Source organism: Hirundo rustica, chromosome Z (assembly GCF_015227805.2).
Source record: "Hirundo rustica isolate bHirRus1 chromosome Z, bHirRus1.pri.v3, whole genome shotgun sequence".
NCBI classification, from domain to species: domain Eukaryota; kingdom Metazoa; phylum Chordata; class Aves; order Passeriformes; family Hirundinidae; genus Hirundo; species Hirundo rustica.
The window spans coordinates 80881526-80953614 of record NC_053488.1 but is presented as its reverse complement, the minus strand read 5'-3'; the positions used below and the strand labels follow the sequence as shown (position 1 = coordinate 80953614).

At 40.1% G+C, this 72089-nt stretch overlaps 1 protein-coding gene and 1 long non-coding RNA gene across 4 annotated transcripts; one reads left to right on the top strand and one right to left on the bottom strand.

Annotated features, from left to right (window-relative positions):
* Positions 1–11718: 11718 nt before the first annotated feature.
* HAPLN1 (hyaluronan and proteoglycan link protein 1) lies at positions 11719–40817 on the bottom strand. Of its 3 annotated transcripts, none has more exons than XM_040090448.1 (5): positions 40698–40797; positions 37480–37482; positions 29060–29431; positions 19503–19805; positions 11719–12008 (listed from the first exon to the last, which is right to left on the bottom strand). In XM_040090448.1, exons 1-5 carry the CDS (start codon positions 40795–40797, stop codon positions 11719–11721), a joined length of 1068 nt encoding a protein of 355 aa, XP_039946382.1. The 3 variants fall into 3 exon arrangements, with proteins under 3 accessions (XP_039946382.1, XP_039946383.1, XP_039946381.1); XM_040090449.1 differs by lacking the exon at positions 37480–37482 and adding an exon at positions 33856–33858; XM_040090447.1 differs by lacking the exon at positions 37480–37482 and having other exon boundaries at positions 40698–40817.
* LOC120765513 (uncharacterized) lies at positions 39822–69437 on the top strand. The gene is made up of 3 exons (XR_005704438.2): positions 39822–40192; positions 60335–60392; positions 68937–69437. It is a non-coding gene; the product is annotated as an uncharacterized LOC120765513 (long non-coding RNA).
* Positions 69438–72089: the final 2652 nt, after the last annotated feature.

Sequence of the window (72089 nt, the reverse complement as noted above, 5' to 3'; positions counted from 1 at the left end):
ATTACTTTTTGAGGGCTGAGACCTTGAATACCCCAATTTCTGGCTAAAAATCTCAGTGATCCATACAGTATTTGAAGAGGCCTCCAGTGGGAGTGGCTGGGGACAAAAGTGTAGCTCTGGGGCTGTTGTTGAGCAACTGCACTGTGAAATGTGACCTTTGTAGTGTCTCTTAGGTTCACCTGGTGGCTTTCTCCAGCCTGGGTGGCTACATCAGTGTGAGTAATTTGTGCAGGAATAGTCTGGTGGAGGAGAGATATTTCAGAGTCCTTGTCCTCGAATTTGTTTTCTTTCATTCAGTGAGTTAGGTCACAGCTTCAGAGAAAAAAAAAAAAAAAAATTAAATATACATGCTGGTTTGCATTTTTAGTGCTTATAAATAGGCATTTACCAAATGGAGGGGGAATCCTTAAATAGCAGACCAAATGTTACAACTTCAAGACAAATCATTGCAACAAGTATTTACTGAAGAGTCCTGATTAATGAACTCTTGTTTTGCATTTGGGAAATGTGATGGATTTATTAGTGTGGACTTTTAATATCTACCATGAGGGAAATATTCCACAGATACTTGATCTCAGAGTTCTCCTTCTTAAATCTAAGTCACATTTCTTTGATATCATTTTTAGCCTGTTAAATAAGGTTCGGGCAAAGACTTTGATAAAAGTGTTTATGTTTTAGGATATGTCTCTAGATGAACTTCTGTGTGAAAGCTGGACTGAAATGATTGCTTAATTTTTAATGGAAACTAAGTTTAAAAAGCTGTGCAAGAATAGATATGAATTGCTGATTGGTCACAGTCTTCCCACAGATACACATAAATTTTGTCACAAGGGAGATTCTCACATGCACACAAATCATGGTTTTGTGATGATTGTGGGGTGCAAGGCATCACAATTTCCCTGGAATAGCCCTCTGAGCAGAGGTCTTTTCAGCCCATGTGCAGACATGAGGCTGAGCTCTGTGTGGTTGCATTCAGGAGAAAGGGGTTGTCCCACCAGCAGCTGCAATGAGGAATGTCCTAGATGGCTCTTGCATGCTGTGGGTGAAGCTTGACAAGTCCAGTAGTGACCCCAACATCTTTATATTCTTCTTGAAATCAGTCAAGAGTTTGGCTTGAATGGGACCTTTTTCCAGTCCATTCCCCACCATGGGCGAGGACACCTTCCCCTGTTCCAGGGTGCTCCAAGCCCTGTCCAACTTGGCCCTGGACACTTTCAGGGATCCAGTGGCAGCCACAAAGCCCTAACTTAAGACCTTGGGAAAGTTACAACTTTGTAACTGCTTCTGAAAAAGGGAGAATATTGCTAAAAAATGGGTAAAATTCATCTTCTTGAAACCTTAAAGAGGGATGACTGGCTGTTGCTGAACCAGAAAGCTACTGGTATCATTCCTGAGCAGATGAGAGAATGACTAAACACCATGGCAGTGTTCTTAATTTTCTGAGAGTTTGTGTGAAAATCTTCACATTTCTGGTTTTCAGGTAGTTTCATTGAGTCTTAAACAAGGCCTTTTGGCCACATCCAATGTCTGGGCAGAGCGCCTTAGCGCTACCGATATGTGCATGCATGACTGTGTTCAGCCATCTCCATCCTCATCCGCTTACCACTGAATGACGGCCCTTGACTCTTTGCTGCCATTTTCCAGAGGATCTTTAGGAAAAAGGACAGAAAATCAGGTTCCGTCTTAGCACCAAATCAGGTGGTGGAGCTTTTAGCTGGACTGACTGCCTTGATGACTTTCTCTCATACAAGGTTTTTACAATTTAATCTCCAGTGGCTGCCAGACATTGAAGAAACTATAGGGTGGGAAAATACTTCATCCACACTGCTCATTGCAACTCCTCCTGCTAGAGTTGTATTTTAAGCAAAACCGTCCTCTATCTGCATCTAAGACACATAGGGTTATATCAGATATTTAATTTTGTTGTTGTTGGTTTTTTTCTGCCCCACCTAGGACCACAGAAGTGTCCTAGTTCCCATGTGACTACTCTCCATGACACACGGAGTCTTAATTTTAAGCTCTTGGACTTAAACTCTTAGTTTTTTTGAGCCTTAATTGTGTTTTAAAACTGAAGACAATCCAAATGTAAATTCACATTAGTAGTTACATTGATCCTCTTGTTGCTGAAATTTCTAAATGAAGTACAATATAAATAAAATAAAAAATCTTCTAATCTGTGAGAAATAAAAAATTCCCCCTTGAAATCCTGCCTAATTCCATGTACAGTTAACCTTGCTTGAATGATAACTGCATTGCTACTGCAGCTTAGACATACCCAAGAAAAGCCTTTTAAAGAATTTGTCACAGGATTGGCTGAAAATTATTAAATCCACTGTATTGTGGATCAGTGCGGAACTTTAGCCTGGAAAAATGCATTGGAAACATGAACATTCCTATTAATAATGTTAATTGTGATTAAGAATTATAATAAAAAAGTGCTATGAGTGTGCCTATTTTGCAGGGTTTTTTTGTTGTTGTTGTTTGGTTGGTTTTTTTAGTTATTGTGTACAATTTATTTTCCTTTCTGCAGAGAAGCCTGACACATATTCTATCTTTAGAAATTTATAAGCATAGGTATCAACTTTTCTGGAAGTATTGAGCCTTGAAGGTCATGATTTAAAAATGGGAAAGGCAGTTTTTCCTGGTGCCATCCTTGACGCAGCCTTTTTACAATAGCTATCTTTGAGATAACTTGAGAAGTGTTTGTAGAATCTGTGAGAATTGAAGACCTTTTTCATAGCTTTGTGTTTTGGGGATATTCCTGTGCATTTGGATGCCACCTCTCAGGGTAATAAAGGTGAAGGTGTTAGCGTAGAACTGAGATGCAGAAAAAAAAAAAAAAAAAAAAGGTTAAAAATACCCCAAATGTTAGTTTTATGCTGAGCACTCTATTTTCCAGAACTAAATATCCCAAGAAACTCCCTTGAGACAGGCTGATGCAGTAAAGCTGAGCTGCACTTGACTGCAGTCAGTAACAGCATAAAATCTTATTTTAACTGGCTTTGCACAAAGGCAACACTGGGTGCATGCTAATCACACTGTGCTGCACTGATCTCTAAACAAAGAAATATTTTGTTGGTTTCCCGTAAAGAACGGACAGAAACCAGATTACCTGGATATCTTGGAGCTGATTAGGATATGGAGGCTTGATGAAAGTGGTATGATTGCAGTTTAGTACTGCCAGCTTGCAACACAGCCAGACAAGCCCAAAAGCCACTCTGAAACCTTGGGTTTTTTATATAATTATTTTGGCAGGCTGAAAAAACCCTCACGTTTTAAGATGTAATTTTGTTTGGGAGTCTTGGTTCATGGCTCAAGTGCTTTGGGGTGCACTAAGTGTCTGAGGCTGGGCCCAACACCACTCCATGGGAGGGCTTGGAAAGGGAGAGCAGGCTCTGGAAAATGACTTTATGATTGCCCTCCAAACTGGAGCAACTGGATCTTCAGCACTTAACACAGCCAGCCACATCTGCATCTGCACAGTGTTGAGTTTTAGGGCTTTTTCCATCAGGTTGCATTTTAGTTCAGGCCATGAAACAAAAATCCACACTATGGAAGTGTTTTGAAGATATCCCAGGACTCAAGGATTGGTTCAGACCCTTGTATTCCCCTTATGGATGGCATGCTGTAATGGTTTTAATCTAATAAAACCGGGCAGAAACACCAATTAATGTCAGGGTTTTAGTATTTATTCTCTTTTTGTGGAAGGGAGAGATTAGGAGAAAAAAACCAAAGCAGGTTTAAGCTTAAAAAAGAACAAGAATAGTTTTATTAACATAAACTAAAAGAATGAAAGGAAAAAAAAAAAAAAAGAAAGTTGAGAAAAAGAAAACTTAAACTAAAACAGAATGACACTTTAAAACGTGCTTCTCTCCTCTTACAAACTATTAACTTTCTTATTGAACAATATAGAAAGACACAACTTGGGATTTTCAGTCAGTTTCACTATTTAGACATCATCACTCATTACTTTAGGAGAAGAGTCACTCTAAGACAAAATAGTCCAGTGCTCCCAATATCACACATCTGCTGCCACCTGGAGTTTTCACAGACTGTGATGTTCTATCAGCAAGGCCTCTCAGTGTAGCTGGGGTACTGCTTACGAATACTTCTTCTAGTCTGAAATCATCTTTGTCTCAAAGGCTGAGACCTCCTTTTAACCCAGGAGCGGGAGCTTTAAAGTTCCCAAATAAATCTCAAATTACTTCAGTTCTTAATTTTGATTAGAATTAGCATTCTACCCAACAACACTAAGATGCTACAAAGAACAGTCCATTTCTCCATAGTTTACCCCAGAGAAGTCTGGTTAAAAAATGTCCACTTCTTCAATCCTATTCCAATATTATTAGTCCTTTCACTTCTAATATAACTGGCTTCATTCGGTGTCTGTTCTACGTACCCTCAGTTTTCTTTTTTCTTTCTCTCAAGGAACATATGTGCTTTAAAAGTTCCATGTTGCTAGGAAAGGGTTAAATCTGCCCAGGTTTGCAAAGGCCACGTGCAGGAACCCTGGGCTGCAGGAGCTGAGGAAAATGCAAAGCTGTGCTGATGGAGGAAGCTGGTAAATGTCCTTTTTTTCCACCCCTCGGTCTCACCCAGGGTGGCTCAGCTCAGAGCTGTTATGGAGCTGCAGGTTTTCTCTCTCCGCTGCCAGCGGTGATTAAGCCGGGCCATGGCTTGGCCCCTTCTGCCGTGTCCCCGAGCCCGTGGCCGGCGCTGCCGAGCTGCAGCCGCCCTCTGCCCGGCCGGCGGCAGGGAAAGGGCTCAGCCGGCCCCGGCCCTCCCTGTGCGGGCAGCGGCCCTCGGAGGCCCGGCCGGCCACAATGTCACCTCATGCCTGATTCAAAAGCGAGAGAATGATCAGCAGCGGATTAGTTTTAAATGTCCCCTCCAAAGTCGCATCGACATTTCCCAGTGGTCAACTTAGCTGCCAATATCCTGGCCAGCTTTTTGGTAGGTCCCTGTCGTCCCCCTCCAAACAACTGCACGGTCAGGGCAGGGAAAAAAGCATTCCGCATTTCTCTATAACCAGAAAACAAAATTGTGCCAACGTATGATAGATGCATTTGATGTTCTACCTCATTCTGAGCTTCAAATTTAGCTTCCTCCAAAGAGAACCTAAATCACATGCACAAAATTTGTATAAAACGAGGCTGAGGGCAAAAATGTAGAGGTCATCAGAAGCTATGCTTCAAAACCACATAGCTGCCCTCATTTAATGGCGCTTATTTTTTTTAATATACATATGTAGATGACCTTAACCTATGTGCACAGCATTAAAATTGTCAGCTAACTAGAGAAATCACTTTTATTTTTTTTAGAAACAAAATTTTTAAAACACCTAGCTAGCAGATATTTAAGTCCAAGGAAGCTAGGCAGTGTCAAGTGATCAGTTTAAGTATTTCTTCCACTAGAGACCATTAATAGCATAAATGTGAATGTCAACATGACAGAAATGCAGTTGGTTTCTTCCTGTCATCCTTCCCTCTGGTTTTTGAGGTGTGGTTTTTGAGGCCTGTTTTTTTGAGGCCTGGTTTTCTTGTTTTTAGTGAAAATTAAAGATTCCAAACCAGCACTAACAAAGAGCTAAGACCTCATGAAAAACGTCCTTCAAAGAGACGGAAGTGTAGAGTCACTGATGGATCATGTTTGTTAACACAAAATGTAAATTCATTTCCTGCCATGTTTTTTTTCTAATTAATTAAAAAAACCCGGCCCAGTTCTGCTGCAGAGAAGGCTTCTCAATTTGTCTCTCTTGTGTTTGAGCTGGAACGCCAAAATTTTTAAATGTGACCTTTTTCTACATAAAAGAAAACAAGTAAATCGATTTTCTTCCAGTTATTAAAGAAATCAGGATGAAATTAAGTAGCAAGCAAGCAGCATCATGTATATAAGTACAGTGAACATCTGTGTAGGAAGCAAGGAGCTGAAATGCCTTACAATGTATCTTTTAAGCAAAGAACAAACCCCAAACTGTCCTTATTCAGTACCAATTTTGGGTTTGTTTGCTGGCATTTAAAAAAATTAATCCATTAAATACCCACTGGGTGCACTGGAAAATATACCAGTGAATAATTCATTAACTGAGGCCTCTCTTAGGGCTGTTGTCATTTGTCAAACAAGTGCTTGCCTCTGGCAAAATATTGAAGCAATAGATGGACTTTACAATTTGCTCTGTTGTGGGTTTATGGATTGAGACATTCTTACACCCACCCAAAAAAAAAAAAAAAAAAAAAAAAAAAAAAAAAAAAAATCCAAAAAAACCCCTCCAGATCAAGGCTTGGCAAAGAAAAAGAAGGAATCCCTTCCAAATTCTTGATTTACTATTGATTTAGGGTTTTTTTTGTTTGTTTTTTTTTTTTTTTTTTTTTTTAATTATATGGTTAAACATGTAGCCTAATAATTATTATAAAGCAAAATATAACATACTCTGTGTGAAAGATCAGGAACTAAATTATTGCTTTCTGTTGTCTTTCCTTTTTCTTCTTCAAGAGTCTTCCAGGAGCCTTCTTGTTTTAAAGGGACCATCATTGTTCATGGCATGGGAAGAGGAGAAATAATTTTTCAGTTGTTATAACTGAATAATTTTCAGCAGTTGTGAGTGTGGTTTTGTGTTTTTTTAAATGGTTTTTGATTTTAATTTTCTTTTTTTAATTTGAAAGCCAGAGAAAACTTGTCTCTTTATATCAAAATCTATCTGGCATTGAGATTTTTCTGCTCCACGATGTATTTGTTAATCTGCTTTAACTGTTTCTGAAAAAGGAAGAAAATGTCTAAAAAATGTGCAAAATTCATCTTCCTGAAATCTTCAAGAAGGACAACTAGCTGTTGTTGAACAGAAAGCTGCTGGTATCGTTCCTGAGTAAATGAGAGAAGGGCTAAACATCATGGCAGTCTTCTCCTTCATTTTCTGAGCGTTTGTGTGAAAATCTTCACATTTCTGGTTTTGAGGTAGTTTCATCAAGTCTTAAATCCAGCCACTTTCAAGCTTGAAGACAGTGACTCTGTTTTGAACATCAAGGTAGCAGGGAATCTGCTACCATTAATTAAAATCCTTATTACTGAATGAATGTTTCTACAAAAGGCAGTTTTAATAATGACATGAAGTGAAAATATTGCAAGTTTAAATTTTTTTAACTATATTTTTAGAAAGCAAAGGATATTTGTCTCAACCGATGATAGCATACTGGTTAATGATAGCACAGCTTTCCCTTGTTCAGAGAGACAAATTTTCAAAAGCTCTTTTTATCCTATTTCTAAGCATGGCCAATGTACTGAAACCTTATGGAATATTAGTATTTCCCAGCAAAGTGGTGCGGTGTAGGCAAATGCCAGTGTTAACTTTCTGGGAGAATGCAGAAACAGTGTGATTAGAGAAGCTGAAAAACTGGCCAATTGCTTTGAATAATTAATTCTTTCTTGATGCTGGAAATTTTTCTTGTTTCATTTTACAAAGTGAGATTTTTTGTTGCATTTCAATTTCTTAGGCTGGAGGATTATATAAATAATTTAATAAATTTTCTCATACATGAAACACTGTTCTAAATCCAATTTCTAGAGATGGATGTGCAGTGTCATATCAACCATAACTACAGAAATAATTTAAAAAGGACTTTCCTTATTTATGGTTTGTTTTATTTTAGAAGATGGCAGAAAACACAAAGAAGAAATTGGTACTTGGCACTTCTACTTTAAAAATCCTTCAAAGAAGTATAAACCAAAGGATTTGGAATACAGTTATCTTTATTTTCTTTGTGAATCATATTCACAGGGTAGTCTTTCCCCTCCCACCCCTTAATTTCGTAATCATGTTATTTACTATGGCAAAGTATTTTCATATTTTGATCTATCCCTTTCCCTATTTGTGTTTTCTGGGACAGAAGTAGAATGGTCAGTCAATAAGGAGAAGTCATCATATTGGAAAGAACAACATGATTTAATTGTTGTTAATTCAAGGGCATTAAAATTCTGATACATTGTGAAATAGAAGATAATGACAGAGAACACAATGCTAACAATACTCTCTCATTGACAGAAAATAGCACAGGCTTTAATCCAGTTATTAAGCTGCTTTTTGAAGTTTTTATTCAAGCACCTAGCTAGCTTAGTTGAAAATAAGAAAACATCCTGACATTTGACAATAAAAAAGGAAATGGAGTCATTAGCTGTAAAAATAAATATAATTCGTGTCTTTTTGTCTACTTGTGCCCACTTCTCAGGTAATCATCCACATTTCTTATAATTTTTATACCTGTTTACATTAGAAGTAATTATTTTTTACACACATTTTTTTTTTTCCCATACAGACATATTTTCACCAAACTATCCAATTAGCTGTTATAATAGCACATAATGTGGTGTATCAATACACTGACCTAAATCTAACTGGATACCAAATTAGACTACCCAACTCCCCGTGAGCAACACGGTGGGTGTGAGCCCACACCCTGTGACTCCGCATGTGTAATTATGACCCCTAGCAAGTGACATCTCCAACACGAACTTACAGGCAACAAAATCCAACAGTAAAATTTGGCCACCTGTGGTCACACGCCACCTCATTGTCCCGCTGGACACCCTGACTCCTCCTTGCCCTCCTTGTGCTGCCAAGCCAGGGGGAGTCCCCTGGGTGGGTGGTGCAGAGCCTGCTCAGTCACCATCCTGGGGTTGTGCTGGGATTTGGGGGATGCTGGAAGCAGGGGAGGGTTGCCCAGACCATGGCAGTGACCAGCCTGGGGAAGATGTGGACACAGAAGGCAAAAACAAGAGCAAGCCTGAGATTGCTGTGATTTAGGACCTGACCAGCCATCTCCAGAGCATTGCAGAATTGGTGAAAGGCTGAACTTGGCCTTTCCCGCAGTGCCTTTGGTCTAGCAGTGAGGACACTTCAGCCATCCCCACGGGTAGGTTGGATATGTTCTTTATTTTTTTTTTTTTATTTTTTTTTTTAATGCAGGCAAAATATAATCCCCATTCCTGCCAAAAAAAAAAGAAAAAAAAAATTAAAAAAAAAAATTTCTGGGTGAAACCCTGCAAAGGGTTTCTTTGGAGAGGTACCAAAAAAAAAAAAAAAAAAAAAATTCATGAGGGTCTCTTCACCTCTGTGCAATAAGAAAACAATGCAGCCTCCTCCAGATGTAGCAGATCTTTGGGGAGGGTAGAGCCAGCTGCATAAGGCTACGCTCTTTACAGCAACTCTGGATCTATCTGTGGTAATTACTTGGGTATTCTCTACAGCTTTTCCCATCCCACAACCTCCCTGTCCAAATTTCAGAAGAAAAACTGTAGAATAGTCTGCAGTTTTTTCAAATTTTCTGAAGGTTGGATGGAGGAACGACATATTCCTCTTGATCATGGTCCACTCTTGCATACCGCACTCCTTATCTTGGTTGGATATTTAACATTTCTATTTCCATTTTTTTCTCCAAGAGTTTCAGAGAAGGTTCTGAATGGCCCGAGAAATGTGTGAAATGGGCACAAATTTAAAAAATGGCTGTTCAAAAAAGGTTGCATGGTTTTAGAGACTTGACCTGTAGTAAGCCTCTATTTATAGCTAAGGGATACAATTTTGAGAAAATCCAATTCCTAGTGGATTAAACAAAGTGGGGGGGTTTGGCACTGAGATTGCTCCATCTGTAAAGTATGAACAGATATCCACAGAAGATGCAAATATCCCCAGAAGGATGGAAATTTGCTTCTGAGTTCATTGGGAAAGAACTCCAATAAAATGCATCTTATTCTATGTCCCCTTTCCATATCTTGTTCCTGGTTTGCTCACAGAGTCTTAAAACAGGACCACAACCACCTCGGGAAAGAGATTTATTTACTCATATCCATGTGAAAGTAACCACACCCAACCATTCATGAAAGCATACAGGTTGTGTCCTAATTGGATAAATACCACTATACCTCATTAAAATTATGGAAACAGTGGGCAACTATAAAACTTTGCATAAATACAAATGTTGGTCCTCTGAGTTCTTTGCAGTGAACAAGCGTTAGAGTAGGAAAAAGAGTTCTCCATTTTTAAGTGGTAGAACTAATACTGGATAGAGAACATCAAAAACCGCCGAAGAGATCACCCGAGACCAAGATATTTTTCACCAGTGGCCTCTCTGCATTTTCTTTTTGGATATCCAGCTTGAGACACCATAAGTGGAGTAAATTTTCAGAAAGCCTTGAGCACCTGCTCTCTGAAAAACTGGTTGAATTAAGGTATCTGAAGATGAGCACCAAGATTTGCTGCATCCAAAGTGAGTTTGCATTAGAAATCCCAAATTCCCTCAAACTGGTACTTAGGGAGTACCAAGTGCTTTAGGCAGCTCTGAAAATCCTAGGCACCATGCACAGTGCATGTTTTTCTATGACACTGGCAGATTTAGGTAAACATCTTCCACCTAGACCACTGCAGATTTAGTGAAAAGAAGTATCTCAATAGCTTTATTTTGTTAACTCTAAGGAGGACTAACTAAATAATTCAGGGCTAACAATACTATATTATTTGACTGATAGTTTAAAAAACAGATGTACTTTTTAGATACAAATAAGATGTAAGGAAATGAAGTTTTTTTTTTTTTTTCTTTTTCCTTTCTAAAACTTAATGGCTGGTTTCAGATATTGTCTAATAGTCTTTGTTTAAGACTTCACAATTTTAAATATTTTTTTCTCATTTTTATTTTTTATGATGTGTAAATAGCTAAGAAATATTAAATATTGTAATGTTCTTTAATTAAGACAATAACATTTCAAAGGCTAAAGTAAAATCAAGCTGCTAAAGTTTACAGTTTCTCTGTCCAGCAGTTCATTTATACAACTGCCCTGAGTAGATGCTATTATGCTGCTTAGCAAATGGCCTTTAAGAGTTTAAAAATAGCTCAGTAAAGCTACTCAAAGGTAATACAACACTTCTCAGGCATCTTTAATTGGAGATAAGAAAAAACCAAGAGTTTTCTCATTAGTTAACTATTCACTCGATTTATACACAACAAAAACACAATTGAAATGTTCAGGAGAACTAATTGTGCTTCTTCCTATGCATGAGACCATGAGCTTATTTTTCAGAAAGGCAAGGTCTGAAATTGTAAAACTAGTCCTATTTTTGTGGACTGTTTTAGCTGCTTTTATTAAACTCTGTTTTTCCCAGGTGAACCAGTGAAAACAGTTATTTGCTAACATGTATTTTTGTGAGATTTCTTTGCGAAACCTCACTGATCCCCTTTAACAAAAAGTTTTATTTTAAAATTCCTGTCATAATCAATTTGCAGTGTTTTTCAAACTGGTACAAATATGTAAAATCTGTGCTTTTAAAAGCTTCTGCTTTGAGTAGCCTTACACTCCATAAATGTGCCCTAGCAATTGTCAAGCTCTATTGCATGCCCCATTCATGAAAATTATAATTTTTGGGGGGATGACATAGCTTAAAGAATTTGAATCTAAAAGTTTCTTACCTAGAGCTCCCATTAAATTATATTAATTTAAAATATCTATGGAATGATATTTTCACAAAAAAAAACCCCCAAAACACTAAAACAAAACAAAACTAAACCCAAACCAATGGGTTTGGGGAAGGGAGTGCCTATGAAAATGACTCTTTACAGTAAGTAAAATAAGTTTATCACAGTTTTGGTAATTTTCATGAGTTCATACTGAAAAAAACCCCAAAAAACACACATTTTAAAGAAACCCCCCAAACAACTGTCACGCTCTAGGTGTACTCTCTCAGTTGTAGGCCCTGAAGCAGTAGACACCGTACAGCTTGTGTTTCTTGTCGGGGAAGCCGACGAAGCGCACGGCGGCCTCGCTGGGGCTGCAGCGCTTCCGTGGCCGGGAGATGGGGTAGCGCACGCTGCCGTCCGCCAGCCAGCCCGCGTCGCAGCGGTCGTAGCCCAGCAGCTTCCAGGCCGCGAAGATCTGCCCCACCTTTGCGATCTGGGACCCATCCTTCAGGCACGCCTGCACGGCCTCGTCGTAGGTCAGCTTGGTGGGGTGGATCAGGTAGTAGAAGCGACCTGGAAAGACAGGAGGAAGGTGGAGTCGTTAGCTGCATGAAGGCTGGACGTCACCTATCCTGGAGGTTCTTTTTCAGCCTTAAATTCTGTGATTACAGAATCACAGAATCACTGGGTTGGAGGAGACTTTTAAGATCATTGAGTCCAACCCAGCCCTAACACCCTCTCAACTAAACCATGGTACTACTGAGTGCTACATCTTTTCTTAAGCACATCTAGAGATGGTGACTCCAGCACCTCACTGGGCAAATGATTCCAGTACTTTTTCATGCTTTCAGTAAAAAAATTTTCCCAATATCCAACCTATGTTTCCCTAGGTGCAGCTTAAGACTGTTTGCTCTTGTTCTGTCAGTTGCTATCTGGAAAGAGACCAACCCCCACCTGACTACGACCACGTTTCAGATGATTGTATGACTTCAAAGGTGTTGCCGAAAGATTTTTACTTTTTATGTACTTTCCATACATCCACAACTCTGTATACCAGTTATATAGCTCCTGGTATTTTTCCTACCCTTTCTCTTAGATTTTAGAATAATAAGATGATCTTCTAACACATTCCTGAAGTGCTGTTTGGTGTTATGTTCAAGTAGAGGACGTGTAAGAAGACATAACAGGAACTGGGGCATAGAAGCCCTTGAACCAACCCTAGAGGAAACTGAATCTTCTATTGGATCTGTGTCTTAGATATCCTAATTAATTATAAAAACTGTGAAAATTTGATACCAGTGTGTCCATAGTCCATGATTATGGATACTCCTGGAAGCTTCCAATAAGGAACTGTTTTTTTATGTTACCATTTTTAATGCTGTGGCAAGGGTCGTGGTTTTTTTTTTTTTTTTTTTTTTAATATGGTGAGCTGATAGGTATCAGGAGGAAAAAAGAACTCACCCAAAAAACAATCCAGGGACAGAAAACCAGCTGTTTGAAACAAACAAACAAACAACACACACACACACACACACACGCACAAAACCAACCACAAAAAAAACCAAACAAAACCCCCAAACAAACAAACAAGAACAAAAAAAAAATCCCACAACACCCAAACAAGAAAAAAAACAAACCCAAAAAACCCCCAAACAAACAAAAACAAATGCAATGTTATATTTATTTCAGCTAATATCAAAGTATGTTATCTCTGCCTGAATTTATACTCAGTGATAGTATGTAGGGGAGGGCAGCTCCAGGTTCTTTTGCTGTCTGTCAAGATGGTGATCTCAGTTCTGATTAAGTACAAGCAATTATTTTCCCCTTTTTTTTTGGTGGGAAAGCCAAAATAGGAAATAGGAGGAGAGTTTGAGCCTGTGGTAGAGCAAAATTATGTCTGTTGTAAGTCTTCAGCAGCAGTTCTGCAGCTCTGTTTCTCTTTAGGCATCAAAGGATATATCCTCATCACAACATGAGACTGAACTGACAGAGCTGCTAAGAAAAATGTTCACTGTCTCAAAGTAATGAAAATATATGCCAGAAAATAAAGCCCAAAAAGCAAAGTCCCCTCTACTAATCCATACACAGCAATAATATTACTATTGATTCCATTTATCAAGGCAATAAACATTCATTGTGAGCATTTCATTCATTCTATTGGGGTTATTTATCATCACTGATTTGACAGCTGAGTGGACTGCAGAAGAATCGTGTTTCTTTGGAGGCATTCAATAATTTCCAAATAAGCTCACAACTTTTCAATCTGTCTGTTCCGGGAGAAGAGAGGTAGCTGAAAAAAGCAAGGACTTTATTCTTGTGGGGCCCTCCTTATTCCAGAGCGCACTCTTTACTGTTTAATTAAGGGTGTACTCCAGGACAATATCCATTTTCTTTCTCACATAAGTTAGGTAGATACACAGAACTCTGCTTAGTATGAGATTACTTTCCTGGTGAGGAAGTGGTGAGCAAATTAAGAGTTATGTCAGCTTCAGATTCCTGCAAAAATCAAGCAGTATTTTTTTCCTAAGTGAAGGAAAGTCAGGTCAGATGACATTATAAAGGTAATTGAAGGTCAGATGACAATATAAAGGTAATTGAGTTAACCCTGTCTAAAGGTTGGAAATTGTATATCAAGACAAGAACAGTTTAAAAAAAGGCATTTACATTGCAGCTATAGTGGAGAAGAAACTTTTCAAAAATTTCACTAGTGTCAGATACAGTGTCTACAGAATTTCCACTGAAGACTATTGAGAACAGGTAATCATCTCTTTTTAAAACTTTTTTTAACTACATTTCAGCAAGTCAAGAGCATTTACAATGTGCTGCTAAAGAGAATGTTTACTAAATGGAATCCTGTTGCTGATGCACTATTAAGTGGGTTTCCCCAAAGCAAACAGGATTTCTGATTTAGGGGAAGAGGGGTTTGGACGGAGAGTATGTAAACTTCACCTGGTTTATGAGCTCCTCTTCAAACCTTATGTCAATGAAATGTAATTTCCAAGGGATTTGCGGTAAGGTCAAGCTTTTGACACATGATATCCATAAAAGACCTCCTATACCCGGCTCCTTCCTCAAACAAGATAAATCTAATAGTAAAACCCCACAGGGGTGTAATGTGTATCCAGAATGTCTGATTACATAAAATTCCATTAATAAACTCCATACTGATTTGCATTTTTTCCCCCAATAATAGCTGGTAAAGGTTCCTAACTGTTCAATCTCAGAATTTATTAATTGATGTGGAAGGGGTGGGAGAATTTTACTGTCTCTCTCTCTTTAATATCTGGCAGTTGGGTTACTTCTACAGAGGATCCTGCCTGATTTGACTCCTCACATCCAAACCATGGGGCAGAGGGTTTGTGCAAACCTGCTCAAACCCCATCTACAATAGTTATTTTAAGATTTTGTGTGTAACAGAACAGCTTAAAGAGGAAAACTTCATCCACTGACCTAAATACCCCACACCCTTGTGACTGTGGAATTTTGAGGAATGAATCACACTTGGAGATTTCTGAAAGCTCAGTGCTAAATTGAGAGGTCTATTAGTAAGTTTATCTTACATATTAAAAAAAAAAAAAAAAAAATTAAAAGTTTTGGTAAAATTTTTGACATACAGTGATCCTCTCAAGTTGCGGATTTTGAATTAAATATATGAGAAAAATATTTTTTTAAACACACTAATACCAGTAATTACTCTAGTGACTCAGAAGCAACCACTCCTAATAAAGCATACATCATTTTATTTTGGGTTTAATTTCTCGTTTTGGAACAGTTCTACATGTTCCTTGTGATAAAATACTCTGAAATGGTCATATGAACAGTCAGCATTATTCAGACAGGACTTTCCACAGCTTTCTCCCTTTAAATGGCAGAGGTGGTTGTCTTACACTGCTGTACTAAAAAGGTGGCTCACAGCTGGGGCATGTGGTTAACATGCTCTCTAGAATTTATTCTTTGTGTTTTTACTTTGTTAAAACAAGATTTTTACTTGATTCTCCTTGAGCTGATGAAAGATCAGTTATGCACTATAGTTCTGTAGACAGAATATATTTAAAAATGCATGTTAATGAGGAGAAAGTATGATAGTGAGATGCAAGCTGTACTTGTACCTTGTTTTATTTTCTTTGAAAATACTTAATTATAGAGGACCTGATAAATTTATTAACATTAACTCTTTTAGCATTTTTCAGTGGGAAAGATTCTCATGGGCTTTCCTTAAAAAAAAAAAAAAAAAAAAAAAGAGTACAAAAAAGAGCACTGTTGTCTTTCAGAAGACCTTTGAAAATAAATAAAGGATAACCATACAGGTCCTCCATTATACATTCCTTGGTTTATGGCTATTAGGCTCAGTGGGGAGGTTGTTATAAAACAATTCATCTGCATTTATTTCCTCTAATTGATCATATGGAGAGACTGCATGAGAGAGGAGCATCCCCCTTCCTTGGGACAAGACAAGGTGAGAAATTGGGGTGATCTGCAACCCTGGAAAAGCTTTGGATTATGTCAGGTTGTGCCACCACACAGGGCAGGAACCCTCAGCTTTTCTAAAGATGACATGGACTAAAGATGACTTCCTCTGGGCAGGACAAGTGAAGGAGAAACTGGCTGTGAGAGAGCAAAGCTGAGCCCACTGACACCAGGAAATTCCAACCTGGAATTTCCCAGTTTAAGTTAGACACTTCCCATTTCATTTTCAATAGACTTTATCAGCACAAGGAATGTAAAAACAGATTGAGAAACATATTGCCACCCAGTGCTGGCAGAAAATATTTTGTTATTTTCACAATATTGTGATGGATTTCACAGATAGAATCAGGCTAGTGTTACTCTTTGCTTTGTTTTATGAAACACATCAATATATGCTCTGATAAACTGGTAGCTTGCTGATACTATTAGATATGAAGGTTATGAAATGATTTCATGTTCTTGGATATAAAACACAAACAAATCTTATATGAACCAACAGAAAGATTTGAGTATAAGTAATTTTGAGTATAAAGATTTATGTATAAAAGAGGCAGAACAAAATGTGTAAGTATTGTATTTGCCTTAGTCTATGAAAAGGCATCATAGAGGGTAATTTCATAAAGTAACAAGTTTATTTGATATTGCAGTTTTGCTCAAACTATTTTCCTGTGCAGGTGACAGAAAAGCATGTAAAACTTTTATTAATGGTATAATCCATTCATTTTTAACCATAATTTTTTGTGTATCCAGGTCATCATAGTTGGTATCCAATAATTCCACAGGGAAAACACTGAACCTGGGTTTGAATTCACTGCATCGATGATTATAGTTTCATTTTTTTACCCTGTTGGCTAAATACTATATCTTTTACCTTTCTTCTTCAGGTGAAAAACAAGCTTTGCATGTATTTCAGACCAAGATTTTTTGCTTTTACAGCTGAATTGTTTGAAGTTGAACCTTTTTTTAATGATGTCTGAGATCATGATATATTTGGGGATTTTTATTTTTTTCTTATAGAGAAACCATTTAGAAGGTATTTAAACCTCACTCAACCTCTTTTTTAATAGAAGCTCCCACAAATGACTTTTTTTTAAAACTCTCCTTATCCTTCCCTGCTCTTGTGGCCTTTGGCATTTTCCCATCTCCATTACATAAATTTGAAGGCTCCTCTGTTTCTTACTATCAGGAGACTGCAGCAGCCACTGGGAATGCACTGTGTCTTAACCACCTCCCATTTTCCTTGGCTGCTCCTGAGCTGAGAGATTCAATATTGGGTCTTGCAGAAATAGCTTTAAATAGCTTCTTTTTTTTTTTTTTTTTTTTGCCTGCAGCCACTATCTTTGGCAACTGGCAATCCCAGCCCGGTGGCAAAACAGGTCATTATGACTTCTTCCCTCTGCAGTGAGTGAGCTAACATATGCCATTGAACACCCTTATCCAAAACACTGTGCTGAAAACAGGGAGCTGGCAGAGTGGCTGGCTTAATTGTGGATATTAAGGTGAGCTTGGGACAAGAAATAGTGGGAAGCACAGCAGGGACATGTGAGGAAAAGGTGATCTAGTGAATTAAGGGAATGGAAGCTGAGAGAAGCAGAAATCTGGGGTTTTAGCTGATGTTATGAGAGACATTTGACACTGTCATGGGGAATATCTATCTATATCTATATATCTATCTGTATCTCTCTCTCTCTCTCTCTCTCTCTCTCTCTCTCTCTCTCTATCTCTATCTCTATCTCTATCTCTATCTCTATCTCTATCTCTATCATCTATATCAATATTTATATCTCTATCTCTATCATCTATATCTATCTATATCTATATCTATCTATATCTAACCTATCTATCTGTATCTATACTTCCTCTCTCTCTTTCTCTCTCTCTCTCTCTCCCCCCCCCCCACCCATTGCTGTGTAATGTTCTGTCTCCAGATCAGTTTCAAGACTCCTCAAGGCTGAGATTCATGTCACTGGCTTGTCTTTGATTGCTCTCCCTTATCCTCACCTAACCTTTCTCTTTCTCCCTCTTTCTTTCTCTATGTATCAGTGCACAGAAAATACCTTAGTCAGTACTTATTACTCTTTCTTTTTCCCAGAAATTTTGTTTCTTGTTCCTTAAGAGGTGCTGTTCAGCTTCTGGTGTGTAAAAAGGTGGTGACCAGTGAGCAGTAATCACAAGGTTTTACTCTGCCAGCATTAGAAAAAGTGAAGCTATCATATTTTAATTATTTTTGTTTGATTATTTAATACCTTGGTGATATTTCTATAATACAGGGTTAAATCTGTATAGAAGAGGATTCCACCTTGGATAAATGAAGCAAAAAATTGAGTCAGCAATTAATGGGATGATAAAAAATCAGCCAAACTTTTGTTCCAGATCCTAACGAACCTAATGTAATACTGTTGGCTTGAAGATCTGTTTGAGTTTTCTGTTGAGTTGGTTTTTGTTTTGTTTTGTGGGGGTTTTTTTGTTTGTTTGTGTTTATTGGTGGGATTTTTATTCTTTTTGTTTGTTTGTTTTGTGACAGGGTTGGGGTTTTTGGGGGTGGTGGTTGGTTGGGTTTTTGGGTGTTTGGTTTTGTTTGTTTGTTTGTTTGTTTGTTTGTTTGAAGGGGTCTTTTTCTGTGGAGGTGGTGTAAACTTAGCACTGGAGTACATCTTCTGAAACCAAGGCTTATGTTTATTTTTTGCTGTGCTGTAGGACAAAAGTGCTTCACTGTGGATAAGCAATCTGTGCATAAATATGAAAAGACCATGGTTCATGGTCTGAGTGGGCTGCAAGCCAAGCATGTGTAAAGTTGTGTAGGAATTATCCACAAGTAGGATGCTGTAGAGGATTGGATATTCACAACAATGCTTTCTGAATCTTTTTCTCTGAATCTTTTCCTGACACTAGGTAAACCCTGAAGTGATAGCAAGCTGAGATTGAGTTATTTACTTTCATTTCATACCTAAAAAAATCAACTAATAGCAAAAAAAAGATTGAAGTCACTAAAGTAAAGTTTACAGCAGTCCAACCTCAGAACAAAAGTGATCAGAGGCTTGGCAGTGTACTAAGATTAGAAATCTAAGTTATTAAGAAATAAAGTTAGAAATAGGTCTGCTCATAAGGAACTATTATTCATATTAGACCTGGTACATGACCAGGAGCTGCTTGACACTGCAGAATAGGTGAAGTGATGATCAGAATTTTGTTTTGGTGATATATGTAAACAACATGAACAGAATTATTATTGACTTAAACAGGAAACATCAATTAATGAACTGCAAGTTCCTTCATCGCTTTAACCAAATTAAACTGGTTACACACCAGCACTAAAAGGGTATGTATAAATTTTACTAGGGTGAAAGGGGAGATATTAGAAAATCTTCCAGTACAAGTCTTGAGCTGTAAAAACTACCTACATGACCACGTGGCAAAGACAACTTCACTCTGCACATGTACTCTTGCAAATTCCACAATGATTTTAATTTTGATTATTTAATTCCTAGCATTTTCCAGGTTTAACATGAGCTTTGACAAACCAAACACCCCTTTCTGCCCTTGGATTTCCTTGCCTAAGCGCAGCCATCTACGAGGGAAGGGTGAAGAAAACACTCTCACCATTGAAGGTAGACGTGAAGCAGAAGACGTCATAGCGGCTCTTGTCTTTGTCCCAGAACCCGTAATTCCTGACACCGGGCACGGTGTTCCTGCCCCCGCAGGGCTCCCTGGGCTTGGTGATGGGGTACTGCACAGAGCCGTCGCTGAGCCAGCCGGCATTGCACCAGTCCAGCCCCGACCTCCAGGCGTCATAGAGCTGGTCAAAGGAGGCCATCACCGAGTCCTGCTCCGCACATGCCCGCTGTGCCTCGTGGAAATTCAGGTTGTACCGCCCCAGCCGTGGGGAGTAGGGGAACACCACACCTGGAGCAGGGAAAGAGGAGAGTTATCAGGCGCTGAAAGGGCAGAGAGAAGGGAAACAGCTTTGAGAGCCACTAGGAGGAGGAATAAAGGGTTAGTAGAGGTTGGCTCCCTGACATGTGGCAGACTGTTGGCTTACTTCTGGAGAAAAACACGCTGTCAGCAGCACAGCAGCACTGGTTTTGGGAAGGGATTAGGGCTGCTGCCTTATTTCTTCAGCTGCACCAAGGAAAGTTTGGGTTACATATTTGAAAGTTGTTCACTGAAAGCATGTTTGCTCACGGGAATCATCTGCCCAAGGAGGTTGTGTAGTCACCATCCCTGGAGGGGTTTAAAAAAAGACTGGACGTGGCACACAGTGCTATGGTCTGGTCGATGAGGAGGTGTTGGGTCATAGCTTTACCTTGATGGTCTCAAAGGTATTTTCCAACCTAGTTAATTCTGTGATTCTGTGTTGCCTTACCTAGCTGGCTCATCTCCCCATGGCCTCATCCCCTTCCCAATGGGAATCCTGCCAGGTCTGCACGTTGCTCACAGCTTAACCTTGCTGTCACCATAGCACTCTCACTCCTCCTCTGCTCTCACAGTGCTTAAAGAGGAACAGAGCTAGCTGGAATTTTGCAACTACACATTTTTCATACAAATTTTCCATTTATCCATTGTAAAGTCAATTTCTCACTTTAAAAAAGAGTCAATTAAACCTTGGCATAGCACTACTTTTTGAATTTCTTTGTTTATGGTTATTTTTGTTTGATTATTTAAATTTTGTTTATTTGGATGATTTTTTTAGTGTGTTTTTGTGTTGGTTCGTTGGTTTGGTGGGTTTTTTGTGTGGAATGGGAGTAGGAGAGCTCCTGGCCCTTGTTTAGAAGGAAGAAATTGTTGTACAAATCATTGAATTTCTATAAATTATTTCTTTTTACTCATAGACATTAAGATGAAATGTTTTGATCAACATAAAAGAGCATTGTGTTCTTTGCTTGAGCCGTTGCCAAGATTTCCTGAGAGGTTCAAGACAGTTACTTTTTTTTTTTTAATAAATTCACATTATTCCAGGAAGAGGAATGTCTGCCTTAACAGCAGCGTTTCAAGGCTAATCTGGTAGGAGGCCAAATTTTATCATCCCGAGGTTTTAAAGCAGGAACAACTATGGGGAAATTAAATCAGCGGAGTTGTGTGGGAGACTTTTCTGCTGCTTTCTACCTGTTTTTGGGCTGTTTGCCACCACTCAGGGAGAGAGAGCTCCTCAGAGAAGACAGGTTTCCCCCAGCGCAGATGGCACAGCCCTGGTAGGAAACCGTGTGTGACACCACCTTCCCTCTCTGTCCCTACAGCACTGATGGCTCACCCTGAGGGGGAGTCGCTGTGCAAGGAGCGTGATCCTGCCAAATGCTCCCTTTTCCCCCAGGGGACAAGGACACAACCTGTCCCCAAGCCCTGTCTGGTGCTCATCACTGCCCAGCCGTCGCAGACAGGTACAGCAGAGAGACCACACAGCAGAGGACATCCAGGAGGGGCTGGGAAATGTGGGCACACCTCCAGAATGGCGTCAAAAGCAGCATCTAATCACAGTCACTGCCCTTACCCGACAGATATTTTTTTTTTTTTTTTTCTTCTGCTTGTTTTATAAAAAAAATCAGAAGTTAAACATTGTTCCTTGGAACATGAAAGACATTTCAGAAAGCACTGAAGAATCCCCATCCCATGTGGGTTTGATAAAAGAGAAAAGAGACTTGAAACAAAAGTTTGGATCAGACCACCCTAATCTTTGGCAGGGTTTAGAAACTTAACCCAGACCTAAATTTTACATTTGGCTTTAGCCCAGCCTCATAATAAGCTAAAATAAAATGGTATTAAAGAAGATCAGAATGATTATCCTCAGACATCTCTGTAGAACTAAGTGCTGTAGGACTCAGGGGGACTGAAGACAAGATAACTCATGAGCCAAAAACTTTGCACTGGTATAAATATCCGCCTTTTTTAAACATTTTTCCTTACTGTTGTATCCTCTTGCCTATAACAATTTCATTGTCCTCGGGGCAGTGCCTGCACAGGATAGAGAAATTGCCCAGTGGTCAAGCAAGACAGTTGCCACGTGATGAAACCACTCTTCTTTCAGAACATTCTAACCCATTTCTGTATCTATTCCACCAGTTTCCTAAAGTTGCTTTGCGTCCTCTTCTCTCCCTCACCCTTCAGTCATCCAAGTGTTATTTTTGTTAAACAAAATCTTTGCTATTGCTAATCTCAGTGACTTGGTCCAAGAAAATAAAGCATGGAAATGTAAACTTGGCAGGGTAATAATAAACAATATTTTGCTCTCTTTCACCAATTAGCTAGAGAGTCTGCTTCAGTTCTTTCCTTTTGTAAATCCCTTGTTAAAGGGCTTTTCTGTTATGTGATGTTATGAATTGCGGCATATGAATGTAATGTAACACAACGTGTGTTAAATTTAACTCCATAAACACTACACTGAAGATGTTTCCTATTTTTCTGGATCTCCATTTTTTCTTTCATTATATCTTTGTTAGAAGAATATTCATTTTTCATCAGTGCTAACGGATAGAAGTATCACTGGGTATAATAAAAATTTAGCAAATGTAACAGAATCCAAGCCTTTTTACTTTATTAGAAATCTAATGCTTATTATTTTTCAGAACTACATTTCCCCAGACAACAGACTCCTTTTCCAGTACATGTGTTTGATTTGCATATACATTAAAAAAAATCCTACAATTAGGAAAGATCAAGACATAAACTTACATGCTTTTAAAAACTGAGCAACAAGTAATTGATAACTATTTAAACAGATTTGATTCTTTAAGGTTTACAAAATCACTTTACAAAAGGAGCTAACCTTGTATGTAAATGTGTTACAAATCTGAGTTTAACGGTTTGGGACATAAGGTTTTTATAACATAAATATGCACTAAACTGTAATATTAGCTTTGGGCTATATTCGAGCAGGCTCCATAGAAGCTGATTTTTTGTTGGAGTTCATCTGCAGTACAAGCCTGCAACTAATTAGCATTAATTTCACCCTGCATCTGGGGGTGGCTGGGGGTGATTTTGCTGAGGAAAATGGCCTGGGTATGTGCTTTGGGCAGGTTTGCATTACCTAGAAATGTCATTTTTTTTTTTTTTCTTCATTTCCCCATCAAACCTCATTGAAATTAATAGTGAGAGCTCAATATTTATCTCCCTTTTCTTTTACACTTTAACAGCGCTGAGCTTTAGTTAATCACAGGGCGTCTTCCTCAGTCCTGGACCTTACAAACCCGTCAAAGTATAATCCATCCCATCTGTTCCTGAATGGACAAAAGCTGTCCTGAGGCTCCTTGCTGTTCCCAAAGCACAGACTGAGACTCAATTTCTGACTCCAGCCCTGTGCTCTGCCACTAGACAAAACACACGCTCCAGACGTTAACAAATTCAGCTTAAAAAACACAGGGGCACAAAAACTTCCAGGCTCAGAAAGGTAAAATCTGGTTACTTTGTGGGAAGGCAGAGCTGAGGAGCCTTAGCCTGACCTTGGCGATTCCATTCCCTACCCTTAGGAAGCCCCGCATGGAGCCTGTGTGGGGATATTATTTTCCATTATAGGGAATCACGGTGTGGCTGCTCTCCCAAACCCACGGTCCGCTGGAATACGTTCTGCCCCCAGGGAAGGATCTCCTTGCCCCCAAAAGAGACAGGAAAACCTGAGATACATGAGCTCAGCAGAGAATGAATCTTTTAGTGAGAGACAAGAGGATGTATGCCTGTGACCAAGCAGTTTAGAAAACAAATCCTGTAATGGAAATTGGGATTTCTACCAAATCAGAACATGACAACTGGATGTATTATATATCCCACCCTCAGGAACACCAGTATTTCTATGGATTTCTCGTTCAAATGTGCAAATGTACAACTCTTCTCCACTTGCTGGGTTTTCTTGGGAATGTATTTTTCTTATTTGTAGTTCAGATGCTTATATGTAGATAACCCCTAAAATTCAGTATACGTAGTCACTTCACGCACACTGTCAGTGCAAGGAGCTGTAGCATTTACCCAAGGCAACAAGATGAGGAGATAACCTCAGAAAGCTCAACTCCTGTAATGATTTTTATGAGTGTTAACTAAGCCAGCACCACACACTATTAGCAGTTTCAAGAGCATCGATGTGTGGAAACAGATTAACAGAGATTTCTGCTGAACCATGTGGGGAAAAAAAGGGAAAAAGGAAAAAAGAAAAAGGAAAAAAAAAAAAAAAGAAAGAAAGAAAAGAAAAAAGAAAAAAAAAGAAAAGAAAGAAAAAAAGTCTTTTCACAGCCAGAGTAAAGAAATAGGCTGTCTTGAGTTTTAGCTAAAACTGAAAAATAAGCTTTATTGCAGCCAGTGCAAACACGGGGCAACAGCAGGGTTTGCTATTTACTGTATTGTAGGGTACAGTTTTATGCTGGCAGGTTCATACACTCAATAGCAAAATTTTCCATGCTGGATTCTTAAAATTCCACAAAAACTTCTGATCTCCTCATTTTCACAGAGTGTCCATCTCCATTTTCCTGCCTGTCAGAACTGTCAGGGGTCTGATCATCCAACTGCTGGCTGTGAGCAGGTATCAATCTCCCTAAAAATGAAACTGAACCTTGGAATATTGTCCCTCCATCATCCTATAACTGTCAGTAGAGTTCCTTACTTCTAACCAATAAAAACATACAAACTGCGCTGATCTGGCCCAGGGCAGATTATTTCCTTGTACTTCTACAGCCTTTATGAAAAACTTGGGGAAGTTACCTTTTTCTGCTCTTCTCAGCCTAATTACTCCTAAAATTTAAAACTTTCCTTTTGGGTCATCAATTTCAGACCTTTTGTTTGTTTTGTTTTCTTTTGTTTGTTTTTGTTTTTGTTTCACCTGCATCTTTCAAGGACCATTTCTCAGACCATGTGCAAACAGAGCTCTGTCTAAAAAGCCCTGTCACAGAAGGAATTACATTGGGTCCATGACTTACTCTTGACAACCTCTCTTTGGTTTTTGTTTTAGGGACCCACAAAAACCATGTCCAATAAAACCAGGTTTTCACAGAGAGTAGAGCAGATTGTCATGCAGAGGATATCAGAAATAGGGTTTTTTTGGGTGTGTATATAGATGTAACAGCAACACACAGAGGAAACAAATATGACATTATTAGGTTAAATCTGATTTCTCCTGCTCTTGAGAGCATGGAGTTGATTTCCTGTTGTTTTCAGCTCTGAATTTCCCATTGCTTACCAGCTGAAGACCAAATGAAGAGATTAAAAAATGATTTTTTTGACAATTTGGAAAAAATTGTTTACTTTAATCTTATGGATCTGTTTGAGCTATTTTGAACTAAAGAATCTGGTTTTGTAAGGGATGCCTCTTTGTTTTTTTGTTTTTTTGTTTTCTTTTCATGGACCTGAAGGCCAATATACCTTAAAGCAAGAACACAGTTTCTGGTGGTTTTTGGTTCTTGGGGAGCTACACAAAGCTTCTATCTAGATGCTGCTTTCTAGAGAGGCTTTTAATGATTTTACCCAGATCTTCAACTTCCCAGTAGTATTGGATGTAAAAGATGATTATTTTATAGCCTGTATTGCAAACTTATTGTGTTCCACTCTCACCTCCCTTTGAAGAGAGAAATTATTAAAAAATAATTCTAATAGAGTGAAAACTTGCCTTTGGCTGTTTAGCATTGTCCCTCCGCCGTGGTTCTACTGAAGCAGGGGCACACAAAATCTGTGCCTGAGCGGCACCTGGGGGCTGGAGATTTCACATGCCTGGGAGGACAAACTCACAAACCTGGCACAGTGAGATTCATTACAGCACCAGGTATTCATGAGGAAATGGACTAGTAAAGCACACACATTAAAAAAAAAAATAGTGTAGGACAGTAAAAAGCTGCCATAAATACAATCTAATGTAAGCTGAGAACTATTCTTTTGCTTACAACTCGGACAACAGTATCTGCCTGTTATCGGAGACCTTTTAATGTGTCAGGATTTTGACTTTCAGGACCCTGAACAAAGGAGTGTAAAACTCATGATCCATATTTTATGTGCAAGAGGAGAGTAAAGCAAATTCAGAGAGCAAATGGCTTTGGTGATGAGGTTGATTCTCCATAATGAATATCTCGCTTTCCTCAGTACTTTACACCTGCAGCTGTGGTACTCAGACCAGCCCCCAGGAGCCCTTAGACCAGTTCCGGTACTTCAGGCTACAAACAGGATGAAAATGATGACATGACTGAACACATCCTAAAGCTGGTTGTTGTGGAAAACTGCAGTGAGTTTCAGTTCTGAGCTTTAGCTGCCACTTGTTACAATCTCTCTGCTCTAGGAAAAAAAATGCTGTTGTTCCAAATTAAATAAAATGAGGAAAACATATCACAAAAATATAAGGTATGTAACAAGTTCAGGCTAAATCTAACCTCAGTGTCTTTTTCAAAATTAAAAGTGCCCGGTTGTTAAGAATGGTTTATTTAATGACAATCCCAGGAGGCCTTTAAGGCCTCCTTAAATGCTATCACAGTGGGAGAAGAAAAAAGGTTCATTGAGGTGGAGGTCAACAAGTTTGATATTGATACACGACCATGGGTTTTGTACAGGGAGCTCACACAGGAGTCATCAAGTGCTTTGCACTGCTCTTGGGCATTCCCGGGTGTAAATGGATTTGTCCTGCCAATTAACATCCTTGAGGCCACCACCTCAGGACAGCAGGCTACTGTTCCAAATCATTCCCACTGTGAGATTAACCTGATTATTTATACCAGACTGCAGAATGTTAGAATGGGCAGATATATTTTAATTTTTATTCAAATATTATGCTTCAAATATTATGCTTGGTTTTTTTACCCTGATCTGTTCTGCTTTGCTCAAATACACGAAATAGCAATTGATGCCAGAACTACCTAAAGTTGCAGGGGTGTTAAAAAAATAAGCACAGGGCTATGGAAGTAGAGCAATATATTCTATCAGGTATGTATCTCCACTTTAATTTTACTGTATCTTAATACTTACCTTTTTATTAGGAAACTTCAGTGTACCATAGACCCAGAATTACTGGATTTAGTCAACATAAGCAGGGCTGACAGTGACACTCTCACGACTCTTGTCTTACTTGAGAGATTACATTTTACCATGAAGTTTTGCAAAGAAAATGCTCCTGCCAGTTTAAGAAGCACCATTCCACAATGTCAGAAATGAACAGCCTTACACCTGTCCCGTGTGTGAAAAAATCACTGAAAAAATATTATTCCTTATGTTAGCCAGACACTGGTTAAAATACATAAACTTTTCTTTGAGCACAGATTGGAATATACTTGGCTGAAGAAATATGACTCCTCCTCTACTTACGAATTTCCTTGTTTTGGAGGAGGGACCCTGACCTTGTACCCAAGGCTGGCGCTATATTACAAAACAGTAACAGTAAAAAAAGTACAAAAATCTCCCTTTTTTAAAACAAATCTCCCTAGTGTAATTGTATGCAGTAAAGAAATGGCTTCTCTTTGCTTTCTCTGAAAGCAGTTTGAAACTGAAGTTTCAACCCAGTAATGCATTTCAGGTATGGATCTCTGCATGTGCACAAGCATTTGTACCAAGCTTCAAGCAAACTTGCTCTGCTTCCAGAGTCTCCCCTTCCCAGGCATAGCAGGAAGCATTCACAGCACAATTCCCTTGCTTTTACCAGCATAAAAATAATTAACTTTTGCTGCAGAGGAAGCAAGAGACTAGACAGGTGAGGAGAGCCTTGAACAAGAGTTCTGAGCCTGCCAAGAGGAATTCTTCTCCCTTCAGTGGCTGAGCACGCCCTGCAGAGCCTGTCCCAGCGGAGGGGAGGCTGAACACATGAGAGCTTTTGGCCAGCAGAGAAGAATAAGGAGTTTTCTCCTCCATATAATTTCTGTCTTCACTCATAACTGCTTTAGAGAACTTAAGCTAAACATGCAAATGTCCAGTTTTCTTTATCTTGTAAGTTTGAAACGAACAGGGTACATCCTTGTTAAAGATGAATTATGTCGAGTGGAACAACCTAGATGGACTGCACCGCTGGCATGGAAACTGCGCAGGGTTTTTCTGCAATCCAAAATGGGAAGTTTCTGTGGAGTCCAGCCAGGAATGGAAAAATAGAGGCGAAGAAGTAAATGAAGCCCATTATGTCTATTTGGTTCCAAGAACCACTCAGACATTCTTATTGTGCAGTAACTGTACAGGGTGACTGTATCCTTTCTTCCTTTCCTCTTTTTCTTTCCTCCTTTCCTCCTTTCTCTTTTTCCCCCTTTCTTCTTTTCCTTCTTTCCCCACTTTCCCCTTTTCCTGTTTTCCTTTCCACTTCTCTTTTTTCTTTTTACTTTTCCTTTTCCCTCTTCCTCTCTCAGTATCCCTCTGACATACACTGCTGGTAAGTGTAAGAGTATGTGATATGTCTCCATGAAACTTTTCGTTTACTTCTGTGTTCAGTGCAGTGCTTTGGGAAAAACAAACAAACAAACAAACAAACAAACAAACGGGCCAAACACTCTTTGTGTGCACTCTTTGTGCATTGAAAGTCATAAAATGTATCTGAATTGCATAAAAAGTAAAGAAAGTTGAAATTTTGTCTTCTTTAAACCTGTTTCATTACATTTTCACTCTACTGTTTTCAGGAATAATGCTGAAGAAAATGATGAGATACTACATGTTGGAGTTTTCCTAGTAGGCAATATAACAATCTAATCTATCTAATTATAAGACTGGAAAAAATGTATATCTGACTGTCTCTGGATAACTACTGTGACCTTTTTCATCTTTAAAAGGAGATTTGCATTTGCTTGATAATCTAAAATATCCTGAAGTTCTGTAAAATTACTATTGAGGGAGAATTTGATATAATTTCATCTAGGTAAAAAGATGCAGAGGCTTCTGCGAAATGACAGGACCAAATTAAAAACATACAGAATTCTTGATACTGTGCTTGCTTATAATTTCTTGGCTTCTATCACACCAGGCTGGGATTTGGATACGCTGTAGGCTAGCACAAATTGTAGTAGCCCTAATGTTCTTCTAATTTATGATTGTTGTCATGGGCTACCAGGCCAAGATTCCCTAGAGGACAATGAATTCTGCTTCCTCAGCTTGCTGTTATCACTGATAACACAAAATCAGTGATAATGAAAAACCTGTTAACACGATATTAGCAACACGGGGAGGAAAAAAAAAAAAGCAGGAATCCCTTAACACCATATCAATCCAATCCAGGCTGCGACTCAGGTTTCACCTACCTTCCAAATTGAGAGTCACCACTGCCGTGTCATCCTCCAGCCCTTCGATCACCTCACACTTGTACCTGCCGTAGTCCTCCAGCTTGATGTTGGTGATGACAAGCGAGGCATCGTTCTCGCTGCTCTCCCGCAGGGACACTCTGCCCTGGTAGCTCCCGTAGCTCTTCTTGTGGTGCCCCATGGCCACGAACACATCCACCTCCTTGAGGTAATCGTAGGTGAGTTTGGTCCACTTGACACGGATTTTGTGTGTTCCTGAGCCGGCTGTGGACGTGTGCTCATGGTAGAATTTGCATGGCAGTGTGACGTTGCCGCCGCGGTGAGAGAAGATTTTGGCTTGCTCTGCTACCACGAGGAGGCGAGGCCCATTTTCTGTAGGATTCAGGGAGAAAAATGTAAAAAACCAGCCCTCCCCCAAGAATTCGCTTGCAATCTTCATTTTGTGAAATGGATGTGGTCAATGCCACAACAACAAACTACATCTGCAGGATCACCGCCCTGCAATCATTTTGGACCTGTGCAGTAATGAGGTTCATTAACCAGTTGCAAATAATTATTTGCTCAGTTGAAAGATCTCAGTGCCCTTCACACAGACAGAGACAATCCTATTTTCATGAAGAGGTAGTTGTGTAAATAGTTTTACGGAGTTGTATTGCTGATGAATGAATGCCATCAGCCATAAAAGGCTCCAAAGCACATTCCATATTTTCCTTGTTCAAGAGTAGTCTATCAATGCTTTACTTTTTATTTTCATAATTCAATTTTTCTGGAGAGATTTGGCTTATTCAGGCAGCAGCACACAAAACTCCTCACAGTCTGGGCTGCAGAGAACAGCACTCACAAAGCAGAAAAACCATTAATGCATCAAACAGCATTATTTATACTGACATGAAAAGTGTCAACAAAATCTAAAATAGACATTTTAGGTATTTGTATTGGTATTTGTATTTTATTCTAACTTTTGAGTATAAGTTCCTCTTCTGACCAGAGTAAGGAAGTCTAGCTGATGTTCAAATGTAAAATCTGATCCTCTGCTACCCACTTTCTTCATCATCCCAATGTGTTTTTTCCTCATCTTTTTTTCTGGTCCTTTTGAAACTTATCACCATTTTATCTTTTATATTTTGACCTCAATTTTCATGCAAACTGTATGTGAATGTCTGTATCCTCTCCTCCTCACCCTAGGTTTCCTGCTTTCCTTTCCTCTAGTAGGTCACCACAGCAGATGTTGCCCTGTGAAATAATTTTGCTTAGGACAGTTGGCTGGGGCAGGTGCTTGCTTCCAGTCCTGAGTCTCTGGGGCTTTTACAGGCTATGCTGCCTTGGGAAAACCCTGGAAAATGCAGATTTCATGTGCTAGTCAGCAGATGTATCCAAAAGTGAGAATTTCCCCCGCTTTCAGTATCTCTTTCCTCTCTCCTCATGCAAAGTTTGCAAAACAGATTGAGCAGGCTCAGCGCTCCTGTTGGGTTTGCTGTCCTTGACCATGGAACTGTGATCAAAACCCCCAATAAACCACCAGCTCGCTGGGAAAGCACCACCAACCTCACTTTGCATTCATCGGCTGTGAAGAAAGACAGTGTAGTCCCCTGTGCATATTCAGCAAGTGATTGTAGCTGCCTAGAAAAGTGGTTCTCCACTCTGAGGCTCAGCCTGGCTCTCTAAGTCCAGCAAAAGCTGAGGGTAAGCTCCCATAAAAGAGGCTACAGAGAGGATGGCTGTGAAGACTAGCAGCAATTTTGTGCTGGGGATGAATGTGGATTGGTTCAGGCCAAACTCATGAAAAAATGTCATCTGCCAGGGAGATGTGGGTGGCTGAAAGAGGGAAGGACTAGGATGGATGCGGGCTGACAGGGTTTGGGTGATGAGCTCTCCATGGAGTGTTGTTTATCCCACCCCTCCAGCCATCTCCACAGCACTGAAGCAATCTGTGTTGTATCCACAGCATGAGGGGTATGCAGGGAGATTTTTGGATCTTAAATTTCTCCAGACAATCTCAGGCTTCTGAGTCCTGGTGACAGTCTGTGGTTAAATGAAATGTCTGCCTAAACTGCAGCCTCAGCTGCATTTCCCTCTCTGTCCACTACTGCACTAAGCTGCAGCCCAGCGAATGCAGCATTTTGTGTTTATGCAAACACATCTGAGGGTGGTAATTGCAAAGACAACCTTGCTGAATGCAAATGAGCATCTGCTTGAGAAAACAGGTATCCCAAAGGTACAGTTCTTTGTTGGGAGGTGTTGTGTCCAGAGCATTGCTGTTCTCTGCACAGGCCAGGGCTCCAGCTTTCTCAAGAATGAGCAAATTTGAGTGCTACTAAGTGTTTTGCCGGGCTGACAGACCTTTCTGCCTGGTGAAAAACCAAAACTGCAGAGCAGGTCACCTACAACCCCTTTTAAATTATGTTCTTTTTCACTGCCCTCTTTTCCAGAGGCTCAGTGATGCTCCAATAATCCATCTTCCCCCTTTCCAAGGAGAGCATCCAAGGAGAGAGGTGATCTGAGGCAAGGCACCATGGAGAGCGTTGCCAGCAGTTTCCACAGGAGGAGGAGGAGTAGAAGGAGGAGAAGGAAGAAAGTGAAGACAGCCAACACAGCTTGTCTGCAAATTTTCCTGTTTCCTTCGGGGACAAAGATGTTCCACAGTCCTCTGTCCACCTTGGGAGGAGAAATGTTATGCTTTGGGGTGGTTATTACCAGGAAATCTGATTCAGAGCTCAGCTATGTTGGGTCTTTAATACTGAAATAGTCAAGTTAGTAAATATTAACAGAAAGGACTGGGGCAGGAGGGAGACTCTGACTCAGGCTGTTAATGCTCACTCTTTCTAACAATTGTGCCTGTGCCAGAGAGGCCTGGAGGCTTGCCCAGAGCACTGTCACCTCTGACTCCAGCATCAGCATCCTAATTTGGGGATGTTCCTCCCCAAATTGCTGGCTGCCTCTCACCTCCTCTGGCCCTCTGCAGCAGCCATTACCTGAGTCTAAGTAGTTGTAAAGAGCAGAGGGGATGGTAACCTGGGAAAGGGAAGGAAAACACAGCTTCTCTCATCCTGAATTATCTCCTTTGCTCCTGGAAGTTCCAAGGGAGATGTGACACTTGAAATGTGCCTCTGCCCACAAGTTATGTAAAAAGCCAGCTCGTTCTTTACAGAAAATGGCATGATGTGCCCTTCCCACTGGAAAGACAGTGAGGCAGAAAATTACATTGCTGCTGCTGCTTCTCCCAGATCTGGGAGAGGAGGAGGCATCTCTGGCTTTCGAGGAAAAGCAGATGTCAGACTGGGGAATGAGGCACAGTTTGGACTCAAAGACATGAAGGCAGCATGGAGTCAGGGTTAAAAATGAGGTGACAAGTGTTTGGCAAGAGGCCTAGAGGTTTTTATTATCGAGTAGCCAGTGAGAGCTAGGGCCAAATCTACCAAAACTGCACATTTTTGGGAGTGTGGCAAAAGGAATGGTCTTGCTCTTCCTGGAGGTAACCAATTAATAAAACCCCAAAACCCTCAAGAAACCAAACACAGAGCAAACCAGAATCTTTTCATGTAAAATATGTACTTGTCTCTGGTTTTACGGCTGCGAAACTCAGCTCAAATGAGCAATGCATTCTGCTTCCTGGGTTATCTTAGTGAAACAAGGACTGATCTGTTGTGAAACAGCGATGGGAGATGAAGGAAACATTGATTTGAAGGATGGTAGATCCCTGGCTGCTCCCCTCATGGGCATTCTTACAAAGCTAATCCTTCTGAATAAAATTATTTTTGTTTCTAAATAGCAGGAATATCTGAAAGTTAACTGCAAGAAGAAAAGGACTGGACATCCAAGAGTGGTCATGTCATGTGAGGAAGATAACCCTTCTCCCCAGGAACTGCTTCCTTCAGAAATATTTTCAGAGAATTTGTGAGGTGAACAACCAAACAACTGCAAATGCTGAAACCCCTGGATTAAAGAGGGTTCAATCCTCATTAAAGGGTTGTCCTTACAAACAGGACAGTTTGGATATTTTCTGGGGACAAGGCAGGTCACAGGTGTCACTCCTGATCCTCAGGTAGTGGGTGAGCAGTGCTGGGCAGCTTCCAGCTGCTCCTTCTATTGGGGACAGAGGTGGCAACACCCTGGTGACTGGCTCTGGTATCAGCTCCAAAGGCAGAATTGGGTTGAGAAAGATTTCCTAGGTGGGGGTTTTCACCCTTCCAGGCACAGTTTAGATGCTCAGTCTGGCAGCAGCCAATCTGTTGGCACAGAACCAGGCCCCACTAGTGACAGTTTGCAATATTTTTTCCACTCTTGCTCCCCTACTATTGATTATGAAAGATTGTGGCCTTTTGTTAATCCCCTTGATGCAGCTGATGGATGACAAAGGCAGCACAGTGCAGGAACAGCCAAGCTAGCTGAAACAGAGTTTGTCCAGGATGCAGAAGATGTCCAGCTGTGCAGGACAGGACATGACTCTGGGAGCTGCTTTCCCCAAGCCATAGGGAAAGGCTGCCTTACAAAAATAAAAACCCACTTTAAAAGTTGATTTTAGGCTGGCTTTCCTGTATCTCAGAAGTGACAAATCTGGTATGAACTGCAAGGGAAAGGATATTTTGCTACCTTAAATGATAAGGCACAGGCTGGGCACCTGTTCTGTCCTCCTCCTCCTCATCTCTGCCTCCCCAGCCTGAAAGCTCCACAATAAGCACTCCTGCTCTCGTGGTCTTTGCTTTGTCCATTTCTAACCTTGGTATTGGTCAGTGTGACGCCCATTTCAAGGATAGTAATGTGGACTTGCTCAATTGGAGCTCTCACTTCAGTCTCACCTGCTGCCTTATTGATTTAGCTCTAAATTTTACTGCTGGACATGTTTTAAGGCTTGTTTGTCTTTTTAGTTGTGGGTTGATATTTGGGGTTTTTTTTGTTGTTTTTTTTGGGGGTGTGTGTGTGTGTGTGTTTGTGATTTGTTTTTGTTTTTGTGTGTGTATTTTTTAATTATGCTGTGGGGTTTTCTTCTGGTTTGCCTTTTTTTTTCCTCCCTCCATTCTGCACACCAGAATGATGGCAAGCCAGGTTTGGAGGGCCAAGAGCACAGTGTGGGGCAGAGAGTATGAGTCACACCGCAACCCTTGGCAAAGAGCTCTATCTGCTTTGTCCACCAGGAGTATCCACAATCTTATGCTGAGCTGACCACAAAAACTGATTATTCCAACATTTTCATGGAGTGTCTTACAAAGTGACTGTAGAGGAAAAGATGAACATTTTTGCAGACAGAAGAAACAAAATCATAAGCCACAGAAGTGTTTTGTCAGATAAATTCATTTATTCCCTAAATGTTCCACACTGTAAGCAAGCCCCTAGCTTAATAGTATCCTGTGCCATCCTACTTTATTAAATAAACACAGATTTGTTTCTGTCTTTCCTGTAGTTTTACCAGGGACTTGAGTTCATGCTAGAATATCCTCACTCTTCCCACAGTAGGGTCAAGTTTTGTTATCCTGATTTTTTTTGTTGTTATCTAAAATGTTTACTTAAAATTAATAAATCATTTCTGTGACAACAATGGTTCTTATTTGCTGTAATATGTAGAGAAGTGAATTATTGATATAGTAATATGTGGGTGTATCTTTCAAAGAGTACTAAAGAAAAGCATGAGGGAGAATTACACACACTTTTTGCACATAATGTTCATTTTTCCTATGTGTATTTTAGCTAATTACTTTTTCACTTCTGCTTTTGGAAAAAAAGAACAATAAAGTCTCTTATATATCATCTGTAAGTCTGGTAAAAAAATGTTCTTTTTTGCCTCAAGCACTAATGCAGTTTTGCTGTGTCATGAGAAGGAAAAGGCAAGGATCCAACTCCTGTGTTTCTGCCTCTGAACAGACAGGATAGAACACCCCCAACATACTCCTCTTAAGTTTTTACATAAAATTGATAAAAGAAATGCTAGATAAATCTTAGTTAGAAGCTCCAGTTTCCAAATAATAGTACAGCTAAAAATACCTGGTTTATATATGGCAGAGAAGAAATCTGTCTTTGTAGCAAAGACATTACAAGGCTGAAATAAAACATTTTTCAGCTGATTCCATCTCCTCAACTTGAGTAAACACGTAGGGAGGAATTGTTAAAGAGGACATATTAACTCAAGTTTCGGTTTCTAGGAGACCTAAGAGCACATAAAACCATCAGGGAAATAACAAACTTCATCTCTTCTAAAATATTGCTTTAAATAACTTCTAAGTATGTTTTGCTTGGGTATAGATAAATTTCGTGGAGATCAGGTGTCACAGAACAGAACAGAACAGAAATCAAGGCAATGTTTCTGCACTCAGAGAAGTAAATCTTCATGGGTGGCATGAGGACTATTTGACAAAACCAAAATACTACACAGAAACTGCTAGGAACACTTCTAGTCCCTTAATCACCCCTAAATGCTATTTATAAATATAGAGTTCCACTGATGTAACCAGCAAAGGCAAATGAATGATTTAAATTTGTGTTCTATGTGAATCTTTCTGTTTCTGTAATAATATTTTTTTTATCACCCAAATATCCTGGCACCTATCACTTAAGGTCTAGGATGCTTTCAATGAGAGCACACTCCAACAAGAGGTGGAATTTCTGCTCTCTGCTGACTTTTCTGTCCCCTGCTGTTGCAACAGGCCATGATCTGAAGAGGAAAGCAGGTTGTGTGGAGATCAAAGAAACAGGTCAATTTGCTACAAGAGAGAGCAAAATGCATCATGGCATCATCAAAATTGTCCTGAATGGCAAAACAAAAAGGCAAGGGAAAAAAACCCCAGACATAAGGCAGAAAACACAAAGGCAAAAAATATGGAAATAAGAGCCAGTGTCATGGAAAATGCAAAAAAACCAGAAAGATGGGAAGAAGGAAAGAAGTCAAAAGTGGAAAAGCATGAAGATAATCAAGATTATCTTGAGCAGACAAGAATTAGTGCAAAAGGTCAGCTGAGCAGAGCATTTAATCTATTATCATGTTTTTGGCTGGTCCAGAAACTCTGTTCAGATTCTTGCTCTCTGTTGGTGCTGATTTGATTTGAAGGAAAAGAAGTGGACTGTAAATAAAATCCATCATACAGGAAAATAAGTTTTTCAAAGATTTCCTCAGCTTTTGTTATTGGTTAATTGATTTAACTTATTTGTGTGTGCTTAGGAGATTTTTTGTTTGTTTGTTTTTTTGTTTGTTTCAATTGGGCAGCCTTAAAAAGTTTCCTGTTCATTCCATGTTGAAATATTTTTGTGGTATGTATAAATAAATTTGTGCAGAGATCTTGATAGGCGAAGGGGTGCATACAAGCACCTCAGACAGTGAAATGTTGCATAATATGAATTTCTTACATTCAGAGGAAAGCTAAAGTGTTTAATTTGATCCTCCACGAACCAAACTTTGTGTTCCATCGCTGCGTTTTCTTGTGTCTCTACAACCTGACGAAACTGAAACCAAGTTAAAGACTCTGGCTCCCCTTAGGTAATTAACTCAGGAATTACTGTGGTGGCTTAGTCAACTGTGTTTATTTTTCAGAGCAGCTACACACAGGGGAGACCCCTTATCTCTGAGGGGTGCTCTGTGGTTTTTTTTGATAATTGTTCTGTGAGCAGCACCATGAGCAGATCAGAGAAATGGACAAAGTGAGCACTGAAAGGAGTCATCCTCTCTCGTGGGTCAGAGAGACTTTGCAGATCTTCAGGAAAAAAAATCTGAGTCTCTGACTGTTTTGGTACGCTGGGAGTAATGTTGTTTTCTTGTGGGTATGGATGAGGCAGGGGACACTTCAGTCCCATTTTTACACTCACCAGATCATTTTGTTTAGCATTGAGGCTTTTTCTGAAGACTGAAGCTGGTGTCTGACCAAGGCACACAGGGTTTTTCTGGGGTGTGGAGAAAGGGGGACAACATATCTTGTTTAAATATAGTTGTCTCTCTTTTTTTTTTTATCCCCATAAGTGAAACTGTGAGAGGAAGGAGATAGGGCCAAGCAGCCTGGGATAACAGGGCAACCTGACTCAAACCATGAAATCCACCACAGGCTTCAGGAAAGAAAATTAAGACACAGAAGACTTAAAATGCAGCTTTACATATTTCACAAATTTTGTTCATTGATGCTGGAATAAAACCAAAGGAGGAAAAAAATATATATAAAAAAAGCAGTTTAGGACAGAGGAAATAAGCTGAAAACACTGTGAAAAGAAGGGAGGTAAAACTGTCTCAGAGATGAGAAATTTTGCTCAAGTCCCAATTGACTGCATTAGCCAACAAGGAGAGAACCAGGAGCTAGAAGTGACACTGTCAGCAGGAACAGAGCTGTTGATGGAACCAGCAAATCATTTCTAGAGAAAAACTGAAATATTTAAAAGGGAATATAGACATAGAACTATGTCTACTGCAGTATTAGAGATTGGGAAAGTGTTTAGTAAAAATAAAAAACCCTCTCTTTTCCAGACAGTGGGCATTTGAAAAGCAGAGCTCTGTGTCCACGAAAGCAAAATATAATTGTAGAACAATAACGATTTATGAAACAGTGTTTGTTCTGGTAGACAAATATTGAGTTTGAGAGAGGTGTCAGGAGATTTTACACAGATGGAGGGGCAGAAAATTGTGTACCCATACCTACTGGCACCGGGTGTGGCAAACCTGATGGTGGAACTGTGACTTCACCTGTCAATTTAGGACAGTACCAGGTGTTTCTGGACAGCAGCAAAATAAAAAATACATGTAAAGAAAGTAATTCAAGCATTACCCAGCTAATTAGTCTAATCTCATCAGCCAACAGGACTTATTGTGAAGAAAAATTGTTGAACAACAGGAATAGAGTCAGTACTAGAAAGAGGGAAGAGAGGACTTTGCCAAAGAAAGTCAGAGTAATCTGATATCAGGTGTACAATACAAACAAAAGTATAAGGCTGAGGAATGTGATTTATCATTATCTTGGAGCTTAGGGAATTGAGTGATATGGAAAAAATATATGAAAAAGGCCAGTGAACTGCCTTCAGTACAATTTATCTAATATTTCCACCAATTTTACTTTATAAGGTAATTGTGACTTTTGGATAAATAAAATTTTCCCATGGCTTATTAAGCAGCACTGAATTGGGGAGAGTGGTATTTAAAATATTTGAAGAAAGACAGGTGGATAAAGTAAGATAACATTTAACACTGAATGCAAACCCCAGCTTTTTGTATGAAGAATTAGTGATATAAAGTTCATAGTTGCTAATTTCAAGCGGCAGTGAGGGAGACTGACTGCTAAATACTGTCATCACCACAGACTATCGATCAGCACTGCAGCACAGCTGGGAAGAGCAAATGTCATCCAAGGTCTGAAGAATAAAGTGTTGTTAACAGGAAAACAAAAATATTAAGGCCAAACGAGGTTTTTATCTGGAATAAAGTCCAGGTAGGGTGCACACAAGGAGTAAGAATTCAGATGCAAACCAGTGTAAAGACCAATTCCTGATTTTATCAGGTTACAGCGTCCAATTAGTACAGTAATCAGGAAGTGATATTCTTGGAAAAGAATTTGAAGAAGTACACTCAAATGATTGTTGTGGGGATATGGTGTTACCTTATTGGTATTTTAAAGTGAATTTTAAAGAGGAAAAAATATTATTGGAAGCCAAAGAACAATAGCAGGAGAAAAATAAGACCATAAAATAAATGTGGAGAATTAGGAGGGTGCAGAACTCTTTTGCAGTAAGATCTGAAGCCCATCTTTTTGACAAGCTAAACTCAGCCTATAGGAGATTACATGATGTAAGGAACGGGGAATATAACCCAGTTTCTTTCTCTGATTCAGGAAATCCCTTTCACCTTTATGTAAGTACTTAAATACATAACATTCACACATCTTTTGTAATTCCAAGGCATTCCCACGTATGCAAACCTAGCTACACATCTCCTGGATTTCAGCTGTGCAGAGGGATGCCGGGTTTGTTAATGTGCTAAAAAAACCCACAACACCTGAACATCTTCTACAGTGTTCCCTGATCTCCATCCCATCTCCAAGTGTAGATTTTTTAATTTTTTTTTTTCCCCTTTTTGCAGCATTGGGCAGAGAGGGATCCTCGCCCTGGTGGGATTCCACATGCAGAGAGGAATGGCAAAAATCAGAAGCAAAAATGGCACATCTCAAGCAGTTTCAGTCTCTTTGGTTTTTGGTCTGCCTGTGCATTTCAGAGCCTGAACAAGCTGTTGGGCAGGGATTGTGGCAGAGCTCAAATTTAAATCTTTATCCAGCTCTCCTTCAAGAAATAAACTCTTGAGGTACAGGTGAATTTACACGGGGAGGAAGAAGGGTTCACCTTTAAACTTCTATTAGCTTTGAACTATTAGGGTTAGTAACAATTGACATGTATGACTTGAGAATTACACTAAAGTGTAACTGCTACACTAATTTAATTTTCCAAAAAAGTAAAGCTCAGAGATAAAAATCTGCATTATATAAGAAAAGGCAGAAGACATGTTTATTCGACATCGATGTCTGATTTGAAATTTGCCCGGGGAAAAAAAAAAGTGTTCATCATCTCAGAGCAGTGATAAGTCTTCATTTTGCACATTCATTTGACCTTCATCCTGTGAGTCTCCTCAGAGGGAGGGCAGCTATCTGTTACTCCTTGTCTGACCTTGGCCATCCCTGTTTTAATAGGTGCAGGGTTCCTTTAACTTCTGTGACTTTCCTGTGAACTCCTGAATGTTCAGCCCTTCCTGGTACCCTGCTCTAGCTTGGTAATTCGTATTTATACAAACATTCAAATAGCACAATTTTCTGGCTGTTGAGAGAAAGAAATCAAACGTAAAAAAGAGAGAGAGAGTGAGAGAGAGAGAGAGAAGGGAATGTAATTCTGCATTTCCTAATTTTGCAAAATTAATTTTAGCCAGGCTCAAGGAAGGTAGGGGTGAAAGCAGGAAAATCCCTGCTCATGCTGCCTGTCCTTATTGTATAAACCCCGATTCTTCTTATTCAGGATAACCCTCAATGACTGAAGCTGGGACGGAAAAAACATCTGCATTGTGCTGCAGACTCAAATCCTGCCACAGCTATAATCTCTGGGACTCAAACTTGAACCAAACAGGATTATGCAAAGGCCAGGATAATATTTGGTGTGAACTAAAGGTACGAGGAAAGGCACATTTCTTTCAAGGTAAGGGTGGTTTTATTTATTTATTTATTTATTTATTTTTCTGGTTTACTTTGCTCAGTTATGATCTCTGATGTGCTGAGACTTTTTAAATAAACCACAGCAATAAATTTCTGTGCTGTGGGCAACTATGTGTGGCATATCTCTTAAAATCAAATTTATTCTACAATAAACTGAAGTATTTCAACCTACTGCAGTTGTTTATTAATTTAAGATGCATGCTTTTTCTCTTTGTCTTAAATTACGCTGTAATTTACTCACTAATCTTTACGAGGTTGTGACTAAATGCTATTAAACAGTGCAACTGCCTTTTTTTGACTTTTCTTACGAGAAATAATAATGCAACAGAACCTGAAAAGAAAACATTTGGTTATCTGTAACAAAAGTATTTAAAAACCAGTGTGACAGCATTAAAAAAAAAAAAAAAAAAAAAAAGGATCATGAATCACATTATTCTGTTTCCCCCAGCAATATGAAGAGATTGATGTTTTCTCACTTTTTTCCTTACCTTGAATGTGAACAATTCTTCCATGCTCCAGACTTGAGTTGCCAGGGTGAGATTCAGCCCAACAGACAGAGATCAGCACCAGAAAGAGTAGGCTCTTCATCTTTATAGCCAAAAAATCTTCTTCACTGTAAGGGCATCACATACGAAGAGGATTGTGAATTTTTAGAAACCTTTTACACTGGTTAGAGCAGTGATCTTATGAGGGTTTTTTTAATGTATTGAATCCACTCAGCTGAGAGAAGTTACAACAGCTGCTAATTTTTTAGGCATGATATTGGACCATTTTTTTGTGGACTTTAACTAAGTGAAACTGGCAATCCATATTTAACTCTCCCTATGCAGAAATGCACCAAGAAAAAAAAAAAAAATTGTACAGAGAGATATTCCCAAGCCAAACTCCTTGCAAGACCACATGTAAGCAGTACCTGTGTTTCAAAAGAGGTTCTGGTGTACTTTTGATTTTCCAGACCTACTCTAGATCTAGTCTGCAAATACAATTAAAACAATCAAAGCTCTATCACTGTGTCCATATCCACTGCATGATGCAATCTGCTGGTGGTAGGTTTTCAAGACTACAAGAATCTTCTTATAAGTTTTGGCATTTCAATCAAGTGTGCAGCTTAACTTAGCAGTCAGAGTGGCAAATTTGCTCGAGTGAAGCAGTAAAGGTGACAAAACATTTATTAGGCTGACTAGGAAGATCAATTTTACTTTAGATCTGCTTACTATTTTAAAAGATGCCTAAATACACAATGAAATGTTTGAAACCATGCACAAAGTAGGTTAGAGTTGAATATGCTATCACTGCAGTTGCTCTGATTGATTTTTCATTCATTTCCACCTAGAATGCTGACGCACTAACTGAGTGTGCCAGGTAGGGTCTCTGCAGTCAGCAGAGCTCAGTGCTGCAGGGAAAATCTCTGCCAGCCTCTGAGAAGTAATTAGGCAAATGAGGACCTGAAATAGAAAAAGAGGCATAAAACACAAGAGGTTTTATGTGGAGGGTTTGGGCTGCTGTTGTGTTTTATGCCTGTAATTCTTATTAATCTGATTCCTTGAAATAAAAGGTAATTATTTCCTAACTTTGCTTCTCAAGAGAGTAGAATTCCCACCCCCACCCCCCATCATAAAATAATGGTGGCATTATTGATGAATTTTTCTCAAATGCAGAGGGATAATTCTTTCCTCTGTGTTTTTTGTTTGTTTGTTGTTTTTTAAAATTTTTTTAATTTTTTTTTCCCCTCTATCAGAGCTAGAATCACATAAAATTTGCAGAGCACTTAGTCAAAACAATGGTCTAGGTGTGAGTTTTGGAAAGAGTCCCCTACCCCCAAACAGACACAATCCCTGAAGCACTTCAAGTTGAGATCTACTGTAACCCGACTAGACCTCTGCTACGGACTGAAATGCAGAAAAGCTGTTGCCAATTTTCCACATCAGAACATGCACATTTACTTGCCTGTCCTTCCATTTCTTCACAGCCAGCTTGGGTGGGAGTTCAAAACCAACTCAGCATCCCTTAATCCTTCCTGTGGAGTGCCTAGAGGTAGGACAAGTGCTGGCTGCACTCTGTCCCAGGTGGTCCACGCTCAGTAACTCAAGCCTCTGCGGCCACTCCCTCTTTCCTGGAAAGCTTGGGAGGCTGGTGACCTCCATCTGGGACAGCAAGGACAGATGTGGCTCCCTCTAGAGAACATCAATGTGAGTCTGGGCTCAGGGAGGGACAGCTAGGTGCTCCTTCTGATGTTTTAAGGTTTAAGCCTTTATATTTTTCAAATCCTGCACTGCATTAGTGCCTAACTCTAAGCTCCATATAGTGTTTGTTACTGTCTTCACATTTTGGTCAGATGAAACAATCCCTCTGGGCTGGAGATTCAAGGACACCCTACAGCCTCAGGCCCCAGAGTATAAACAAAAGTGAATTAAAGGGAAATGAACGGGGGGTAAATGACTTCATTATCTGAACCTGTAGTTGGAGGATTAACCCCAGATATGCAAACAGACCAAACTTATAATTATCTGAAAAACTCGTGACCATCATCCACCTTGGGTGTAGCCTCCAGGAGGCTTTGCACTGCCCAAGGTGTCTCTACTGAAAGCCTTTAATAAATACCCACTTTATTCTATCAGTCTTGTCTAGCCTCTATTCCAGGCAGGCATTCCAGGGCATCACTCTTGCACGGCGGCATCGCTGGCCTGGCTGCCTGGGACAGCAGGGTGCACTGGTGTGACACCACCCTGCCCTGTCCCTCACACACCCCACACCGTGTGTTTCCTCTCAGAGCACAAAATGCCGTAGGTTTGGGGTCTGGGATGGGTTCTTTATTTTGGGCTATTTTCTACCATCTGACAATTCCTTTTTATTAATGATTTTTATTGGTTTAGGCATAGCATGTTTAACAAAGAAGCTTTGGTTTGGAAGGCAGGGTCTGTGGGAATATTCCCACCTCCATCTGCGGTTTGGAGGCAAAACCTCTCAGCTCTGTGAGTGAGGAAATCCCACAGGGGCTCCGCAGATCAGCCTTAACAGCTCATTGACGCTTTGACTTTACTTCTTGCCACAGATCTGCCCTTTTCTGTGGCCCTAGTGACAAGAAACAGTCACAGGGCCGTTCTTGGGGATAGCAACCCCATCTCAACCAAGCAGTGTGTGCTCAGGGAGTGAGGCTCTGCTGAGGACTGAGGAGGATTCACCTCCTGGTCACATGGATGGAGAGCTCCACGTGTGTCTCCCTTTCCTTCACTGTCTCCTCTAACTGATGGGGAAAACTCTTCCGTGCAGCACCATCTGGTGATGATTTCCAGAGCAAATAATTTCAGGATGAAGGATGCACATTTTAGGGATATTCACCTGTACCTCCAGGCAGATATGATCTTACTCTAGAATGTGTATGTGGTAGTATCACAAAAGGAGGGTGACAGTCATGTCAGTGCTGACTTGGAATTTAGTTCTTCCCTTTCCTCAGTGTCCAGCTGAACAATCTCACATGTCACAGACATGGCAGCCTTGTGGCTACAGGTTTTACAGGTTTGTTTTGTTTTGGTTTTGGTTTTGGGGGGGGTGGGGGTGGGATTTATCCAAGATGGTGTCATTTCAGATTTGTTAAAAATCAGAGATTGTGCCACGTGCAGCAGCAACCAAGGAAACGTGTGCCCAGAGCAAAAGTGAGGAACGACCTAGTGCCACTCTTCTCCTTGGATTCCCCACCAGGGCATCGGGTGCACTGAGCCAAGGAAACATTACCAGACCAAGAATATGACCCCTGTTGCTTTGTAGGTTGTCCAAAAAGCAATTAGCCAGAGGAATTCACATCCTCAGCCTCTAGCCAAAACAATAGAAGTCAGGCTCCATTTCTGCAGCAGCCCGGGAGGACTTCAGGGGAGATATGACAGGTGTGGACGTATTCATATTAAAATTAACAAAATCTAGGCTGGGACTGGGTGAGGGTGGTTTTCCATGGTGTTGTCTGGGTTTTTGTTGTTGTTGTGTTGTGGGTTTTTTTGTTGTTTTTTGTTTGTTTGTTTGTTGTTTTTTTGTTGATTTGTTTGTTTGTTTTGTTTGTTGGTTTGGTTTGTTTTGTTTTCTTTTGTAAGAAATGGTAAAGATTAGTCATACTCAAGAAATTCACACTGGTTTCAATTACTGCAGTTTATGAATCTGCTATCTCCCTGGACAGACACACAAAAAGCTGGGAAGCAGATTTAAAGGGAGAACCTCAAGGCTCAGGGAAGTGTTCAAGGTCATTGTACATTCATTGTTCAAATTCCCAAGAACTGCTCATTCTCAGATACATTTTGGAGTTCTGACATTAATCAACATTTCTTAATATGCACGTAGCCTTAATTCATCTCCTAACAGCGTATCTAGAAAACTGCAAAGCACCAATTTTTGTATTTTAACATAATATTCTGAGAGTTTATAGAATGCTTTCAAGCAATAAGTGACAAGAATCTCTCTGAAGGGCAGAGCACTGAAAAACAGCGTTAGCTACCAATGTCTGTTTTGAATAAAATAACATATCTCTTATTTACTTTTTCAACTACTGTCTAGCTGCAGAACATGCAAACATCCACTCTGTGAAGACAAGACTCACCTACCTCAATATTCTCTCTCTGGCAGTAGTTAGAAGCCTTTAAAGTGGAAAGCTTTTTGTTCACAGGAGTTAGTCTGTCTTATGTGAACTGGTGATGATGTCTTATATCAAATGTTTATTTCCCTGAGCTGGAAGACCTGTGGAAGCCTGAACTGAAAATGGCACAAGAGAAACCCAAACTCCTTGGACAGAAAGAAGGGACTTCCTAATAAAACTTTCTGCCTTTCTCTGGAGTAATGTAAATCCAGTGCACTGAGGCTCAGCAAGTAAAGGAATTAGCAGCACATAAAACAGGCAACAAAATCAATAAAATCAGTCTTGATAATCTGGGTTGAAATAACCCCTAAACCTGTGGATTCACACCCATGCACAAACCTCGGCCTTTACAGAGTTCTCTCTGTGGAGTTCAGATCCATTTGGGATCTGGGAGCTAGTGTTAAACAGAGAGAAATATCTATTAATGGAACAAAATATGCGTATTTTCAGGGAGATAGTGCCAGCAGGAGTAATGAAGGGTCACACATCTTTAGACACTTCTGGTGGGTAATAGAACAAGAAGGCCAGTCCATGCACTACTCACACACTCCCTTCAGCAACTTTTCTTAAAACTGGTAACTTGGAGCAGAACACTTCAATCCAGCTAATTAAAGCAACTCCTGCTCTGTCCCAAGGCTCCTAAAGATCAAATCTTATATGTATGTGTAAACCCCTGGGCTTTGGCAGCTGAGTCAAACCATTAAGAATGGAATTCAGCTTCAGGTTGTGGGCACCTGAGCTATTCTGTCTGTATGTAAAATGTTTACATCCCACTCAGAAGGACAGACTACTGTCACAATTGGTTTGTACCTGATCAGCATGGTTAGTGGAAGGGAGGTGTGTGTTTGACTGACCAAGGATGCCTTTTGTCCATTAATTTTTCTTTTTTAATAATCTCCATCTCCTCCAGAAATCTTCCATTCTCCGAAGACAAAAGTAAAATGTTCATTTTCAGCTGCAGACTTGAGACCTCAGTACACCAAATCTAATGAAAATCCACTTCTCGCCAAGACTACCTTTACAATGCCTACTCTGGATTCTGCTTTTCACTTATTTTGCTAAGTCAACTTTTTCTCCTTGAAAAAGTCCCCAAAGAAAATGGAATCAAGTCAGAACAGATTCAGCAGACTGGTCCCCAAGATATATTGTTCTCGCAAAATAAAATTTGCTGGTGCCATGGTAAAAAGAAAGAACAATTGGTGGCATAGGAATGATAATGTTTACATTCCCTATTAGGATGACTTAAAGGTCACATTTCAAGGCCTCCTTATTCTTTGATACTTGAGTATTTAAGGCAGTTGGTGAGGCTGTGTGGGATTTGGGGCCATCGGAGGTGGCAGACAGTCGCTGTCTGGAGAGCAGGCTGTCATTGTGGCTCTGTAGCCTTGGGCAGAACAGCTCGGTGCAAAAGCAGCGTGACACCCCAAACACACCTGGAATCCCCTCAAGCCCAATAATTTCACAGGAGAAATGCCGATACATTGCTTACAGAGAGAAGGAAAGTGTCTTTACTGTCTTTGAAGTCCCTGCCTCGCACCAGATATGGAATTTATTCTAGAATGAATTCCAGAAACATGGGGTACACAGCGCTTCTGTCATTATTTGTAGGGTCGAATCAAGGTCACGTGGTCTAGAAAATTTGGTATTCTAGGTTTTAAATACAATCAGGAATAATGCAAATGTGCCTTTAAATCTACCCTGGAAGGAATGCTGTTCACTCAGTACCTAATTTAGTTTTATTTCTTGGGTTTTCTTGGAGTGTTTCTCTGTTATTGTTGTTGTTTTGGGGCTTTTGTTTTGGTTTTGTTTTTTTAAAATTTGATTTTAGTAATGCTCTGAATAAACATGTTTTTAGTTCAGGAATTTGGATTTTGCTTGAAGTTTTTGCTTGAAGTATGGCAGTGGGAAGTTCTTTGATAACACAGACAGGCAAATTTGCTTTTTGTGTTATAAATTGGACATATTTTTTGGCAGTCCCTTCCTTTAGAGGAAGCTTTTTGCTTCCGGCTCCACTTATCAGTGGTCTTCAAAAAATGAGTGCTGTCTTTCCAGACAGACTGTGTTTGTATTTTGACATCTTCTTCAGCAAAATCCTCTTTTTGAGCATGCAAGCATGAAGGTCAGTGCGAGTCAGTAGAAAACTTGATCTCTCCCCCTCATTATCTTTGCCTTTTGGCCATATTTGCAAAACTAGCTTTTCATCAAGGCTTTTCTGCTCCCCAGGTCCTGTTACCCACATCTTTTCTCCAAGGTGATTTCTTGGTGGCAGGAATTTTCCTACTGCCCTGCAAAACTTCTACAAGGCCACTCACCTTGGGAATTTCTGCCAGGGTTTTGGTGTTTCTGGTTCTGCCTGCTCTTTCCTTCATGCTTGGATTTCTACAGGGTCATAAATGCCTTAAATTTCTAGTGTTCTATGCCCCTGCCAAAGGTGAATAACAGCTGGGTGCCTGTTTCTTTAGACAATTAAAAAAAGATAAATTTCATCTATCAAATAACATTAGGCAGTTTCTTACAAACAGTTCTTTCAACTTCTTTACAATATTATTATATTATTAACTATTTCATTATAATTGCTGTCTTTGGGAGTTTGAACTGCCTTTCTGTACCTAAACTAGTAGTGCCAAGTTTCATGCTTTAAACTGAATGATTAGTCCACTCTACCCACCTTTTCTAATCTGTCAGACAGAATTTTTGAGGTTTTTGTGTGCAGTGAAAAGGCAAATAATTGACTCAAACCCCATTCGGGCTAGTGGACATTTTGAAATGTAATTAATTAAGATGAGACTGGGATATTTGAGTAGGGAGGCTCTAGAATTGATTGTTCCCACTACTAGTTTTCACATACCTGAGCACCAAAGCAGGACCACTCTCTAAATTCTGCCAGGCACAGCACCCAGGATGACAAGAAAATTTTTTTTTTTCTAACTTGTAGTCCCGTTTCATAGTTTTCTGTGGTGAGTGATTGCTCATCCCTCCCACAGTCTGTGCCATGTCAACCCCCAGAGACCTCACTTGCCCTCCCAGCCACTGAAATTATTGTGGGGCTTTGAAGCAGACCTAGAAAATGAATCTACACAATCTAAACCTCCTCCAGCTCCCACCAAGTATGTGCATATCCTTGGTGGAAAAACTGTTATTGCATGTGGAAAGGAAAATGAGCCTCAAACACCGAGCCTCAACCCTCCCTAAAAGGACAGGGAAAAGTTTCTTTTCTGGAAATGTGGCGACAGCTAATGAATTCAAAAGCAGACAGGTAAACCACCTACTGATATTCTTAGTACAAATTCCGAGCCACTGCAAGAATCTGGTTTCCAAACTCATTCAAACTTTTTGACCAATCAAACCAAGTGATCTGATCATCACTTCAGATTTAGTCTTAGACTTTTTGCTTAGGAAATATTGTAAAAGTCATAGGAATGTTAGGGAACAGTCCATATAATGATAATAGTCTGAGATCTGGAAATGGGCCAGATACTCTCTATTTCCTCCAGGGGAAATGCAGCATCTCCTTTCTGACTGTTCCACATTTAATGTGGTGGAGTCCCCATTCCTTTTCCTCAGCCAAGCTGACTGTACCAGCAACATAAAAATTAAAATTAAAAACACCGACAGTGCTTTCACATCCTTCAAGGACACCACTCTGTGAGAGAACAGAAGCACTGCCAGACTTCTTGAGTGGGAGCTGGTGCCAGCCTGCTGTACAGTATTAAGGAATTACTAGCAGGGTAACATTTTTGTCATGGGTCCTGGTGCTAAACATAAAACAGGACTTCTTGTCCAGACAACCATGAGATCTTCTTCTTCCCTCCTTTTTTTTTTTTTTTTTTTTTCTGTCTTGTGGTCTGAGAATTGCACTGTCTGCATTCTCAGTGTCATTGAGAATGACTTTAAGAAGGCACTTACTTTCATAAAGAAATAATACAAATGATACAATGCCCCACACATTTTCAAATCGAAGTTCTATGTTGCCAAGGCAAGTCTCAGCTGAATCATCACTTCAGAGGAGGTAAACACTTTAATTTTACAACAGCACTGTTTTCATCAAACATCTGCTCCTTACTGCAAATATACGTGAGTTTTCTTTGGAAATTTGGTGGTGAAGAATTGGCTGTGGGTGCAGCCAGATCAAAGCCATATGGGGAGCACTTGTGAAAGCACAACTCTTTCAACTATTTTTTAAATTGAATTAATCTGCAATCAATGGCAAAACATACTTTCTACTGAGATCAGTTGTTCTACAGAGGGGTGAGGTCTCGGGGTCAGGCCATGGGTTCAGGCTTTGGGGGGACGTGAGTTCAACCCTTCACGTGGGACCTCGGGGGAAAGGTGGATGTGGTGGGGAGGATTAATTTTCTGTTTTTAAGCTCCCTTTTGGAGACATCATGATGATTTTTGTTGCTCAAAGGGTATTGTGGAAATGAATATTTTCAGAATTAGAAGGTGCTGCAACATCACTGCAATGAGACTTTATCAGCACCTAGAACAGATCTGGATTTCATGAGCCCACTACAGTGAAACACCACACATTTCCACAAGCTGAGGCCCTGTGTGATAGCTGACCACATGTTTGCACACAGGAGAACATTCAGATGTCCACTTATACCATTTCCCCCTTTCCCTGCTTTTCTTAAATATCTTTTCATTGCAGTGTCTCAGGCCTGGGAACACTGGGAAAAACACATGAGTCATATGATTGTTTAGTTAAAGTCTTGTTCGCTAAATTCAATTGAAAACAAATAATAAACACTTGTAAGATTGTGTACGTTTGTAAGAAAAGATTTCCAGATAAAGACAACCCTTTCAAACTTTTAAAGTAAACAGTGTCACATCAGTATTATGCATGCAGGTTTTTTTTGTTTTGTTTTGTTTTTTGTTTTTTGGGGTTTTTTTCCCCTTGATTTGCAAGAGAATCAACAATAGCAAGAATACACCAAATTCAAACTATGGTCTGAAAACCACTTTTTGTTTTGGGTCCAAAAATGTATGACTCATTTATTTGAAAGGAAAAAAGAAAATTCTTTGCTGGTTTACAGCAATGAGAACAGAGAGCTACAGTTATTCTTGGTCAGTCAGATGTGAGAAAGATGACAGAAATTAGTGTTTCTTCAAAGGTCCAGACTCTATATCTGCAGTTGCAGATACTGGCATAGAAAGACTGCAGTTCTAAATAAGTGAACAGAAGCACTAGAAACAGGAAAAAGATTTAGTGAGCTCAAGAGGAAAGGACAATAATTTGAAAACAGACACTGCAAACTGACAGTGCTGCAGAAATACCTCTGTGAGCAAATGGTTGGTTGTGACACATGAACAGTAAATGTGCCAGCAGTGGAGAAAAGCTCCACTGGAGATAGATCACACCAGGAAAGTTCTGATAAGATGAAAAGTATCTAGAAAAATGTCTAGATAAGGACTTGAAAAGGAAACCATCGGAACATTGGCCGTGACTCAGCATGGGGAATTATCACTTAGGATAGAGATGGAAGAGACTGGGTTTAAGGAGAAAAAGAATTTTAAAAAACATAGGTGATTTAGCTGTGCTAAACCTCAGAACTTTGACTCAGAGCATCACCAGAGGAGTCCAGGAAAGGGAATCAGCAGTGTGGCATGAGAATTAGTGGGTGTATGGCTGCCTGGCCTCTAGAAGTGCTGAAACAGAAGATGGAATTTTTGGCAACAGGGCTGGCCCGGAGCATCAAAGAGCTGGAGTGGCCACTGCGTTTCACCATCACCTTGGCAATCTCTCTTCCCTCTCCCAGCCACTGGCAGCACCTTCAGGCAGCCTGCCTGTGTTCCTGGTCCCTGGGATGGGGAGGAGGTGGTTTAGAATGGGACAAGGCAAGTGTTTATTGCTACAATCAGAGGAAAGAAAAACCAGTTTATAAAAGGAGGCCAAAAGACCTTGTCTTGGTTAGTCTGGCAAAACACACCTCAGTAAGGATATAATTGCTCTCTATAAATATATCAGAGGGCAAATGCCAGAGAAGCTAAAGAACATTTCAGCTAGGACTTGGGAACAGAAGTAGCTGGGCCATAAAAAAGTTTAAGCTGGAAATGATATAATTTTAAGCTGTAGAAAAACTTCACAGCCTTCATAAAGACATTTTAGGGTAGAAAAAAGAAACACAGCTAGTTTTACATCAGAACTTGCTTGCTCTGTGACAAACCATGTTGGATGAAGGGCAATGTGTATAGGAGAAGACTAAGTTATGGCACAGGGGATACCTTCTGTTTGTTCTTGTGTGCCTGATTTTTGGCAAAAACCTCAATATAAGTAGGTCGATTGATTCCTATTTCAGGCAGATTTTTTTCCTTCTCCCTCATGACAGGTCCAGGCTCTCCTGGCTGATGCTCTTAATGACACAATCCAACCCACTCAGATGGAGCTTCCTATTGATCCACACAGAGCTACAAACCTGTTCCCAGAGAGTTCCCAGACTCTCAGCACTGCCAGCAAAGCACCTTTCTCATCACTAGGTTTTTCTCACGGTATCTGACTCCAGTAATTTCCTAAGTGGACTCTGCTTTAAGCAGCAACTCTGCTCCTCCCGATAAGGATCATTAAATACCAGCAAATTAAATGGAGGCACTTGTGGCTGGCTTAAATGGCTTGACTGCTGAAATGCCTGGTCGTGCAGGAGGTTTCTGCCTGCCTGCTGCAGTGACTATCTAAAATGTGAATACAGCCTTTACATCCCAGAGGTGTGGCAGAAGGAAAGGAAAATGGCAGTTCCATTTCCACTCTGGACCCCAAAGAGTGACTCAGGATATTAAGTTATGAAAATAAAGATAATTTCAGCACATGCTTGTAAATCAAAGATACAACATGAAAAAAAAAAAAAAAAAGGAGGCAGGAACTCCCCTGAACAAACTACCCTGTTTTGTCATCCTCGAATTGGAAAACCACAATGGTCTGAGCAAATCTCGGAAAATGCAAAGCAGAGCATTAACTGGACAATTTGCAACTGCTTGATAAAATCATGATGCAGAACATAGCATGGCAAATAAAAATCTCCTGAGCTGTGTAAGCATAAAGGCTTGCAGAGCAGGCAGTTTAGTGCACTTTGTACAATTACAAAACTGCATCATATTTTAGGTTCAGATGTATTCAGATGTAGGATGGCATGACTGAAGAGTCTATGCCTAGGAAACACATTCTGAAGCAGAAAAGTGACACATATTTGGAAAATTAATGTGTGGAAATCCACAAACAGGAGAGAAATTAGTTTAGCATAGACAGAGTTTGAATGAACCAAAGTCCAGGGACAGGGTTTAATGTGCAGAGTTATGACATGAAACAGAAGACATTTAAAAAAAATCTCCAGTGTAATTGGTAAATGAACTGGCTTGAGATTTATTTTTGTCTGCCAGCAATATCTGCTGGCTTGTGGTCAGTTCTGGAGATAAAGTAAACCCGTGCAGATTTCAGAAGACAAACCAAAACACTAACCCAACAGCAGATTTTCTTGACAATCTCTGAGCTGGGAAACTCAATTAGCAAGGAAATTGCATTGATTTGGTTTAAGCCAGACAAGGCCATATCCTTGTTTAGTCAACAAGAATACCCAACGTCAGTAGGCTGAAAATTACTTGTGTTTCGAAGATGAAATTAATGGTAAATGGATAGGATTCACTTTTTTTTTTTTTTTTTTTTTTTTTTTTTTTTTTTTGGCAAGTTCCTCCAAACAGTTAATTACAGGGATCAGCAGCTCTACAGTCACCCAGAATAAATGCCAGGCTTTTGCCCTCAGGACTATGCAGGCTGTTTTTCAGCTTCACAGACATTATTTCTGGTTCTCAATAATGCACCTGCCAGGGCTTTAAACACCCTCGAATCCACATCTTCACCCCTTGAGAGGAAGCTGTGCTCCTGAGGCAGGGATTGTCACTCTGTGGAGGGCAACATCCCTAAAACAGACATGGATCTCTCACAAAGATGCACAAGACAGAAGGTCTGCACTCCTTCTGCTTATTTTTTTGGAATGGATATTTTTTCCTTAAGCAATAACAGGTGGTCACTGGACACAGGGCAAGGATGTCTTTTGCTTTGATGCATTAGAGCCATTCTCTAATTTTTTTTTTTTTTTTTTTTAACCAGTTACCAAAGCTTCACTGAGCTTTTGCACCAAATATCTGCCCCATACACAACGGGAGAATTTCCATAATAAGCTCCACTCACTGCAAACGGTATTGTTAAAACTGTGGCCTGGGGTGAAGAACAGAAAAGCAGTAGAAACAATGAATCTCCAAAACTGCCTGAAAGGAGAATCCCTGCTCCAAATTGCTGCTTTTGGAAAATGGATTGGTTTCCCTTTTGGTGTGCTAATGACAGGGTTTGTAGCCACCAGCCTCCATTGCCCCAAAGGAAAGAGAGGAGAACAGGAGGATCTGCTGAGGATTTCCCTGAAAAGCTGGTATTTCTGCTAATTTTTTCCCAGAGGCTCCACAGTCAGTACTATGGAAACTTGTCATTTTCCTCCACACCCTGTGCAGTATCACCTGCCTCAGGTATTTGTCAGATCATGTGGCATCTGTGCATCATCAAGGCTTATCATACCCTTATTTCTTTTAGAAGTTAGGGTTGTGATTTTCTACAAGGACCATAAATTATCAAATAAAGTAACTGAGGAACTGACTCCTGCTTAGGTCAGCTTTCATCTTGTGACACGTATAAATTTCCCAAGCTACAAAAAGTGCAGAGCACATGAGGCATGGGACCCTGTTCTAGGATCTCTCACTTACCAGGAGCTTAAATCTTGTGGGGTCAGCTCAGTTTCATTTCTTCCTCAGAGGTCAAAGGCACAGATTCCCTTACATCCAAATTTCAGGTCTTCCACTCTAAATGCAGTTCTCCAGGCTGTTTTCCCAGAGTTTTTAAAGAGCCAGGTAGCAGGGGTTAAAAAAAAAAAAAAAGCCCCTAATGCCCAAAACTATCCCCACACTGGCCTCCATAAACCATCCCTAGCATGGCTCCACCTCCCAGCCTGAGGGCTGCCTAGCAGAGCTGGGGGCTCTGCTAATCCCTAATTAAATTTAATCTGCACTAGAGAGGGTTTGTTGATTTAGCTAGGTAGGTAGGGAGATGCTGACAGGTTACTCCTGGTGTAGGCAGAGCTGTAAGAGGCGGGGGAAAAAGCCTCCAAGAGGACGTAGCAGCCGGTGAGCAAAATGCATGCTCATTGCAGAAACATGTGTTTGCCTGTATATTACACATGTATGGACAGCCATCCCAGCTTTGCTGATAACACCCTGATAAAGCAAGATATATTTTTGACTGTCATAACTGCACCAGTAAAAGCTTTTTAGAATAACCAGTGCTCGGGAATTTGTTCTTTCTCTCTCTAGAGATCCCTACTGGGGTCAAGGAGGGAAATTACCCAACATGAAATGTGCAATAAAATAATTTTCCTCTGTTTTTTCTCTTGAAGCATCGATATATGTTATTATCTGCTCAGAAGAAATAATGACTACTCATGCAGCTACGGTAGGTCCCAGCCAGAAAGTGAATTCTTCTTTGTAAACTATTAACCTTCTGTTCTCTGGGAGGGTAATCTCACAGGATGGGATTCAGCAGACCCCAGATGCAACCTCTATGACCACTCCTCCTTCAAACTTGCATGATAGTTAATCGGTTAAAGTGTTTTATTCATGCAGAACAGCTATTTCAACCTTCTCACAGGAGCTGCATATCCAAGGGGAGAATATCTTCTCATTTTAGGGGCCAGAGCTATTAATACAGCAAAAAGTAGTAAAGAAAATGTCACTGACAATGGAAGATTAGAAAATATGATTCCATTAGCTGATATATGAAGGCAATAATGGAAAATATTCTTGCCTTTGGTCAATTTGAGGAATGGACACTATTTAAAAAGTAGTTTCCTAACATTAAAACAAAAGAATCTGAAAAACACAAATACAATTGATGATATTTTTAATAATCTAGTCTCACTAGAAAGGCTGTAGACAGTAGAAATCTCTTCCCCAAAAAATCAGGCCATTCTCTAATTAGATCTGACACAGACATAAGAACATGCATATAATCCCTGCATGAAATGAAGATAAATGTCTCACCTCCAACATGGCACTAAAATATTACACCACGTAGAATTAATGCCTTTGAACCGTACTGTTTTAATCTCAAATTTATATGACATCTTTTGAGAGGCAGCCATGGGTCAGTTTGGAATAAATGTGGAGTAAGGACCATTTTACTTGTACTTCCAGACTAACTTGAGGCATTTGGCTTTGATCTTTGCTGGTGTCAGGATGGAACAATCCCTGCCTTTCGATACCAGAGGCATTTCAGTCTCAGGGAGTCAAAGTGTCTCAGATGTGCTGCAGGGAAAATCAGTTAAAGAAACATGATACCTTCCCTGCCATGGGACTGGAACAGCAATTGTGGCAACAAAACAAGGTGGTGGTGCCTTTTTTTTTTTTTTTTTTTTTTTTTTTTTTGTTTGTTTGTTTGTTTGTTTTTTTTTTTTTTTTTGTTTTGTTTTGTTTTGTTTTACTCCAAGAATGTGAGGAGTGGGGGGTGGTGTAGAAGAAAAATTTTTGAGCATCTGACTGGGACCTCAGTTCTCATTAGGGAGTGAGAGCAAAAGGGGGAAGCTCAAATCAGACAAGGAACTGAGGATGTGTTGTGGCTGTGCTTCTTCCCTCACAGTTACTGTCTGAAGTACTGGGTGACCTCAGTTTCAAAGGCTCTAAAGTCAGATGCTATTTCAAAGCTCAGAAATTCCCTTTATTATTACTATTAAAGGACTAACACACATATTTTATGAAGGATTTCACATTGGTCATAAGAAAAGACAAAAAAAAAAAAAAAAAAAAAAAAAAAAAAAAAAAAAAAAAAAAAAAAGCAGCACTTTCGACACTAGTCTTCTACTCCAAGTACCTCTGTTTAAATGTCTCAAATTAGATTTTGTTGGAAAAAAGGTACTGGCACACTCATAATCTGACATACTTTCCATTATAAACTCATTTCTACTATAAACTCTGAACATAAAAGCTATAAATAGAACCTCCACTACAACTCAGATTTTCCTTATGTGCTCTGAATTCAGAAACAGTATTTGGAATTCAGTTGATTACTTTCCTTATAATTCTTTATAAATAAACTCTGGCATTAATTTATTATTTATCTAATATTTCTTTTAAAATAAAATTTTGTGCAAAAGTATTTTCTGTCTTGTTCTTCTGGGGATAAGGTATGTGTTTGCAGCTCAGAAAGGGACACAGAGCAGTTCCCTGCTGTCCTGTGGCACAGCAAGCAGCAAATCCCAGGAAGAAAAAACATCTAGGACTATGTCCTAGGATCCAGCCTCTCTGTGTTCACTTCAAATTTCGGCATCTGTCAAGCACCTATACTTTCTCAGTTAATTTTAATTTTAGCTAAAATGATATTATTTTACCTTTCTTCAGGTTTCCTTCCCTTTATGAGAAGCTGCAAATATTTTGCGCTATCCTCCCACCTGTGTGTTCCCCTCCTTTCGAAAGGAGATTCAGCTGGAAAAGATTATCAAAATTCTCTTTTCTTGTGCTTGTATGTTAAGAATATAAGAGAATAAAATCTAACAACCTAACATCCACTAGGGCATCTAGAAATGGTTCTTCTAGATGTTCTAAAACACCTGGGATAATGTTGAAACCAGAAAAAAAAACATGAAAGCCTGAAAAAATACTAAAAAACCCCCCAAACTATGAAAAATAAATCAGCCCCAAAACCACCACAAACAAACAAAAATAAATAAACAAACAAACACACAAAACCAACAAAAACCCCCAAACTAATTAAAATATTTCTGAAGCATGCAAAGAAATTTAAGACTTCTGGGGTTTGATATCTTGCAAGGACAAAGTTGAGAAGGCCAAGTTTTCCTTGTGCTGGCCATCAGAATAGAAGGAAAAGGGCCTTAATTTTGTAGCACTGGCAAAACTGTCCAGTGGGTCCCATCAAAGATAAATATTGTTTGGTTTTCAGTACGCAAAATAAGAGGTTAAGCAACACTGTGTATGGTTCTTGGTCACTGAAGCAAAGATTAGTTTCACAAGAGACGTCCACAGCTGCAGATTCAAGAAAGATTTTCAGCAGTTGCAAGGTAGCTGGAGGAATGTCCTGACCTGAAAATGTTTTCTGGCCAAGTGTTCCTTGCTGGTCTGCTCCTTGAGTCTCATGGTGGCTCTGTGCAACTTCTCAGAGCAGTGCACAGGACAATCATGGCACAGAAAATTGAGTCTGTATATGTATATTTAGGATTCTCTGCATCGTGGATACATACAGGAAAAAATCACAAGATTTCTCTTCAATTTTAAGCTGCTAAAGGTGTTCCAGAACATCAGTTATAATGAAAATTATTATTATTATTAATAACAACCACAACAACAACGACAACAAACCAATAATATATATAAATTTAACTTTGTGTCCACTTAAATGACTTGATGCTAGTTGCCATCTCTCTTTTGGCATTTAAGATGTAGGGATGAAAACCTATTTGCAAGAACTACTTATTATGCTCATGGTTCTGAAGAAATCCTTCTAAAGATAAGCTGTGGCAAGGGTGCTGGAGGAAATTGCAGTGTTCTGCCTTCTTTCAGGGAGTCCCACAGCTCCTCTTTTTTTCAAAATCTGAAAATATAATGTTGGAAGTGTAGCAATTGCTGTTTGAATACAACAAAATTAATGCCTTTGTAGGGAATACATTTTCCAAGTTGTATGTCCAAGTTAATGGCTTTCCTGAAATCCTTAGGTCAGAAATATCCTCTCCCACATGCTAAAATCTGGAAAATCCCAAATTATCTAAATAAAGGTGAACTTTGTGACGTCTTTTATCAAGCATATACCAACAGAAAAATCAGCAGAGCAAGGGGCCAGCACATGAAATAATTTTACCTGTTTTGAGTAAAAGTATATATAAATATTTCTGATGATGTATATGAATCTATAAAACAGTGATTTCAGAGGCTATCCATACTTTAACAGGAAAATGAAGTCAGAAAATCAGAAGAAATATTATTGGCCTCTGAGTCAATGAGTCAGAAGATATTAGCATACACAACCCTCACTGTAATTATTCAAGATTTTTCAGGCTGCTGTATTAACCTTTAGAAAAGTAAATAGTGGAAAGCTGCATGACTATTTTCAACAAAGCTTGAGCCAGAACTGCATTTTTTGTATTCTACAGAAAAAACAACCTCATTGCTCGAGGCATTTTGACCGGATTTTTAGCTTCTTTTTACTCATGTAGACATTTATATCTTGGTAAAGTAAGTGCATAGCATTCACATACAATATATCTTAAGCAAAGTGAATAAGCGGGGGGGGGGAGGTTTCTTGCATTCAAAAAGATGCACTAATTTCCATATAAAATTTCTGTTTTAGTAAACATAGAAAAATATTTTTTTAGTTTTAATTTTGATCACTAAAATTCATACATTCTGTTAAAACTGTATGAATTTTATGTAGGTTTTCTCATTGTTTCCACATTTTCCCTGTGTAATTTGTGGTATTTTTTTCCTGGAAACAAGTTGCAAAATTTCTGTGACAGATAATTAATTTGTGATATTTTTTTCCCCGTAGATGATTCTCAGTATTCTCAGGCAGTCTAAATCCTGTTATTTTACTCCCATTCCCTTTCACTGTAGTCTGTAACACTCAGACATCTCTCCTGTATTTGGAATAAAGACTATTTGAAGTAGTACAGAAGATGGTAGCCCAAATCAATACGAGTGCTGATAACTACTCCAGGTCTAAAGGAATTGTTGTTTAGGGCTCAGTGGCTGTGATGCAACATCTCACCAAAACTCACAAACCCTGCTTGAACCACGAGTTGGTATAAAATAAAGTGAGTCTGTGTATATAAAAAAAGTGATATGGTACAAACTGAGCAGAGATTGATGACGGAGATGAAATTTCCATGAAGTTCCTGTGGATTCCTTCATTATAATCCCTCCCAAAGCAATTGGAGATGGCCAGGATTAGACTGGCTTGCATGAAGGCCTTCCTCAGACAATGTCACATGGAGAAATAAATATGGCCCTGAGATGAAAGACATAATTGGCCTTGCTTGGCCGAACTGGCCACACAGGTGCATTTTATAGGTGACTCTGTGCCACCAGCAGATAAACTACTGAGGTTGCCTACATGAATATCTGAGTGTTCACACCAGCCCCATAAACAGAGGAAGTTTTATCACCTCATTTTGTTAGGTGGAGGAATAATGGACTAAGAGCTTTCAACTTATTCAAAGTCACAGAGGGATTTAAGTCTGAGCAGGGGACTGAAACAATACTTCAACAACAGTAAAATATTCTTACAGGAAAATGTCCTAACTACTCAGCAATCCTCTCTCTCCTATTAAAAACAATATATAATTAAAAGGTAACAATTAATATTAGCTTTCAGGTGCCTGAATCTCAAATTGGTACCGTGCTACATTCTCTGCTGGCACAGCAAGTTCACTCCTTGGAACAGTGAGGAGTTAGGATGGCAGTAATGACTCCCTGGAAGTCCTGTGTGGGCTCTGCATAATGCATTGAGATGTTATTGTCCTGAGTGACAGTGCGATATAAGCAGCAAAGTGCTGGGATTCAGCTTTTCAATAAAGTTGCCTGACTTGCAATCACCCCAGAATTCCTGCAGCACCGGAATGATCAAGTATATTAGAGGGATGCAGCAAGAACTTATTCATAATGGCCTGTTCTGTGCCTGTGGACTTCTGGCTGTCCTTTGCTGTGATTTTAATTCCGAAGAAGGAAAGCAAAGGTCAGCATCACAGGCAGGTCTGTTGGCTCATCCCTCACTGTCTGAGCAGAGCACTCCATGAAATACATCCGAGGTAATTTTGGGATGAAATACCGCACTCCAAAAGGCTCTCCCAGCTCTGAATCAAGCACCCACAGCTTCCAGAGTCAATGTGGAAAAGCTGATCAGCTTAGTGCTGCAGAATTGCTTTAAAGGTCAAAGCCAGGAGCAATTAAGGGCTGGATGATAGGAAATAGAAGACTTGATCAGGAAAATGTAAATGAGCCTCCTGTTTTCTGTATTATGTCCTGCTTTTTTTCCTTCTCTAGATTCAGTTAAACACAGTTCTAAGGAGATTTTTAAATATTTTACAGCAGTGCCTACCACACACCGAAGAGCTGAACTTCCTCCTCATACCCCTCTGCTCTTATTGGAGAAAAAAACAATACCAAAATTTTGATACATTTTGCTTTTCCCCCCATACTTTTACCCTTCCTTTTTCCTTGAAAGGCTCTAGAAAATGCTGCTAGACTGGGGCTTTCGCATAATTTTGTAATATCTTCTCTTTTTTATTATTTATTTTCCCCGGTTCGCACCTGCAGTTCATATATTTGAGCTTTCCATTGTAAGAACAAAGGCCAAAAGATTTTCCTACTGGGAGTCAAGGCTCTTGTCTGATATTATAGCTTCAAAACTGATGACCTAATAAAACAAACCCACAAAATATTATGAGAATTTTTTTTTGTTTTAATGCTTTCTAGGCCACCTGCCATATTTAAGCTTCCATGACAGAGGAACATGAACCAGATTTTCCTTGAGGTAAACCCACTTGTATTTCCTGTGTGTTCTGTTGTTCTTACTAAAGTCTAGGAAGAGCTTATGTACCTGCAAAGAATCAGAATTGCCTTTTACATGACAATATGTATCCTAAAAACATGAGATTAAAACGTTATGGCTGTTGACTAGAAGAGAGTTTAATTTGTCCCTTTGCTCATTTTTATTTGCACATTTTAAAAGAAATTGCAGATGTTTAGTTGCAAAAGAAGAGGAGTGTTCTTTTTGTGGTTTTCCTCCAGATAACAAATTTTCATCTATAAATTTCCCTGATAATGGGATTGTGATTCCATGGGCAAAAGAGCTCATAGCTGGCACAAACAGAAAGCCAAAATATATAGAATCAAGATCCTGCATTTCCAATGACTTTGAGTCACAGTTTGGGGAATATTCAAGCCTGATTAAAAAAAAAAAAAAAAAAAAAAAAAAGGTGTCAAATTGGCTGTTTGGTGCCAAAATAACTCAAAGATGGTGTGGTTCCACATTGGAACCTCCCTCTCTAGACTTTTTTTTCAGTGTGAGCTCTTGCCTTCCACCATGTGGTCACCATTTTTACCTACAACCATAAGATTTTGTTTTATTTTACGTGATAAACTTGATATAAACTGGAAAGTTACTACTAATATATATATAAGCGTAAAACTTGTCAATCATCATTCCATGGCAGTTTTTGATGTATAATCATGAAGAGTTGATGAATATTGTGTGTAGAAGGAGGGCTGTTGTCTCACATGATTATTTTGCACACTGCAAGTCACAGGAATAAATACGGATTTGCTGAAAGCTGTAATCAGCTGGAAGTAAAACCACATTTCCCTAATAAAATGTCAGGAAAAGGCTGAAGTCCAAACAAACAAATTGCAATAATTTAGTAATGATGCAGAAATAACCAGTATTCCTCACATAAAATAAAAGAATCTCTACCAATCATCAGATACAGCAAAAATAAGTCACTCTTAAAATATGGCTTGACAGAATCTGTGTCCCTGGGTCTGGAAATAAATGTCTGTGCTTCTATTTACACTTACACAATTTTCCCTAAGTGTGGTAGTTTAACTTTTTGTAGGCAACCTTTGTTCCATGGAAAAGTCCTATTTAGGGGACATTATCTCATAATTCTCTTTATAATTTGCTGCTTGATATGTCTTGCAAAACAGTAAATCTGAAGTTTCTATCAACTTGGCATGCAAAATGGATCACTCAGCACAGTAACATTCACAAGTGAGAATGCCTCTTCTGTCTCAGATTTGCAGAATGTGATTGAAAATAAATAATTTTCTAGTTTTGTCCAAATGAGTTTTGAAGATTGGGGTGAACTGTTCCTGCAAAGACCTTATGTTTGAACTTCTTTATACAAGAAATTATTTGGGCCACAAAGAGTGAACTATCTTTTGCCTCTTTAGATTTTTTAAAATATTTTTCTGCTTTTTTAGATGCCAAAGTGTCTTTGTAGGTTGTTTTATTGGTGTCTCAGTTTACCGCATTCTGTTTTGTGAAAACTTTTTTTTTTTCCTCCAGTCAGGCGAAACCATTTTCAACTTCAAAGGAAAAGTAATTCAGTCTCTTCTAAAACCATTGCATGTTTTCAATTCTCTTATCCAAGTCACAAATGAAAACCTACTAATTGAGGAGTACCAGTGTTGACTAGCCCTGGCAAAACCCTATTTGAAATGTGCTTCTATTGTCACAGGGAGCTATTTATTTCCTAACCAGTTTTGAAAACTTGTCACTCTAGTTTTGTCAAGAAAACATTTCCCCAGCTTGTTTATGAAGATGTTAAACTTGCCACTGCTATTCTGCCATCTTGCTGGGTTTGAACGTTTTTCTTATTGTCTGATTTGATCAGAGCGGAACTTACATCAAAAGGCAGATGGAACCAGCTATGAAGGTTGCTTTGGGTGAAAAAAAAGAAAAGAAAAGAAAAGAAAAGAATTAAAAAAAAAAAAAGTTTTTTTTTAAAAAAAGGTAACATCTGCAGGATTCTCTTAACTTGCATGTGGGTGAAAACAGATGAAACGCCTGGAAACTGGGAGCAACAACCCATTAATTGGCTACATTTGCTACATCATCAGCAACAGCTGAATTACTGTTCTCTCAGTTAGCTTTTTCAGCTTGGCAAAATCTAGAAAACACTTGGGAGATCAACATTTCTGCTATTTTTCTCTGGTTCTTGGCTCACAGAGATGACCTTGGAATGATAAATGTGACCAGGCACACCAACACAGACTCCTCAAGACACACAGTCACTGCTTTTACACAACTCTTAGAATGATTTAACTTGGAGAAGAACTTGAAGATCATCAAGTTTATTTACGGTGCACAAGTGTAAATGGGTTCTAATGAAACCAATCAAAGAATAAATACAACAACAACTGAAAAAAACCCAACACAGTCCAAACCAAAAGATCTCTCTGGCTGCTTGACTTGCTGATGAAAGCTGAATCATGCTCTGTGCACACATTTTAGATCTATATAATCAAAACTATCAGAAAAACAAGTCACAAAGACTCAGCAAAACCTGACATTTTGCTTCAGATATTTGAAAATCCAGAAACATAATTCTTCTGAAAATAACAGTGCCTGCTTAAATCCTTCAGGTTAAGTGTGAAATTAAAACCTTCCCTGCTGTGTGTACAGCACCTTGGGTGTTAAAAAAGCTGAGCAAATCATCTCAGGCGACAAGCAGCATGATCAGAAAGTGGTGACACCATCACAGTCTGTTGTAGTTACCTCATGTGTGCATCAGTGAAATTTCAGTGGGAGAATTACCACACATCCTGTAACATTATTTTTCTCTGATATGGTTCTTATAAATCTTTTGACTGGGCCAAACACTCTAGTGATATCACATTTTACAGCGTGCTTTTCCTATTTCTAGGCAGTGTTATTTTTATGTGGCTCAGGGGTGGTTTTCTTTTTTGCCTGAAAACATGTTTATGGAAAAAACCCCAACCAGCAATCACATAAATATGTTGGAGTCTAGCATGTTAATGAATAGATGGGTAGTTTCAATTGGAGCGTTTGGGAAGTTGTTTTAGCAATGGAAGTCCTTTTTCCTACATTCATCAAGTACTTCTTCCATAGGTGCAGGCCTTGATTCCTCTACTCTTTGCAAATGTGCAGTTTTGCTTAATACTTTATTGACATCACCTTTTAGGTACTTATATCTATAAAACTGAATTTTTTATAAAATGGATATGCAGCTTGGAGCTTTATGAGCTGCTTCTTGATCAGCCATGTGTGATGCTATGTATGCAAATAGATAAATAGTTTTATTCACTGAGTCCTGTTTGAGTTTCAATTGATTTCACTGCGTTATTGACATGAGTAATGTTGATTATCTGTTTTTTCTGGACCAGAATCTCACAGAGCAGCGGATGCATACAGGCTGCCACTTCTCTCTGTGTGTAGCCAACACTGCAGGAAAGGAATTCTGAACCTAAAATCACGTTAATCACAGTAGATTTAGGTATTCTTCATGACACAGCTCACTAATACTTGTTGACACAATTTGGGTACCAGCTGAATTATCAGGTACCATGACATGAGCAATGCAAATTAACATATGATATGCAAAACCCGCTTAGTATACCTGGAACAAAACTGATCAAACCTAAATTTGAACTATCTCTAAGTGACCCCATAGCAGAGGAGATGGAACTAGATCACCTCTAAGTTCCCTTTCCAATCCAAATCATTCTATGTTTCTAACTTTTCCTTCTTTTTTTACACTGGAGTAGTTTGAAACTTTTTGCTTCTTCCCACTTTAGATTCTATCCAATCCATTTCCATTCTAACCTATCTCCATGGCCCATATTTTCCTTGTAGGCTACATGTGTTTAAGGTAATTAGAAGATATTAATGGAAAGATGTCTCAAGATAATGGTCTCCTGCAGTAAGGCAAATGCCAAGATGACATTTTTTGGGGCAAGATACATATATCCAGGGAAATTCTTCTGTCTCATGACTTTTTTTTCTGCTATGCCAAGCATATCTCCAATGATGGAAATTTTGCCCTGATGTGCCCTCCTCCAGGAAATAGCAGTGTTTTTATGTGCCAGGGGAAATCTTGGTCCCAGGAGAGGCTCAGAGGCCTAGCAAAGACTCTCATTAATAAGGTTTGTGTTTCTTTCCCTTGTGATTCATGGTACCAGGCTGCGTGAAGCTGAAAGGAGAGGTAAGCCACCTATGAAGCACAGGACTGAGTCAATTAGCTCTTCTGCTGCTGTGATATTTTGCCTTCCTCGTCTTTAATTCATAAACTTTTCCTGATTAATGGAAAAGCAGACTTTAGCCATTAACCCATGATTTTGTTAATAACCCCCCTGTGGCAATGTTTCATGTGAGTCTTGGGAAAATGTTCCAGGGTAGCTGGTGCAGGCTTCTGCTGTGTGACTTCTTCATGCTTGCTTTAAATGCTTTTTTTTTCAGAGCTATTGATCATGTTTGAGACACACACCCTGTTGTCCTAATCTAAAGAAAAACAACAACAAAAAAGTGTTTTCAAAGCTGACCGAACAAGGACACAGGAATTGTCTGTTCTGCTGAGTGTGACATTGCCGTTTGATTTCCTGCTCAGTGAGAGCAAGAAAACCAGGAGAAAGTTAAGCACAGGGAGCTTGACTTTGCCATGTATTTTAATAATTCTTTGCTCCAATAGCCACTGTGGCACTTATTTTAAAAAGATAGGATCAGAACCACGCATTCATCACCTCATTTGGGTATCTATGGGGTGGCTGCAGTGTAAGCTGTGCCGATGGTGACATTTTTTAAAAAAAAGCTTAGGAAGTGTAAGCCTGTGAGATGGCCACATACCATAAATCCCTTCCCAAAGTACATCCAGATGCATGTTTGCCCCCGTAAAACTTAGCCATGGATGGGATAATTTTTAAAACTATGAGAACTGACAGCACCTGAATACCTACCACTGAATAAACAATCCTTGTAATTGTTAAATAAACAATTTTCCTTTCCGCAGTGGAAAAATAATTTAAGCTATTAATGTGTGTGACATCTGAGGGAGGTAGAGATAAATGGCAGAGGGAAAAAAAGGGGAAAAAAAGGGTTTATGACCTTTTATCAGCTATTAGAAATAATACATTTTCTTCATTTATGCTTATCATGACACAATATTCAGGACAACACACAAAGGGGATTAAGAACAGCACATTCCATGTGAAAAAAGACTTTTGGAAGGACCTTTGAAATCCTTGCTGCTGGACACAGCTTCTCCTGACACAATATTTGTACAGAAATTTCCTCCCTTGTACACTAACAGCTCAGCCCATCAAATGAGTGTTAAGTAGTGGCTGTTTGTGACTGAGTGGTTTAAAAATTCTCTGCAAATAAATGTTCACAGTAAATTAAAAATAAAAACCAAACTGATTTTTTTCATATCTAATAGGCACTCAAAACACAGAGATACAATCCCCCCCCCCAAAAAAAAAGGAATTTAAAATAACCCCAAACAGACAGCAGATTTTGTTTTTTAATGGTAAATGTGAATAAAACTAACCACTTACAGTTAAATTACACCTGAATTAGTTAGAGAAGTTGTGAATATAAGAAAAGTCTGCCAAAAGGCTCAGCGATATCCACTAGGTGGCATCCAGTGACCATGTTTGGGCCGCCTTATCGCCACAAAACCTCTCATTCATACGGCAGATAAAGAACTGCATTATTAATTTATACCACTGCATCCACTCAACACCTAATATTTGTTTAGCCAGCTGCTTCCTCTAATCCTCCTTAAACACCATTGATTGAAATCCTAAGTATATTCAGACTTTTTTTTTTTTTTTTTTTTTTTTTTAAACCCAAAAGAACATTTTGTTACCTACAAGTTACAAGCTGCCTTTTCAGGCACGGCGCTGTGTGCTACAGTTCCTAGCAGCGGAGACAGAATGTCTAATATTTCCTAACGAGCAACAGAGCAGCTTGTCATATGAAAATAACTTTTTTCCCCCCACAAAATTTTTCATTTCCATAGAGTTTAAGTAATGAAATACACTGTCAGGTTTACAATGAAACAGAAATGCTAAATATTTCAGCTTCCAGGAATAGTTTAAGTACTGCTTCAGTGAAAAAGCAAATGAAAAGCAAAAAAACCATTAATTCCAGTTTTCACACCTTAATCCTTGCAGTGAATTGGAAAACTTTTAATATATTTAAATGTAAGCAATTGCAAAGTCTCTCTTCTCTTGGGGATCTCAAAACGCCTTTTAAAGGGTGGCCCATATTGCTTCCAGATTTTTTACCGAGGGGCAAGGAGGTTAAGTGATTTCATTAAGTATTGATAACAGTTCTTTTGACTCCAGGTTTGACCAATAATGGACAAAAAATATTTCTTTTAGTCACATATCCAAAAAAAAAAAATCATAAATTTTGGGGACTTACAGTAGAAAACACTCTTAACAATTTTACAAATTGTAATGCAACAGAAACCCTCCATCCTTTTCTGAAATCTTTTCTCCCCCTGCCCCAAACATTTGTAACTTCTCTAGGGTTAAGTTGGTTTTTTGTTTGTTTGTTTTTTTAGTATCTTGGGCTCTTTTAACCAGGCTCACTGGCTCTGGGAGGAAACTGAACCCTCTGGCTTTGTGATGAAAGGATGCTCTACTGTGAATTATGCTGTGAGCCTCTGACAGGGACATGGCTGTGGACAGCACTTTTCTTCCTGATGGGCTTTTCTCCTCTTTCTTATTGGATTCTGCTTACACATTCAGGAATCTTGTTAGGAAGACGGGCCTTTTGGAAAATTTTAGTGAAGACTGACAGTCTTCATTATTATCTTTACTTTAGGGGGGTGGGGTGGAATTTACATGAAAAAGCTGTTCTCTACATATTTCTCCCCCTACTTCACTTTAACTATGGTGTTAAAAAACATCACAAACTTTTAAAATTTGTTATTTATTTATTTTTAATCCCTCATGCATTCTTCCTTCTTCCCTTTTCCCTTGGCACTAACACAGGCAGGTGTGTAAGGGTTGGAGTCTCAGGTGAGGCACACAGAGCAACTTTGCCCATCAGTGCTTTACAGGACTGTGTTTTTGTGGCCTCACCAGACCCAAAACTCCAAGAAAACTAGAGCTGTCTGTGCATGGTGTGAGGACTTTGCCTCCGACATGCCACACCTTGGCACAGGACTGCAGATCCCTGGTCCCTTCCTCCCAGGAACCGGCAATGATTTTGCTGATTGTGATCTGTATTTCCCCACATGCTGAAAATAACCTGTCCCTAGAAGCTGCGTTTATTGAGAGGGTCTGTATCCATAGTTACATGGCCTCACTCCATCTGTGCTTTCAACTACCACACCATACATGTTCCTGACAGTACAACAGGGTTCTTTCCAGGTTCTTTCTTCCCACATTTAGGCATTGGAACAGTCTTGATAGACACAAATACAAATTCATTGCTATTAATCACCTACACAGTTCTCTTGAGCACAAGGCCCCCAGAGCCTCCTGAAGGTGTTGTATCACTTACATGACACCAAGCACCAACATATATAGCAGCGCTTTCTGCCCTGAAAGACCCCAGCAGCAATTAAACTCTCACTAATTATACACAAACAGCAATAAACCTCCTTAATTCAAACACACAAAAGTTTTACAGCCCTTGCTATCTATTTATCTATCTCTCTATCCTACCACACAAGGAGTTTTGCAATGAGAAGCATTTTGAATAGCACCTTTCCATGGGTTTCCAAACCCTAATTAAACAGGCAGTATAATGATACAGTTATCACAGCCCTGGACCAGCTCATATGCAGCTACATTTGTAAAATGCTGAGGCAGCACAACTTCCTCGGTGAGTGGAGATGGTACAGGAACCTGTGCCAAATGTTATTCAGGCTTCCCCAGACAATAAATAGCCAAATATGACATCAGTATGTAACGTATTGCATCTTATCAGAATCTTCTTGCTTCTAACTGGATGGGCAGTACTCTGTGCCGATTCTACTTCCAGTTCTTGAAATGTTTGTTCAATCTACCATGCTCTTTTTCCCTATGTCCTAAAAACTTCTGAAAGCATCTGAATGGATGGAGAAATACTTAAAAAAAAAAAAAAAAAAAAAAAAAAAAAAAAAAAAAAAAAAAAAAAAAAAAGGGGGGGGGAAGGGGGAAAAAAAGGGGAAAAAAAAAGGACAAATCTCTATGAGAATAATAATCCCATACGAGGAAGCCACAGGGCAGAACTATACGACTTTTTGTCTTTCTGCAGTTGCAACATGATCCGTCCTTTAGTAACACTGAGCGCTTAAAAGTCAAAGACGCTGAAGTTAGCCAGTTTTAATCTGTCTTTCACCCTCACCTCCCTCCTCAGCTGCCAAATTAGAACTCTCAAAAATCCCTCCAGCACAGGCAGCCCTGCAGCTGATGCCACTGGCGCTGCTTGAGGCGTCCGCATCCAACTTGGAGCAGCAAAGCAGCAAAAAAACTTTCCTAAAGTTTGATATATATATTTGTGTGTGTATATATATATATATATATATATATATATAAAATTTTTTTTTTTTACCTTGCGCAGAGCTCCCTGCGAGTTGAGATGCTCTCAGGACTCTCCAGCAGTTTGAAACGGAGGGCAGCGAAGTGCAGGAGGAAGTTTTTGGTGCTCACCTTAAGTCAGCGTGCGTGTGTGTGTGTGTGTCTATGTCCCGAGTGTCTGTTTGTGGGTCTGGGTGGCAGAGGACCTGATCCAGGGAAGAGAGAGCCACTTTCTCACCGAGAGGAAAAGAAAAGCAACACGTCATGAGTTAAGTACGCCTCCAAGATGTCTTAATTACAGCCCAACGTGCTTCCATTCAGACCCCAGGAATGAGAGGAAAAAATAAACCCACACACGCGCGGTTTTCCCTGCCGCTCACACACCCACACACACCCACCCCGCCCCAGCAGGCTGCCCTCTCCCTCCAGGTCCCTGTCCTCGCCCCTCGGGTCCATCCCGCCCAGATCCGCACCTAAAAAAACCTCTCTCAACTCCAAACAAGTCCTGAGGGGAAAAAAAAAATAAACAAAACAAACAAACGAAAAACACCAACAAAGAACCCCCCCCACACCACCACCGCCACCAAAAAATACTTCACGGGACTTGGAAAAAAAAAAGGGGGGGAGGGGGGAGGGAGGGGGGTAAGAAAAAGAAGAAGTTGGTAGTGTTCCCCATGAAGAGACCATTGAATTTAGGGATTTAGGGTGTGTGACACCCTGAGAAACATGACACTTCCGACCACTTGCCTCTGCCCTCTCCCAACCCCGCTCCTTTTTTACCACCCCTCCCCCCCCCCCCCCCCCCCTTAACTCTGAGGGTGGAATCCGGGTTTCAGACCCCGGGAAAGTGATGCAGGAAAGTTTGGGGACGGGGGACGGGGGGGAGTTTAGCGAGGTGGAAAGAGATGGACCTAACAGGATCCCCTTCTGTTCCTCTTTTACCCTCAACTTCCACTAGAATTATAAATCCAGGAAACGAACCTGCCTTCTCTTATTACACCCCAAAATCAGAACACACTTTGCTCAGGGCACTGGCATCACTTAATCCCAGCAATTGTTGATCCCAAGACTTTATGCAATTTCTAAATGCCACCCCAGGCCAAAGTATTCCTCCAGCATCAAAATTTTCTGTATGTTTGTCCACTTCACATCATGAGACACACAACCCCAAAGGAGTCTGCTAAAATCAACACAGTGGATTTAGGGTCTTTAACCCCTTAAATGCCATGGCATGAAAAGCACGCACATCAAATCTCACACCTTACAACTGGAAGCAAAAGCTGTTGTTGTATCTCTGAATTTGTCTAATTTAAAAAAGCAACCAACCAAAATCCCAACTCAAACAACAGATGAAAGGGACGGGGGTGGGGAAAAAGACCAACCAAGCCTGGTTGATGTACTACACGTTGGCAAAACTGGGCTCAAATAATGTTATTTTTGTAAAGCAGGTGTTACTTTCATCCACTTGAGAAAAATGAGGTTCTTGATGCCTAAATCACCCAACAGCAGTAGGAAATAAATGCGGAGTTCTTAACCTCTTAAATTTGCTAGATTAAAAAGCACAGGTGGTCTAGCCAACTTGGTCCTGTGGATTAATTTTATCCCTTCCCCTCCCTCCCACCCTCTCCAATGTTGAACAGAAGAATGCGGCTGTGTCACACTCACTGCAAATCTCCAACATCATTTTCCAGCCTGGACCCCGCTCAGCTTTTATCATTGTGGGTGTCAAACTCCCAGCCCGCACCATCAAAAGAGGCTGCAGCCCATCCATCCTGCCTGATCAGGAAATGCCGGAGCCTGACATATCCTGGTGCACATCTGAGGGGACATGAGTTTCACCAGCACCACCGAGCCAGGGTCACCACTGCTGTGCCTCATCGGCAACTTCACAGCACAGACCACTGGAAGGAAAAATAAAACGAAAATAAAACAAACCCCAGGCAAATAAACATGGCTCTGTCTGGAATCGTGGAATATCCTGAGATGGAAGGGACCCACAAGGGTCATCGGAGTCCAGCTTGACAGGACACCCCGACAATTGCACCCTGTGCCTGAGAGAAAGAGGTATCAGGGTATCAGTTTGAGGTTATTAATAAAATCGGAAGCGGGGGGGAGGATGGTGGGGAAAGACGTGCAGTGCACTTCTGTGGTGTAAAAATACGAGGTGCAGGTGGCCTCAGGGGAGGAACTTAGGGACCAAGGATGCTCGGACACGGCCGGGGGCTGGGTCCTCATCCCCTGGGTACCGACGTGGCCCCGCGCTCGCTCCGTGCCGGGGCACCCGGGGGTCGGGGGAAGGGGGCTGCCCAGACACCTCGGGGGCTGAGGGGGTGCTGAGAGCCCCGGGTGGGGCGGCACCGGCCCCTCCCAGCCGAACAAAGGGACATTTCTTCGGGGCGGCGGGAGCTCGGCCCGCCCGTCCATCCCCGCCTCCCGCCCGCCGCCTCCGCCGCGGAGGAAGCGGCCTCATATTTCAATAACAGAGGGGGCTTTGATGGGGCACGGCGAGAAAACACACCTCCGGCGGCGGGGCCAGAGGGAGGGGAGGCGGGAGGAGCCGCGGGGCCCCGCGGACGGGCGGGATGCGAGCGGAATGCGGGGCGGGATGCAGACAGGATGAGGAGTGCGGGATACAGGGCAGGATGTGGAATGAGGGGCAGGATACAGGGCAGTGTGCGGGGCAGGATGCAGAACTGGATGCGGGATGCTGGGCAGGATGTGGATGAGGGATGAGGGATGCAGGGAGGGATGCGGGGCAGCACGCGGGATGCGGGATGTGGGGCGCGGGATGAGGGGCGGAATGTGGATGCGGGGCAGCACGCGGGATGCAGGGAAGGATGTGGGGCGGGACGAGGGACGCCGGTGAGATATGCCTCGGCGCAGAGCTGGGGGCAGCGAGGCTGGGAGGGCTTCCCCATTCCTTTCCCATCCTCGGGGCCCTTCCGGCATCGCTGCCCCCACGCTGTCCCTCCCCACCATGACGAGATGCTGCAGGGACAGCTGCAGCCCCCCGGAGCACTATGAGAGTGACCAGAAATGGGCATTTCGCCGAGTTTTTTCACTGCCGTCATGTTTCATGATGTTTATGTCCCTAGCACTCTGCTTCGGGTTGTTTGCTCGTTTTATTTGCAGCGGGTTTGGGCTAAGAGACTCCAGCTCATGTCCACCCAGTGCTGTCCAGTTTGGGTCAACAAGG

Excerpts from the sequence above, each read along its gene's own strand:
- HAPLN1 (XM_040090448.1), bottom strand. The coding sequence starts at position 40,797 with ATGAAGAGCCTACTCTTTCTGGTGCTGATCTCTGTCTGTTGGGCTGAA. Across the intron at positions 19,806-29,059 it reads GGTGACTCTCAATTTGGAAG|GTGTGGTGTTCCCCTACTCC; the intron begins GTAGGTGAAACC and ends TCCCTGCTCCAG. Across the intron at positions 12,009-19,502 it reads CTTCACGTCTACCTTCAATG|GTCGCTTCTACTACCTGATC; the intron begins GTGAGAGTGTTT and ends CTGTCTTTCCAG.